This window comes from Mustela lutreola, chromosome 4 (genome assembly GCF_030435805.1).
Source record: "Mustela lutreola isolate mMusLut2 chromosome 4, mMusLut2.pri, whole genome shotgun sequence".
Taxonomy (NCBI): Eukaryota; Metazoa; Chordata; class Mammalia; order Carnivora; family Mustelidae; genus Mustela; species Mustela lutreola.
The window spans coordinates 60,491,475-60,563,563 of NC_081293.1; positions in this window are offsets into that span (position 1 = coordinate 60,491,475).

The following is a 72,089-nucleotide window of genomic DNA, read 5'->3' on the forward strand; positions in this document are numbered from 1 at the left end:
GGGATAGGGGAAACCAAACTTACTTTCTTGACTTTCTGATCTTAAATCTATTTTAGTTCTAACAAGTCATTCAAGAGAGGAATCCAGTTCATTATAGATATATGGAAATACAGCCTTTTTAAATAAATTTTTTATTTTTTATAAATATATAATATATTCTTATCCCCAGGGATACAGGTCTGTGAATCACCAGCTCTACACATTTCACAGCACTCATCATAGCACATACCCTCCCCAATGTCCATATCCCCACCAAAATACAGCCTTATTTTTAGAAATAGTCTAGGTAATGAAAGAAAAAATAAGTGATAAATTAGGACATTACCATTTTTAAATGTCTACTTAATTAAATGTATCTAAACTAATCATCAATTGCTGCTAACAGCACAAAAGGTATAGCTAGACCTTACACATCTGTTAATGGAAATACATAAAACCACCAATGAAGGATTCCTGCCATAAAATCAAACCTGTATCTAATTAAGCCTCTAGCTAAATACTAATTTATAAGATATATAGGAGAGATAAAAATATGTTAAATGTCATCAGGAATGCAATCAGCAGTATGCATTCCATGGTAAACCTGAGAACAAATGAGCTAATTTATTTAAGAAATAAATTGCTGTGTGAGAAAGTGATAACCTACATGTTTAAAGAGAACTAAGATACTATCAATGAATTTCAACGTATGGACCTTATTTGGATCGTGATTCAAAGTAAAAGTGCAAAACATATGAAACAATAAGGAAAAGATGAACACTATATATTAAGGATATTATTGTTAAATATTTTTAGATGTGATAATGGTTTTATGCTTATATACATATATAGTTTTAAAGAAAACTATTTTTAGAGTATATATTGAAATAGATGTGTATAAAATTTATTATGTCTTTGATTGCTTCAGATTAATCTGGAGGTTTGACTAGAAATATAAGAAAAATAAGAGTGCCCATGTCTTGCTCATTACTGAAGTTAGGTAAAAGGTACAAGAGAGTTCATTATACCATTCATTGTTCATTAGTTTGTTTAAAACAACATATTTTAAGAATCTAACAATTAAAAAATACTTTTTTAAAAGATTTTATTTATTTACTTGACAGACAGAGATCACAAGTAGTCAGGGAGGTAGGCTGAGAGAGAGGTGGAAGCAGGCTCCCCGCTGAGCAGAGAGCCCGATGCGGGGCTCAATCCCAGGGTCCTGGGATTATGACCTTAACTGAAGGCAAAGGCTTTAACCCACTGAGCCACAGTGAGTTAAAAGATGCCCCAAAGACTTTCTTGATAAGATAAGAAATCCTTATGGATGGAACAGTGCATTCAGTATTATTAACTAACCAAGGAAGAGTGGAATAGTAACATATTAATATAAATTTTACTGGTCCAGTGCATATGACAACCTCTGAGTACTTGAATCTGTTAGCCATACTTTATTTTTGTTAAATTAAAAGTTTTAGGAAGCACCAATCTGCTGAATCTTCAGAGAAAAGAACATTACTTTTAATAACATTTTCACTATCAGTCCAATATCCTGGACTCCAAATTCCATGACCTTGGTTTCACAAAAATCATCTTGAAACTCAACTACTACAATCCTTTACCTCCTCACCAACAGTGAATGTTAGTGAAACAAAATCATTTGATAAATTGTTGAGCTAACAACAACAACAACAACAACTATATATATATATGAGCATATATATACGCACATATATAGAAAGTCCCTACTGATCTCACCAATATGTTTTTCTAAAGAATCCAGCTACACATTTCTTCCTATTTTTGTTTACTTAATTTTGTTTTGAAAAGCAGTTTCATATTCACAACAAAATAAAAAAGAAGATATATAGATTTCTCATATACCCTCTGCCACCACACAAACACAGTCTTTCTCATTATCAATATCTCTCACCAAAGTACGTTTGTTACAATTGTTGTACCTATATTAACACGTAATAATCACTCAAAGTCCATAGTCTATATGAGGGTAACGCTTCATGCTGTACATTCTACTGATTTGGACACATAGGTAATGGTATGTATCCACTATTATAGTATCATACAGAATTGCTCCACTGCCCTAAAAATCCTCTGTCTTCCACCAGTTCATCTCTACCTGCTCCTCCCATCAACCTGTGAAAACCACAGATATTTTTACTGTCTCCATCATTTTGTCTTCTCCAGAATGTCATATAGTTGAAATTATACAGTGTGTAGTCTTTGCATATTAACTTCTTTCACTTAGTAATATCCTTTTAAGATTTCTCCAGATCTTTCCATGGCTTGTAGCTCATTTATTTTTAGTGTTGAAAACTATTTGATTATTTGGTTGTACCATAGTATAATTTTCCATCCATCTACTACAGGACATTTTGGTTGCTCCCAATTTTTGTCAGTTACAAATAAAGCAGCTAACAACATCCATGTACAAGTTTTTGTGTGAGCATAAGTTTCCAACTCCTTTAGGTGAATACCAAAGATGGAAATTGCTGGATCCTCCTTTTATTTAAATTTTAAAATATTTGAACTTATTTGTATAACTCTCTTTAAGAGAGAGTAGTAGGTATAAAAAATTGAAGAGAATGCATGGTATGAAATAATCTTCCTGATATAATTCAATAGTTCAATTTTTATCTGCCCTGAACTGAGAAATTCATTGTTATAAAGAAACTCTGATGTCTGAATTCAAAACTTTCCAACACATAGTTTGAAACACATGGCAGAGACATCACCAGGCATTTGCATTCTCAAAGGAAAAAAAAAATCTAACCCAAATAAATCATCAGTTTGAAAAACTATACAGGAGGATTTTTGGCATTTATGATTTTTCTGTTGTTCCCTTATTTCTGATGTATTACTGATCTATTTCCACATTACCATGCTAGAAGGCAGAGCACTTGTAATTAGTTTTGTTTAGTGATACACAACCAAATGTCATTCACTTGACCTTCAAACTAAAATTTAATGAAATTAAATCATTGTTGCTAGATATGAAGATGTAAATTTGGAATGCTATAAGATACTTAAATTTTTCATAATAAATAGCCAGCATATTGCTTTAACAAATATATATGACAGTCCTGTATAGAACATTTAATTGCTTGAATATAGAATTATACACATAGAAATCCCAGCTTTACCTTATTCATGTGGCAAAATCTTAATGATTAAAAGTGGCAGCTTGGTCAATCTCTATATATTTTTAAAATATCTTGGGAAAATTAATCACTTTTCCTCTGTGCCTATTTTGAAATTTAATTACATCCTTCCTGAAATATGTATTGCATTATTCTATGGTCATCTCACTGGAATATTAATTATTAAGAATCATGGATATTTTATCATCAGAGATTGAGGGTGTTAAAGGTAGTTTGACACCTAATAAGTGGTCAGTAGGATTTATTGAAATAATGAGTAAATATAAATGCTATCAACATATTCACAATTTTTACAATTCAGTGGATGCAAGTAAATTATAATTTACCACTCTTTTTTTTTAATTGTTAACTTAAAACATTGCAATAATAGTTAGCATTTTAAATAAAACATGGTCAACTAAGTTTTACATTTTTGTATTATCATTTTTATATGATTATGTGGAGTAAATTTAAGGAATAAACACTCATTTTCTAAAAGATCAGGATCAGATAATGGGATATATATAATTAAGAAATTGATAGTATTTAAATATGTAGAAAGTGGGGCACCTGGGTGAATCAGTGGGTTAAGGCCTTTGCCTTCGGCTCAGGTCATGATCCCAGGGTCCTGGGATCGAGCCCTGCATCGGGTTCTCTGCTGAGCAGGGAGCCTGCTTCCCTTCCTCTCTCTCTCTCTCTCTCTCTGCCTATTTGTGATCTCTGTCAAATAAACAAAAATTAAATCTTAAAAAAAACTATTACTATAAAAATAAATAAAATTAATATGTAGAAAGTCCTTCGAATTTTTGATGTTATGTAACGTTCTTTTAAATAAGGTACAGATCATGGAAGGAATTAAAAGGAGAATTTATAGAACTAAGTTTTAAAAATGTATCAAATGTATTAGGTGTACCTAAAGGAGGTCTTAGTCTAAAATTTCTAAATTCTAAAATGGTGTTAGAGTTCTGGCCATGATTAGAAGAATTAAAGCAGACAGAGGAATGGAGAAATTGTTCCAATAAGACTTCTTATTTATTTATTTATATGACATTTACTGTGGAAAAACAGAAAATGACAAAATTTAGAGAAGGACTTTTGCTTCTAGTCATAAATTTTGTCTGAAACTTGACATGTTTTCTCAAAAAACAACTGAAAAGCTGAAGAAAATATATGGAAAATTCTGTTTGCAGAAATTAGCCAATAACCAGTGCAAGACTGTATGTGATTCCTGAAAGAAGTAAAACAAAGGAAGTGAACCCTGCAATTGCTCTTGTTTCCTGCCTGAGACACCTTCTAGACTGCAGCTTAGAGTGAGATGCAAACCCCAACATGATGGTCTTCATTGAAGATGTAGTTTGACAATGGAGAGGCTCAGGTTTTTGTATTTTATGGGACTGAGTAAAAAAGGCAGATGTCTTCAGAAATCTGTATGGGCTACCCAGGAGTCTTCCATGAAATGGTAATCTACACATGTGGGTGGTGACATTCAATGAAGCTGTTTAAGAACTACCAGGAAGCTGTAAACTGACCATTTTTTAAATGCTTACACAAAACTTACTCTTGCCAGTAAGACTGGCAAGATCTTGTTAAACAGCAGAAAGCAAACAGATACAGAAAGGATTACATTGTGTAAATAAGGCAAAACTAACTCTAGAAAAAGACTACGGTCAATCTGTTCTCAGAAAGCTGGAAATCAAGTTTGAAAACAGCAAACTGATCACAGATTATGCAGCTACCTGGAAAAACAAATTTTTTCTCTCAAAAGAAAGATATAAAGATAAGTATCAATTAGGTAATAATCATGCTATCCAGCAGTAAATAAGAATAATAATAGAACTGCAAATAAAGAGGAAAATGTGACCAGCAAAAAAGAGAATAATCAGCTAATTTAAGTATACTGAAAAAAATAACAGAGATGATGGAATTAAAAGACAAGGACTACAGAATATGCAAAAATAGTTCAAAGAGAATACAGAAAACAAAGGAAGTATTAAAGATTAAAAATACAATATCTGAAATGTAAAATTTATTGGAGTTTTTTTTTATTATTAACATATAATGTATTATTAGCTCTAGGGATACAGGTCTGTGAATCATCAGGTTTACACACTTCACAGCACTCATCATAACACATACCGTCCCCAATGCCCACTGTCCATAACCCAACCACTCTCTTCCTACCCACCTCCCCCAGGCAACCTGTGAGATTAAGAGTGTCTTATGATTTGTCTCCCGCCTGATCCCATTTTATTTCGTTTATTCTTTTTCTACTCCAAACCTCCCATGTAGCTTCTTGACTTCCTCATATCAGGGAGATCACATGATAATTGTCTTTCTCTGATTGACTTATTTCACTGAACAAATTGCCCTCTAGTTCCATTCATATCATCGCAAATGGCAAGATTTCATTTCTTTCTTTTGCTGGTTGCATATTATTCCACTATATATATAAACCACTTCTTCTTTATCCATTCATCTGTTGATGAACATCTAGGTTCTTTCCATAGTTTGGCTATTGTGGACAATGCTGCTAAAAACATTTGGGTGCATGTGTCCCTTCAGATCACTACATTTGTATCTTTAAGCTAAATAGCCCGTAGTGAATTGCTGGGTCATAGGGTAGCTCTATTTTCAACTTTTTGAGGGACTTCCATGCTGTTTTCCAGAGTGGTTGCACCAGCTTGCATTCTCACCAACAATGTAGGAGGATTCCCCTTTGTCTGCATCCTCGCCAGCATCTGTCATATCCTGACTTGCTAATTTTAGCCATGCTGACTGGTGTGAGATGATATCTCATTGTGGTTTTGATTTGTATTTCCCTAATGCCGAGTGATGTGGAGCATTTTATCATGTGTCTGTTGGCCATCTGGATGTCTTCTTTGCAGAAATGTCTGTTCATGTCCTCTGTCCATTTCTTGATTGGATTATTTGTTCTTTGGGTGTTGAGTTTGCTAAGCTCTTTATAGATTTTGGATACTAGCCCTTTATCTGATATGTCATTTGCAGATATCTTCTCTCAGTTGTCTTTTGGTTTTGTTAACTGTTTCCTTTGCTGTGCAAAAGCTTTTGATCTAGGTGAAGTCTCAATAGCTCATTTTTGCCCTTGCTTCCCTTGCTTTTGGCAATATTCCTAGGAAGAAGTTGCTGTAGCTGAGGTCGAAGAGGTTGCTGTCTGTGTTCTCCTCAAGGATTTTGGTGAATTCCTTTCTCACATTGAGGTCCTTCATCCATTTTGAGTCTGTTTTCATGTGTGGTGTAAGGAAATGATCCAGTTCTCTGCATGTAGCTGTTCAATTTTCCCAACACCATTTGTTGAAGAGACTGTCTTTATTCCATTGGATATTCTTTCTTGTTTTGTCGAAGATGAGTTGATGATAGAGTTGAGGGTCTATTTCTGGGCACTCTATTCTGTTCGATTGATCTATGTGTCTCTTTTTGTGCTAGTACCATACTGTCTTGATGATGACAGCTTTGTAATAGAGCTTGAAGTCTGGAACTGTGATGCCACAACTTTAGCTTTCTTTTTCAATATTCCTCTGGCTATTCCAGGTCTTTTCTGGTTCCATACAAATTTTAGGATTATTTGTTCCATTTCTTTGAAAAAAAAAAAAAGGATAGGATTTTGATAGGGATTGCATTAAAATTGTAGATTGTAGATTGTTTCTGTTCTTCCAATCCAGGAGCATGAAACATTTTTCCATTTCTTTGTGTCTTCCTCAATTTCTTTCATGAGTACTTTGTAGTTTTCCGAGTACAGATTATTTGCGTCTTTGGTTAGGTTTATTCCTAGGTATCTTATGGTTGGGGGTGCAATTATAAATCTGATTGACTCCTTAATTTCTCTTTCTTCTGTCTTGTTGTTGGTGTATAGAAATGCAACCGATTTCTGTGCATTGATTTTATATTCTGACACTTTACTGAACTCCTTTACAATTTCTAGCAGATTTGGAGTGGAGTCTTTAAGGTTTTCCACATATAGTATTATATCATTTACAAAGAGTGATCGTTTGACTTCTTTGCCAATTTGGATGCCTTTAGTCTGTTTGCTGAGGCTAGGACTTCTAGTACGATGTTGAAGAGCAGTGGTGATAATGGACATCCCTGCTGTGTTCCTGACCTTAGCAGAAAAGCTCTCAGTTTTCTCCATTGAGAATGATATTTGCAGTGGGTTTTTCGTAGATGGCTTTGATGATATTGAGGTATTTGCCCTCTATCTTTTCACTTTGGAGAGCTTTGATCAGGAAGGGGTGCTGTACTTTGTCAACTGCTTTCTCAGCATCTATTGAGAGTGTCATATGGTTCTTGTTCTTTCTTTTATTAATGTATTGCATCACATTGATTGATTTGTGGATGTTGAACCAAACTTGCAGCCCTGGAATAAATCCTACTTGGTCGTGGTGAATAATCCTTGTAATGTGCTATTGGATCCTATTGGCTAGTATTTTGGTGAGAATTTTTGCATCTGTGTTCATCAAAGATATTGGTATTTAATTCTCTTTTTTGATGGGATCCTTGTCTGGTTTTCGATGCTGGCCTCATAAAATGAGTTTGGAAGTTTTTCTTCCATTTCTATTTTTTAGAAAAGTTTCAGGAGAATAGGAATTATTTCTTCTTTAAATGTTTGGTAGAATTGCCCTGGGAAGCCATCTGGCCCAGGGCTCTTGTTTGTTTAGAGATTTTTGATGACTGTTTCAATCTCCTTACTGGTTATGGGTCTGTTCAGGTTTTCTATTTCTTCTTGGTTAAGTTATGGTAGTTTATAAGTCTTTAGGAATGCATCCATCTCTTTCAGATTGTCAAATTTGCTGGCGTAGAGTTGCTCATAATATGTTCTTATAATTACATTTTTTGGTGTTGGTTGTGATCTCTCCTCTTTCATTCATTATTTTATTTATTTGGGTCCTTTCTATTTTCTTTCTGATAAGTCTGGCCAGGAGTTTATCAATCTTATTAATTCTTTCAAAGAACCAGATCCTAGGCTCATTGATTTGTTCTATTTTGTTTGTTGGTTGGTTGGTTTCTATTTCATTGATTTCTGCTCTGATCTTTATTATTTCTCTTCTTCTGCTGGGTTGAGGCTTTCTTTCTTGTTCTTTCTCCAGCTCCTTTAAATATAAGGTTAGGTTGTGTATTTGAGACTTTTCTTGTTTCTCAAAAAGTCTTGTACCACTATATATTTTCCTCTCAGGACTGCCTTTGCTGTGTCCCACAGATTTTGAATCATGATGTTTTCATTACCATTTGTTTCCATAATTTTAAAAAAAATTTTTTTTTTAATTTCCTGGTTGACCCATTCATTCTTCAGTAGGATGCTCTTTAGTCTCCATGCATTTGGATTCTTTCCAAATTTCCTCTTATGATTGAGTTCTAGCTTCAGAGCATTGTGGTCTGAATATATGCAGGGAATGATCCCAATCTTTTAATACCAGTTGAGACCTGATTTATGACCCAGGATGTGATCTATTCTGGAGAATGTCCCATGTGCACTAGAGAGGAATGTGTATTCTGTTGCTTTGGGATGGAATGTTCTGAATATATCTGCGATGTCCATCTGGTCCAGTGTGTCATTTAAGTCCTTTATTTCCTTGTTGATCTTCTACTTGGGTGATCTGCCCATTTCAGTGAAGGTATTGTTAAAGTCCTCTACTATTATTTTATTATTGTTGATGTGTTTCTTTGATTTTGTTATTAATTGGTTTATGTAGTTGGCTGCTCCCATGTTAGGGGCATAGAAATTTAAAATTGTTAGGTCTTCTTATTGGACAGACCCTTTGAGTATGATATAGTGTCCTTCCTCATCTCTCATTATAGTTTTTGGCTTAAAATCTAATTGATCTGACCTAAGAATTGCCACCCCAGCTTTTTTATTTTGATGTCAATTAGCATGGTAAATTGTTCTCCACCCCCTCACTTTAAATCTGGAGATGTCTTTGGTTCTAGAATGAGTTTCTTGTAGACAGCATATTGATGGGTTATGATTTTTTACCCATTCTGACAACCTGTGTATTTGATTGGGGCATTTAGCCCATTTACATTCAGGATAACCACTGAGATATTTGCATTTAGTGCCATTTTATTGCCTGTAAGGTGGCTATTACTGTATATCATCTCTGCTCCTTTCTGGTCTACTACTTTTAGGGTCTCTCTTTGCTTAGAGGACCCCTTTCAATATTTCCTGTAGAGCTGGTTTAGTGTTTACAAATTCTTTTAGTTTTTCTTTGTCCTGGAAGCTTTTTATCTCTCCTTCTACTTTCAATGATATCCTAGCTAGATATAGTATTCTTGGCTGCATGTGTTTCTTGTTTAGTGCTCTGAATATATCATGTCAGTTCTTTCTGGCCTGCCAGGTCTCTGTGGATAAGTCTGTTGCCAATCTAATATTTTTACCATTGTATGTTATAGACTTACTGTCCTGGGCTGCTTTCAGGATTTTCTCTTTTTCATTAAGACTTGTAAATTTTACTATTAGATGACAGGGTATGGACCTATTCTTATTGATTTTGAGGGGGGGTCTCTGTGCCTCCTGGATTTTGATGCTTGTTCCCTTTGCCTTGTTAGGGAAATTCTCTCCAATAATTCTCTCCAATATACCTTCCTCTCCCCTCTCTCTTTCTTCTTCTTCTGGAATCCCAATTATTCTAATGTTGTTTTATCTTATGGTATCACTTATCTCTTGAATTCTCTCCTCATGGTCCAGTAGTTTTTTTGTCTCTCTTTTGCTCAACTGCTTTATTCTCTGTCATTTGGTCCTCTAGCACTAATTCTCTCTTCTGCCTCATTTATCCTAGCAGTAAGAGCCTCCTTTTTTTTTTTTTAAGATTTTATTTATTTTTTTGACAGACAGAGATCACAGGTAGACAGAAAGGCAGGCAGAGAGAGGGGGAAAGCAGGCTTCCTGATGAGCAGAGAACCCAATGCAGGGTTCAATCCCAGGATCCTGGGATCTCAACCTGAGCTGAAGGCAGAGGCTTTAACCCACTGAGCCATCCAGGTGCCCCAGGAGCCTCCATTTTTTATTGTACCTCATTAATAGCTTTTTTAAAAATTTCAACTTGGTTAGATTTTATTTCTTTTATTTCTCCAGAAAGGGCTTTTATTTCTCCAGACAGTGTTTCTCTAATATCTCATGCCTTTTCGAGTCTGGCTAGCACCTTGAGAATCGACATTCTGAACTCTAGATCTGACATATTACCAATGTCCATATTGATTAGGTCCCTGGCCTTCAGAACTGCCTCTTGTTTTATTTATTTATTTATTTATTTATTTATTTATTTTTGTGGTGAGATTTTCTGCCTTGTCATTTTATCCAGATAAGAATATATGAAGGGTGAATAAAATTCTAAAAGGGTGGCAAAGACCCCAGTAAATGTGCTTTAACCAATTCAGAGGAGAGCCCAAATCATGGGAGGAAGAAAGGGGATAAAAAGAAGTTCAGAAAAAAAAATTAAAAAGAGAAAAAAAATAAAGAAAAAATATAAAAAGGAAAAAAATATATATATATCTGTGTATATATTAGACTGGTGATAAGAACAGGTTCACCCACTTAATTTTGGGAGTATTTTGGTCTCTTAGAAGAAACTATCTCCCAAAATTTTAAAGAATGAAAAACATATGTAAGGGTAAATATGTTGAAGGGATGGAATATGACTATAAAGATGATTTTTTTTAAAATTTCTAAAAAAGGAGTTGTTACGTTTGTTGGGAGAATAAAGAAAAAGAAAGTGGAGAGAATTTTATCAGGCTAGAGACTAGAACAAAGCCCTGTGCTAGATTTAGGGTATATTTTGATCTATTAGAAGTTGTATCCCAAATTTTTTTAGAAGAAAAAACCCTATGTGTATACAAAAAATAAAGTTCGATACAATGAAGAATAAAATGTGACTATAGTAATGAAGGTTCAAAAAAGATTTTTTTTGAAAAGCATTGTTAAGATAAACTAGTTAAAAACATTAAAAGAGGAAAGGGTAAGAGTTAAAAAAATTAACAGAAGAAAAAATAAAATTAAAAATATTAATTAACTTTGCAAGACTAATGAATAATGGGGAGAAAGCCATGAACTCCATGCTTTGTTTTCTCTTCCTCCTGAATTCTGCTGTTCTCCTTGGTAAGTGAACTTGGTTGTGGCTGGATTTCTTGCTGATCTTTTGGGGAGGGGCCTGTTGTAATGATTCTCAAGTGTCTTTGCTTGAGGCAGAATTGCACTGCCCTTACCAGGGGCCAGGCTAAGTAATCTGCTCAGGTTTGCTTTTGAGAACTTTTGTTCCCTTAACATTTTCTGTAGAGATCCAGAGGATGGGAGTGAAAATGACAACCTCCCAATCCCTGGCCTGGAGGAGCCGAGAGCTCGGGGACCCACTCCTCAGTGCGCCCTCGGAGAAAAGCACTCAATCATTCCCATCTCCCTGGCCTCCGGGTGTGCTCTGAGCTCACCCAGCCTGTTACCAAGCATCTCTGTCTCTGGCACACAGCTCCACCTGGAGTTTCCAATCCCCACAGATTTCTGAGCTCTTCTAGGGGAGTCTCCCTGGGTCTTGTGGGGTCCCCACACACAGAGCTGTGACCTGTGCCACAGATCATGATAAGGTAACTCTGAGTTGAAAGCTCACTCCTTGGCTCCATCTCTGTAGCCAGCTTCCCTGCTCTAATACCTGTGAGCTCTGTGACACTCAATCATCCCTGATCCTTCTGTGACTCTGCAGGACCTGAGACCATGCTGTCCCTATGGAGGCTTCACCCCTGTTTAGCCTCTGGAGTGATGTCCCTCAGTGGAACAGACTTTCAAAAGTTCTGACTTTGTGCTCCCTTGCTTCACTGCTTGCCAGTAGCTGGCACCTCCCGCCAGGGTCTATCTTCCCATGGCTTTGGATTCACTTCTCTGCCAGTCCTACCTTTCAGAAAGTGGTCGATTTTCTATTTCTAGAATTGCTGCTCTTCTCTTCAATCTCCTGTTGGATTTGTAAGTGTTCAGAATGGTTTGATAAGCTATCTAGCTAATCTTCTGCTACCTGATGTCGTCTCAGCCTGCTACTTCTCCACCATCTTGACTCCTCCCCCTTACTGGATGCATTTTAATAACATATTTAACATTTAGAAAGAGTATCCATAAAATTAAAAACAAACAAACAAACATAGCAATAGAAACTATCTAATCCAAGAATAGAGAGGACAAGCAACACAACACTATAATCTCAAATAAATACAGAGATAAGGTTGAACAAAAGTTTAGATTGATTTATATTAAAGTATCACTGAAGGTACCTGGGTGGCTTGGTTGGTGGGATATCTGACATCAACTCAGGTCACAATCTCATAATTTGGGGGATTGAGCCCCACATTTGGCTCCACACTCGGGGTGGAGTTTGGTTGAAGAGTCTCTCTCTCTGCTCCTGCCTCCACTCATGCTCACTCTTTCTTTCAAAGTCTCTAAAATAAATAATCTTTAAAAAAAATAGTATTACAGAAAACTAGGAATAAAATGGAATTTCCTCATCTGATAAAAGGCAACTACAGATAAACTGACAGATGACTGACATTCTAATACATGAATTTAGAAATTCATAGGCTATTTGGACAAAATACAAAAAATGAATTTTAGTATATACATTAGCAATAAATAACTAAAAAAATCTTAAAAAGCAATTTCATTTTTATTATGATAAAAATGTACCATATGAAGATCAATTTTTAAAATATTTAAGATCTTTACCCTGTAACCACCTAGCATTGCTGAGAGAAATTAAAGGGGATATAATTAAATGAAGATTTATAACATGCAAAGGAATTGGAAAACTCAATATTTTTAAGATGCAATCATCCCTGATTGTTATATAGAGTTAATTAAACTTTGACACAATCACAACAAATTTTTATAGAAAATAATTGATAAGCTTATTCTAAAATTTATATAAAAATGCAGAGGACCTAGAATCCCAAAATCAATTTTGAAAAGGAACAAAATTACAGAATTTAAACTACCCAATTTTGAAGCTTAAATTAAAGTATTAGTAATCAATGTAGCATATATTGGTGTTAGAAGAGACACATATAAATTAAACACAGTAAGATGCAGAATAGACCCACATATTCATGGTCAATTAAATTTTAAAGAAGGTACCATTATTTAATGTTGAAAAGATACTATTTTCAGTAATTGGTGCTTTAAAAACTGAATATACCTTTTGAAAATGATAAACCTCAAACCCTAATTCATGACAACTCATTAATTTAAGCAACTGAATCATAAACAGTTGGGTCAAGTACCTTGGAAATTTCTAGACAAATATCAATGATAAAGGAATAAAACTTCTAGAAAAAATGTTGGAGAAAGCTTCCAAAAGACTGGTGAAGAAGCAAAACTGAAAGATAACAGAGCATAAAGAACTCTGCCCCCAACAAAAATCATTTTCTCTCTCTCTCACACACACACACACACATACATACACTTTATTTGTCCTTTTTAATAAGGACTTAAACTGAGTGAAACAGGATAAAGCTGAAAACAGGATGAAAATTGAAATTAGAATGGTAAGAAAATGAAAACTTTAATTATTTTCTTCATTATTATTTTTTTAAAGATTTTTTATTTATTTATTTGACAGAGATCAGAAGTAGGCAGAGAGGGCGGGGGGAAGCAGGCTCCCCGCGGAGCAAAGAGCCTCATGTGGGGCTCAATCCCAGGACCCTGGAATCATGACCTGAGCCAAAGGCAGAGGCTTTAACTCACTGAGCCATCCAGGCGCCCCTCTTCATTACTATTAAGTACATCTAGAAATACTTATGAACAAAAAAGTTATGATTAAACAATGTATGGACACAGAAAAAGTTTTAATATAATGAGAATATAAGAAAGTAAGTACTAAGGCAATTACAGGGAAGATATTAAATATGAAATTCAGACAAGAACAGAATAACATAAAGAAAATTGGTATTCCTTCTGCTGGGGACCCAACATTTTGATAAGAAAGAATATCTCTAAATTCTTCCTCATCATCATCTTCACTAATAGAAGAGTTTTATTTGCCATCAAAGAGAAATATCATATTTCATGAAATATAACTTTTAAAAATCATCATTGAGGTATATCTTATTAAACTTATTGAATATGATGGCTAAAAAACTTATTTATTATTCAAAAAGAAAAGAAAAATATCAAATGTGGGAGAAAAATCAGAATTACCTGAAGTATTTCCACAATATCAGTCAGTGCTGGTGGACAATGGAGTAATGGCTAAAAGATTCTGAGAAAAAGGACATATGGCCCCAAATTTTATATTTAATAATTAGAATGTCAAAAATGAATGAAAACATGTGAGAGATTTTAAGATTTTTAATGTTTCACTGCACAGATTTAATTCATACTGTCTAAAATTGAAGCAAAAGCAGTAAGACACCCTTATTTGTACATTTCAGTATTGTTTTGTTTCTTAAGCTTCAGAATGTTTTGGGGACTGATATCACTGCTAGAAACACATTTTTAAATTCAAATGAGAAATCCTTTCCATCTACTTTTCTTTCTTGCTTTGATGAATTATGAATAGTTTTTAAAAATCCATGTAAAATATGATTAAATTTATAAAATTTATCTATTGTTGATCCCTCTGTTGGTATAATTGAATCAGGCATATTTGTACTATCCATCTATACAGTTGACTTATTTGTCCATATGCATAGATAGATGCCTAGACTATTGGTCAGTTAATGTTTAAAAAATTGAACATTCAATAATTTTTCTCATCTTTTTTATAAGTTTTTAAAATATTTAGCTTTTTCAATTGAGCATGTGAAACTCTCATATTTTTTTTGCCATTTACTTCTAAAAATCTCAAGAAAACAAAGAGAAGTTCAAAGGCAAAATGTAACTATGGACCACCTACACTAGACTAATACTCTTTGTCAGTCATGTGCTTTAAATTTTTGCCTTTATTTAGGAAGTCAAACATTATAGGTTAGGATAATATTGCTTTTTATTTCTACTAAATTAAATTTTCCTTAATCTTTTCCTTTAAATAGATACATTATGAATTTGTGTATATTCTGCATATGATTTTATATTTTATTATACATACTTCTCCATAAAAATATATAATCTAAAGTCCTCTGTCTTCTAAAATGTTGTCTTACTTTGAAAGATACAGAGGAACTTAACATTTCTTAAAGTTAAAGAAAAGTTCCTTTTTTTTCTGTACTTCTGACATTTTTAGGATATAGCCACCATTTTGAGGGTTACTGTGAAACCAATATATATTTCCTTAAAATTCTGCAAACCATAATTGCTATTTTGGGCATCAGGTCGTCATGGGATATTCCACAGGTCTGTTGTTCTAACAGATGTACTTGTTCCCAATATTAAGAGCAAGGGCCTATTATTGGCTAACTAACTCTTGACCATTTCTACATATTGGAAGAAGAATATTTCAGTTTTTTTACTTATCTAAATCCCAAATAAGAATTGTTCAAATTAAGTCCCATTCTCAGATCGAATCTGAATAAAGAGATGTAATGATAATTCATTGCTATATTCTGGAAATGAGAAATAAATACTAACTTCTATAATCATGTATTTATTTTAAAAATTAAATATCATAATTTTATTATCTATTATCTATTTTTTTATTTTTTAAAGATTTTATTTATTTATTTGACAGAGATCACAAGTAGGCAGAGAGGCAGAGAGAGAGAGGAGGAAGCAGGCTCCCTGCTGAGCAGAGAGCCCAATGTGGAGCTCGATCCCAGGACCCTGAGATGATGACCTGAGCCAAAGCCAGAGGCTTAACCCACTGAGCCACCCAGGCACCCCAATTTTTTTTAAGAGGGATAGCTCAAGCAGGGAGAAGGGCAGAGGGAAAGGAAGAGAATCTCAGTCAGACTCAGCAGAGTGCAGCAGTGTGGGAGGGACTTGATCTCAGAACCCTGAACCAAAATCAGGAGCCAGATGATTAGCTGACTGAGCCACTCAGATGCCCTTATAGTCTTGTTTTAAATTGCTTTAGGAAAAATCTAGAATTATCTTAAGTCTCAAATAAAATGAGGTGAAAATAATTTTAATTTTAGAGGATTCTTAAAAAAGACTCCAAGGTGCATAAGGAATAACATGGAGGACATGGGGAGATGGAGAGGAGTAGGGAATTGGGGGAAATTGGAGGAGGAGACAAACCATGAGAGACTGTGGACTCTAAAAAACAATCTGAGGTTTTGGAGGGGTGGGGGGTGGGAGGTTGGGTAAGCCTGGTGGTGGGTATTATGGAAGGCACGTATTGCATGGAGCACTGTGTGGGGTGCATAAACAATGAATTCTGGAACACTGAAAAGAAATTTTAAAAATAAAAAAAAATTAAAAATAAAAATTAAAAGACTCCAAGGGGGGTAGGGAGTAAATGCAAAATCTCTTTCTCGATTATGCTGCAAAACTAAAAATGTTCTAAAACAATAGTCTTTTTTTTTTTTTTAAGATTTTATTTATTTGACAGACAGAGATCACAAGTAGGCAGAGAGGCAAGCAGAGAGATAGAGAGAGAGAGAGAGGGAAGCAGGCTTCCGGCGGAGCAGGGAGCCCGATGCGGGGCTCGATCCCAGGACCCTGAGATCATGACCCTAGCCGAAGGCAGCAGCCCAAACCACTGAGCCACCCAGGCGCCCCAACAATAGTCTTTTAAAAAATACTCTATTTTAAAAAAAAGTGTTAAAACTTCTTCTCTCTTTTGTTCATGCTTGTAATTGTTTGCAGCTTTAATTATACAACCAGTTAATTTTCGTGGTCCACCACCTTACCCAGTTTAACAGTTTATACCCACAGCCAATTAATTTTAAAACACCAAAAATAAATATAATTTAAAAACCTAGAACATTAAAAACATGAGTTTGACTGCTTATTTCTCCTCTAAGATACATTCTTTCCAAATATGAGAACCATATCAGAAAATTTCACACAATTAATATAAAAATTTGTATTACCAAAAACAATAATAAATCAAGTCAATAATTATCTGTAGTTTTCTGTTTCTGTGTTTTTTTTTTTTTATTGAGGAGGTATTTCAGAGACTCCAATGATGACACATAAGTAGATTATTAATTATTATACATTATCAATATCATTGCTAACACACATACACATATAAATGCTCATTTTTATTTCTAAAACAATATTATTCTATCATAGGATTATTTAAAATGTTTCACCCCTTAGTTAGATGGAATTTTCTTTCATGAATGACAAAAAACATTTTCACATTTGAACCAGATTCGTAGAGAGAAACATGATCTTAACACAAGTAACTCGCTTCTCAGTTTGTGAAAGGTGACAATAGGTGAACTTCATAGTCACTGCAGCTTAAAGATTAGGTCTTGGAAAATTAAACATTAGATTGAAGCGTATGCCAAGGGAAATCATAAGTGTGCCTCGGTGGCTGACTCAATTATGCCTCCAACTCTTGACTTTGGCTGTCATGATCTCAGGGTTAGATAGAGCCCTGCATCAGCTCTGCATTCCATTCAGTCTACTTGAGACTCTCTCTCTCCTTCTGCCCCTTCCCAGGGTCACATGGGCACCTGCTGCATGCACACATGCACTTTCTCTCTCTCTTTAATTAATTAATTAATTTAAAATTTTAAAAAGTAAAAACTATAAAAATAAAAATACATAGTCTAAAAATATTGACTTTTATTCAATTTTTTCCTCTGAGAGTTTTCATGGCATTAATTAGGAGTCATGAGTCTTGGTTCTTGAGGGAAAAAAAGGTAATAGTGGGAGTATAGTTTTTAATTTCCCTAAATCCTACAATTAAAACAAATAGAACAACTAAATAGCAAAACTAAAATCCAGTAAGAACATCTAAAACAATACACTGGGATAAAGAATTATCTTGAATTTCAAAATATGGGTATGTTTTGTAAACATAATTGAGTTAACTTAATAAATACAGACAATAAAACAACAATAAATTAAGGTTAAAAATAGAACAACAAAGATAACAGAAAAAACAGTAAAATAAATATAATATAAAAAAAGACTAAACAAAATTCATGAAGTTCTGACAATTTACCTAAAGAAGATTAGAGAGATATACAACCTGATATGCAGTAATCACCAGTACCAATCTATAATGAGATAATCATCAAATAATTTATATCTCATGTGAACATCACAAGGAGATATTTGAAATAACATTAAGTTTAATTATTGATGATTTGAGGAAAAAATTCCTTAAAACATGTAACTAACAACACAAAAAACAGGTGAAAATCTAATAACCCTATATCCATTTAAAATCCTGAAGAATTGTAAAGACTTTATCAAAGAAAACTCTTGCCTAAGTGTCTTGAATTATCCCAAATATTTAAGGAAGAAATAGCACCTACCTTATGTAAATTATTTAAGAAATAATAAAAGGAGACACCATTTATTAATTGGTTAACGTTATAAGGCCAGATAAATTAACGTTGTAAGGCCAGATAAACGTCAGTAGCAAAAATCAACAAGGGCACAGCAAAAAAAAGGAAAACACATACTAATCATTCTCATTACTACTGATCCAAAAATATAAAAATGAAGAAATTAAATTCTAACTTTGTGATATTTTTAAGGATTAACAGATGATGTCCAAGTAGGCATAACTCCAGAAATAAAGTTTCAGTGTAATAATTGAAACTTGGCAATGCAATTCCCTTCATTAACACAATAAAAATATCTCAAAGGATTTAGAAAGTACTTGATAAAATTTAGCACTGATGAATTTAAAAAAAAAAAAAAACTGTTAGCAATCAGGAACAGAAATACTTTTCCTAAATCATAGAGTACCTAAAAGCAGTCTAGAAAAACATCATTCTTTTTAATTATTTTTAAAGATTTTATTTATTTATTTGAAAGAAAGAGAGAGTGAGTGAGAACATAAGCCAGGGCAGGGGTAGAGAAGCAGGCTCCCTGTTGAGCAGGGAGCCCAATGTGGGACATGATCCCAGGACTCTGAGACCATGACCTGACCTGAAGGTAGATACTTAACCAACCAATCCACGCAGGCACGTGAAAAACATCATTCTTAATAATGGGGAATTGAGGGACGCCTGGGTGGCTCAGTTGGTTAAGTGGCTACCTTCAGCTCAGGTTATGATCCCAGCATCCTGGGATCAAGCCCCACATTGGGCTCCTTGCTCAGAGGGGAGCCTGCTTCTCCCTCTGCCTCTGCTGCCACTCGGCCTTCCTGTGCTCTCTCTCTCTCTATTGCAAATAAATAAATAAAATCTTAAAAAAAAAAAATGGGGAATTGAAAGTGTTTCCTTAGAGATCCAGCAGGAGCCAAGAATGCTTACCATCAACATGTCTATTTATCATTGTATTAGTAGACTTAGCCTATGAAGTCAGGAAAGAAAATAAAATTTAGTAGTATTGCAACAGAAAAAATTAAACTACCATTGTTCACAAACATCATTATTTTGTACATAAAAAATAAAATAATCTATAAAAACTGTTGAAATTAATAAGAATATGAAAAGAGTACTTAAAACCAAGTCATTATACACTAATTTTATCTTTCTTTAATGAAATATTTGAATAAACCTAACTAGGCCTCTGCAAGATCTCTATTTAGAAAATCATATAGAATTATTTTTAAAATATTAAATGAGGCACACAACATCTTCATAGATTGATACCCTAAAGACAGCCATTGCTCTTCATTGGAACTACAAATTCTATGCAATGACAATAAAAATCCACCATTTTTTAAAAAAGATGTATTTATTTGAGAGAGAGAGTGAGAGAGAGAGAGCATGAGTGAGCAAAGTAGAAGGAGAGGGAGAGAGAATCTCAAGCAGGTTCCTCATTTAGCACAGAGCCTGACATGGGGTTTGATCCCAGGACACTGAAATCAGGACCTGAACCTAAACCAGGAATCAGACACCCAACTGACTGTGCCACCCAGGTACACCAGAAACCATCACTTTTTAAAATGAAAACTGACAAACTGACTCTAAAATAATACATAAAAATCAGAGGGTCAAAAACAGGATAAGCAATCTGAAGAACAATTCTGAATGATCTATATGACCTAATATTAATGTATTATAAAAGTATAATAAATAAACCAGAGTGATACTATTGAAAGGTGAGACAAATAAACCAATATAACAGAATCTAGTCCAAAAAGAGGTCCACATACATGACTTAATTTTATGATAGGTCTACTATAGCAGTGAAATTAGGGAGAAAAGTAGTATTTTAAAAAATATATACTGAATCATCAAATATTCATATAGGGGAAAAAAGTATCTTGACTTCACCTACATTACTTTATGTCCAACCATCAATTCTTGATGAATTTTATATAAAGCTTTTAAAGGAAAAACTAGATAATCATCTTTGTGATCTGTGTGCTCCTGGAATCTACAACAATTTATTAAACAGGATGTAAAATGCACCAACTGTAGAAGGGAAGATAAATATATTGAACTATCTCAAAATTAGGAGCTGTTCTTCAAAAAACACCCTTAAAAGAATGAAAAGACAAGCCTCAAGATAGAAGATATCTTTAATGCAAGTATCTGACAAAGGACCCATTCCAGAATACATAAAGAACACCTAATAGCCACTAAGAGAGAGTCTGCCCAAGAAAAATGGTCAAGTCTCTTCTTAAACAGATGCTTTATGATAGAGGATATCTCAAGTAGCTTATAAGCATGTTAAAAAATGTTCAATCTCATTAACTATCAGGGAAATGTAAATTAAAACCATGTAGCTAACACTGTACTTACTAGAGTTGCAAATTTTAAGAACTGACAGTACCAGTTTGGCGATGATGTGGAACATGTGGAAACTTCAGACTTTACTAACTATAGCAAAAATCATACAACTTTTTTTTGCCATTATCTAACATAGAACATAGGTATGACTAGACCCAGCAATTCCACTTCTAGACATATATGTCAAAGAAATTCACGTATATATGCATCATAACATATGTACAAAAACTTCACAACAACATACCCATAATTGGAAATAACCCAGATATCAATCTACATTCAAATGGATAAATGCATCAGCACAGGTTCATACAACCATTTCTATAAAAAATGAAAATGAATGGTTCCTATACATGACCAGACAGATATATTTACAGGCATAATGTTGAGAGAAAGAAGTAATATGCAAAAGTGTGCAAACAGAATGATACCTTTTATATATAAATTCTGAAACAAAACTGATTTTGGTGTTAGAAGTCAGAAGAGTTCTTACTCTGGTTGAAGGAGTTTAATGACCTGAAAGAATCAATGAAGTAAGCTTCCAGGGATTTTTTAGTGTTCTATTTATGTTTTACACATATATTTTTAATGTATTATTTTTATTCAACTTTTAAAAATATTTTACTTAGGATTATTTGCCTAAATAACTTATCCGATAATAAAAGAAATCGGAAGTTTATGGACCATTATTAAATTTGATGTGAAAGAAGAGATTAGAATCATCTTCTCCCAGTTACATGCCCATTGACTTTCACTATTACTCTGAATTAATGAGATAGGCTTTGAAATGAAGCATCGCAACCTTGCCCAGCACCATACCCATTCTCATCATCCTTCACCTTACCCTATGCGAGCATGCCCATCAAAAAACATGTTTCATGGGGTGCCTGGGTGGCTCAGTTGGTTAAGAAGCTGACTCTTGGTTTCAGCTCAGGTCATAATCTTGGGGTCCTGGGATCGAGCTCCATGTAGGACTTCCCACTCAGTGGGGGTCTTCACTCTGTCTCCCTCTCCTGCTTCTTCTCCTGCATTCTCTCTCTTTCTCTCTCTCTCCCGCCTCTCTCTTTATAAAATAAAGTAAATATTAAGAGAGAAGGAAGGAGGGAAGGAAGGAAGGAAGGAAAACAGGAAGAAAAGAAAGAAAGGAAGAATGGATTACACACACACACAAATGCACAGAAATGTGGTAGATATTTTGGTTAGACTTTGGTGATAAAACTTTGGATTTTCTTAAACAAAAACCAGGGGGCACCTGGGTGACTCAGTGGGTTAATCAGCTCAGGTCATGATCCCAGGGTCCTGAGATCAAGCCCCATATCAGGCTCTCCACTCAGCAGGGAGCCTGTTTCCCCCTGTCTCTCTGCCTGCCTCTCTGCCAACTTGTGATCTCTGTCTGTAGAATAAATAAATAAAAGTCTTAAAAACAAACAAAAAAATGGGGCGCCTGGGTGGCTCAGTGGGTTAAGCCGCTGCCTTCAGCTCAGGTCATGATCTCAGGGTCCTGGGATCGGGTCCCGCATCGGGCTCTCTGCTCAGCAGGGAGCCTGTTTCCTTCTCTCTCTCTCTCTGCCTGCCTCTCAGTGTACTTGTAATTTCTCTCTGTCAAATAAATAAATAAAATCTTAAAAAAAAATGATCAAACAAACAAGCAAAAACACCAAAATTTGAAAGAAAATGGAGGGTCAAGAAAAGCCCAAGAAAAATTTGTTTTCAAGTCAGTGTTACATTAGTGTTTTAAGACTCCTAAATGAGACTGTTAGTCAAGAATTTGTACTTCTTATGAAGTACAAATATCAAAAAAGTTTCAAAATCAATTATTGTACATAATACATGATGTTAGAATTTGGTTTTTCTATTATAAATATATCATTTATGAAATGTAATGAATCTTTATGGTATACATAATCTTTAATATTTTTGGTGTTCTCTTATATATGACTGCAATAGCTTTCTCTTTTTCCAATTGATCAATGCAGTGTGAATCTATTAAGTATTCAAATATTATGTATGTTAACTTGAGGATAAGAAAAGAGATCAATCTGCTTTTATATGAAATGGCCATCTATCTCAATAAAGCTTGATAATATGGTGCTAAGTAAATCCTTTGGCCAAGATAAAAATCAGATTGTCCCTCCCTAATTTAGATAAGGATCATAGTGGAATGATATTGAGGACAGGTATATTTTAATCTTGGGGCAAGGAACCTTGATTACACTGAAAGTAAATTTTAAGTTATCCAAATAGATTTATTAAGGTATAATTTACATACAATAAATTTCCGTATTTAAAGTGTACAGCTTCCGGGACACCTAGGTGGCTCAGTGGGTTAAAGCCTCTGCCTTCAGCTTGGGTCATGATCTCAGGGTCCTGGGATCGAGCCCCACATCAGGCTCTCTGCTTAGTAGGGAGCCTGCTTCTTCCTCTCTCTCTGCCTGCCTCTCTGCCTACTTGTGATCTCTGTCAAATAAATAAACAAAATCTTAAAAAAAAAAAAGTGTACAGCTTTATAAATTTGACATATGTATCCACCCAAGATAATGAATAGAAAAAATACTTGAAAAAGTTTTCTTATGCCTCATAACTCTTTCTTTACTTTCTTTCACTGATTTCCCTGTTTCCCTGTCATCAGGCAACCACTGATTTTCTTCTTGCCATTATAGATTAATTTGTCTTTTCTAAAATTGTATATGTATTTAACTTACAGGAATTGAACTAAGCAGTTGTTCATCTCTTTGTCTGGCTTCTTTCACTCACCATATTTCTTACATGTATTAATAGTTGTATTTATAAAGACAGTATATTCAGCATAATCATTCAACATAATTCTTTTAAGTGTACCAAGAACTTACTGCCATCTATTGTTAAATTTGGGCCTTCAAGCCCAAACAAGGCCAATCTTTGATTCGAAGATTTGACTTCAGTTAAAGATGATTTGCATAACAACTTTTGATGCTTTCTTCCTTCCATCATATAGTGACAAGAAAGATATAATAAAATACAAGAAGCAAAAAGCTATAGACTAGGTACATTTTTTATTTTACCTTTATTTTTTTATTATTTTCAAATATTAGGGGTTTTTTTATCTGTATTTTTTTAAATTTCTTTTCAGTGTTCCAGAATTCATTCTTCATGCACCACACCCAAAACTCCATGCAAAATGTACCCTCCATAATACCCACCACCAGGCTCATCCAACCCCTACTCCAACCACTCCAAAACCCTCAGTTTGTTTCTCAGAGTCTACAGTCTCTCATGGTTTGTCTCCCCCTCTGATGTGCCCCCACTCACTTCTTCCCCCCCAATCCCAATGTCTTCCGTGTTTTCCTTATTCTCCACAAGTAAGTGAAACCTTATGCTAATTGACTATCTCTGCTTGATTTGTTTCAGCCAATGTAATCTCTTCCAGTCCCATCCATGTTGATACAAAAGTTGGGTATTCATCCTTTCTGATGGAGGCATAATATTCTGTTGTATACATGGACCATATCTTCTTTATCCATTTGTCTATTGAAGGGCATCTTGGTTCTTTTCCAGTTTGGTGACTATGGCCATTGCTACTATGAACATTGGGGTGAAGATGGCCCTTCTTTTCACTACATCTGTATCTTTGGGAAAAATATGCAGTAGTGCAACTGTAGGCCCATAGGAAGCTCTATATTTTAATTTCTTAAGGAACCTCCACACTGTTTTCCAGAGTGGCTGCACCAACTTGCATTCCCACCAATAGGGTAAGAGGATTCCCTTTTCTCCACATCCTCTCCAACACTTGTTTATTGCTTTGTTAATTTGGGGCATTCTAAGTTGTGTAAGGTGGCATCTCAATGTGCTTTTGATTTGAATCTCCCTGATTGCTGCTGCTGATGAAGAACATTTTTTCATGTGTCTGTTATCTATTTGTATGTTTTCTTTTGAGAATTGTCTGTTCATGTCTTCTGCTGATTTTTTGATGTGGTTATCTGTTTTGTGCATGTTGAGTTTGAGGAGGTTTTTTTTTTTTTTTTTTTTTTTTTGAGGAGTTCTTTATAGATCTTGGATATCAGCCATTTTTCTGTAGTGTCATTTGCAAATATCTTCTCCCATTCCTAGGGTTGCCTCTTTGTTTTGTTGACTATTTCCTTTTGATATTGAAGCTTTGTATCTTGGTGAAGTCCCAAAAGTTCATTTTCACTCCTGTTTCCTTTGCCTTTGGAGACATGTCTTGAAAGAAGTTTCTGTGGCCGATGATGAAAAGGTTACTGCCTATGTTCTCCTCCAGGATTCTGGTGGATTCTGTCTTTTATCCATTTTGAGTTTATCTTTGAGGTCTTTTATCCATTTCTAGTTTATCTTTGTGTATGGTGTAAGAGAATGCTTGAGTGTCATTCTTCTACACATAGCTGTCCAATTTTCCCAGCACCATTTATTGAAGAGACTGTTTTTTTATCCACTGTATATTTTTCCCTGCTTTGTCAAAGAGTATTTGACCATAGAGTTGAGGGTCCATATTTGGGCTCTCTACTCTGTTCCACTGGTATATGTGTCTGTTTCTGCACCAGTACCATGCTGCCTTGGTGATCACAGCTTTGTAGTAAAGCTTGAAATCAGGCAATGTGATGCCCCCAGTTTTGTTTTTCTTTTTAAACATTTCCTTAGCAAGTCAGGGTCTTTTCTGGTTCCATACAAATTTTAGGACTGTTTGCTCCAGTTCTTTGAAAAATGCTGGTGGAATTTTGACTTGAATGGCATTGAAAGTATAGATGGCTCTAGGCAGTATAGACATTTTAACTATGTTTATTCTTGTGATCCATGAGCATAGAATGGTCTTCCAACTTTTAGTGTCTTCTTCAATTTCTTTCATGAGAGTTCTGTGGTTCCTTGAATACAGATCATTTACCTCTTTGGTGAGGTCTATTCCGAGGTATCTCATGGTTCTTGGTGCTATAGTAAATGGAATCAGTTCTCTAATTTCCCTTTCTATATTTTCATTGTTAGTGTATAAGAAATCAACTAATTTTGTAGATTGATTTTGTATCCTGCTACATTACTGAATTGCTGTATAAATTCTAGTAGTTTGGGGATGAAATCTTTTGGTTTTCCATATAAAGTATCATGCCGTCCAGAAAGAGAGAGAGTATTTGACTTCTTCTTTGCCAATTTGATTACCTTTTATTACTTTTTGTTGTCTGATTGCTGTTGCTAGGTGTCCTAAAGGTAGAAAGAATAGTCCCCCCCACCAATATCAATGAATCTAGAAATACCTCGAGGCACTTGATTGTAAGACTGAAGAATCATAATTTTAGACAAGAGCCTTTGAGAGCAGCTAGGGGGAAGAGATTCCTTATATACAGAAGAAGATCCATCAGAATAACATCAGACCTGTCCACAGAAACCTGGCAAGCCAGAAAGGGCTGGCAAGACATAATCAGGGCACTAAATGAGAAGAATAGGCAACCAAGAATACTTTATCCAACATGGTTGACATTTAAAATGGATAGAGAGATAAAGAGCTTCCATGACTGGCAAGATTTAAAAGAGTATGTGACCACCAAGGTGGCACTACAAGAAATATTAAGGGGGTTTCTATAAAAGAAGAAAGAACCCAAGAGTGTCATAGAACAGAAATGTATAGAGACAATCTATAGAAACAAAGACTACACAGCCAACATGATGTCAATAAAAATGTATCTTTCAATAATCACTCTCAATGTGAATGGCCTAAATGTTCCCACAAAATGGCACAGGGTTGCAGATTGAATAAAATGACAGGACCCCTCCATATGTTGTCTACAACAGACCTGTTGTCTACAACAGACCTTAAAAGAAAGCTGGGGTAGTGAGTCTCATATCAGAAAAATTAGATTTTAAACTAAAGACAATAGTCAGAGATGTAGAAGGACACTACATCATTCTTAAAGGATCTATCCACCAAGAAGTTCTAACAATGTTAAATATTTATGCCCCCAATGTGAGAGCAGCCAAGTACATTAGACAACTGTTAATCAAGATAAAGAGTCATATTGATATGAAAACATTAATAGTAGGCATGCCACTCCCAGTAATAAGCAGATCATCCAAACTGAAAATCAATAAAGAAATGAGAGCATTGAATGATACATTGGACCAGGTGGACCTCATAGATATATACAGAACATTCCACCCTAAAACAACAGAATACTCATTGTTCTCAAGTGCCATGGATTTCTCTCCAGAATAGACCATGTACTGCATCAGAAATCTGGGCTCAGTGGATACCAAAAGATTGAGATTATTCCCTGCATATTCTCAGACCACAGTGCTTTGAAACTGAAACTCAACCACAAGAAAAATATTGGAAGGAATTAAAACACCTGGAAGCTAAAGTTCACCTTGCTTAGACTAGATTTTTCTATTATTTGATTCTTAGCAGTCAATGTATGCTTTGAATCTATCTCATAGTTAAGAACAAAGATTATAAAATTCCAGTGGACTACAATTTAAGGGTATTGTACCCCAAGGTAGTAGAAACATTGCTAGATGAACATATCTACTGATTACACTGTCTGTGCCTAAAACCTCTCTCCACCATATAGTAATCATGTGACCTTAAAAAAAAAAGTGCACTATATAATGTTTCTGTTTCCTCATCTGTACTATAGGCTTAATCATAGTACCTAACACATTTTTAAGAAGACAAAATGAGTTAATATATGTAGGGCAGTTAGAACAGTGCCTGATAGATTGCACTATGCATGTGTTAGCTGTTTTTCCTAGAGGTGGTAGTGGTGAAGCTGTTGTTGGCATTTTGCACAGGTGATCCCTATTCATGCCCCACATCAACATTGATGAAGCAGAAATAGGCTTTCAGCTTTGCAGTGGAAGGATACTTGTTATGCACTGAATGTTTGTATGTCCCTCAAATTCATGTGTTGAAATTCTAACCCATAATGAGGTGGAATTTGGAGGTGGGGTTTTGGGAGGTGATTGAGTCATGAAAGCGGAAGCCCTCATGAATGGGATTAGTGACCTTATATAAAGAGAGCTCTGTTACCCCTTCTGCCATGTGAGGACACAGTGAGAAGTCAGCTGTCTGTGAATGAGGAAGCAGGTTCTCACCAGACACTGAAACTGCTGATGGTTTGATCTTGGACTTCTGAGCTGCCAGACTGTGAGAAATAAATGTTTGTTAATTAAACCACCCTGTCTGTGATATTTTTGCTATAGCAGCCCAAATGGACTAAGACAAGATGTTCAAGAGGTTTGAAATTATAAAGAAGAGAGTGTTTTTGGAAAAACATGTGTACTGGGGTGAGACAAGGCATCCACACAAGGCTACATTGAAATTTGTGAATGATTCTGAATATAGAAGAAAAGCCTTTCTTTCTTATTCATGCATACATTCAAATTTGTTTTCTGTGTCCTATATATAACAGGTACTATTCTGGATAGTGAGGATAGAGCAGTTAACAAAATAAAATCCTTGTCCCCACCAAGTTTATATTCTAGAGAAGAAATCCACATTAAACAAATAAAAAAACATTAGAAAGTCTGTGAGAATATGATAAATGTTAAGTACCATGGAAAAAAAATAAAGCAGGGTATAGTGGACATGGTGAGCTAATGATAGAGTGGGCTGCTATTTTATAGAGTGTTGGGGCAAATTTAATTTATTTTATTTCTTAGCAGGGCTTTGTATACAATTAATGAAAGAGCCATAATCACTATCTGGGGAAGGGCATTTAGGTAGAGAGAAAATAAGGGCAGCAGTCCTAATGTTGGATCAAGTTCATGACTACAGATGAGACTGGGCCAAAGCAGAGTGAGGGAGATGGGAAGAGACAGAAGAGTTGGTGCAGGGGTGAGGAGGGGTGGGGGGGAACTTGAGAAGTTCAGGTTTAGTACAGTTTAGTACATATAAGTTTAGTACAGGAGATGGTAGGTTTCTGTCTTTTCCTTTGAGTAGGAAGCTGTTGGAGCCTTTTAAGAAGAGGAATGTCATGGTCAGATTTATATGTATAAACAGAGGTAGGGAATCAAAGGTAGAAGAAGGAAAGGCATTTAGAAATGCCTTGCAGTAATGCAGCTAACCTTAGCAGGAGGTTCCTAAAAAACAAAAATTGCAGAGTCCTCTGGTATTGTGAAATCATGGAAGAAGGACAATGGAGAGATTATGCAGTGGCAAGTGAGGATTTGTAAAAGGAATTAGTTGCAGCATAATATTAAAGAGAACTGTGTTTTCGCCCTATCTGATCTATTATATTCACTCCCTACAGTGAATCTTGACAGTCTACCTGACTTCCTGTAATCTATCCATCTGTTTGAGAGACTATCACTAGGAGAGTATAGAAGATATAAGCCAAAACTTAGATCCTTCCCTCAAGGAGTTCACAGTACAATGAGGGGAAAGTGAAACATCCACAGGTTATCACAATACAGAACAGTAGCCACCACAAGAGTGTTATGGATGAAGTGCTTCCTTGAGTTATTTATAGACTTCTTAGTATAACCTTGGCACAGTCTCCTAGTAGAATTTTTGTAATTCCTCTCAACTATCACATGTTTGTCATCTCCATGAGTTCCTACATATCCAACTATAAAAAGATACAACTATAAAAAAGCCACAAGCAAAATTCTACTTAATGTATATTATTAAATATATTTAATAGAATTTGCTAGAAATCTTCTTAGAGTCTTTAGTTTATTTAAGTGGTCAATTAACTATTTCTTAGTTGTACACATCATTTGTTCTGAGGTAGGTTGTTTTTCCCAGATACGTGTCTAAGAAAATCTGTTTGCGCATATATGTGTTATGTAAGTGTATATATATAATTTATTTTGTATTAGTTTTTTAAATTATGTGTTTCTTTAATAAAAATAGCTTTTGTAGTGATTTTTCTTTTAATATTTCATCTAGAAAAGTTTACTTTTAATGCATCATTATACTTGTTTATAGTTACAGTTTCTTCTCCAAAATTATACCTATAAATTCCTGTCTCCAAAATATTTCCTTTTGCTTCTGCAAAGATTGTTGCATGCAAACTAACAACTGCACAAAATAATTTGTCTATGGTTGTGTTTTCCCCCAGAACTTAAGCTTTTCCTTTTGTCTCTTTTTTCAAATATAGTTGAAACACAATATTACATTAGTTCAAGGTGTAAAACAAAGCAATTCCACAAGTTGTAGGTATGCTATGTTCACCATAAGTGTAGTCAGTAGTACAGTACTACTACAATAACACTGACTATATTCCATATGCTATACCTTTTATCCTCATGACTTATTCATTCCATATCTGGAAGCCTGTATGTCCCACTCCATTTTACCTATTTGTTCATCCTCCTACTTCCTTTCTTTCTGGAACTGTAACTTTGCTCTCCGTATTTGTGGGTCTATTTCTGTTTTTTGTTTGTTTATTTTTTTGTTTGCTTTGTTTTTTATAGTCCACATATAAGTGAAACTGTATGGTATTTGTCTTTCTCTGATTTATTTCAATTAACATAATATTCTCTCTGTCCATGTTGTCACAAATGGCCAGATTTCCTTCTTTCATGACTATTACTCTGGGATTCTTGAAGGAAGGAAAAATAACTCTAGGACTTTTGGATGCCTGATTTAATCATGAATTTATAATTTTGCTGAATTAAATGATCAAATTATCAAATACTATAAAATTTTAATGAATTAATATTACTGACCACTTCACCTTTTTCTATTATGTGATATATTTATAACTTTTCATTTTATTTATAGCATTTAGTCTTTAATTAATAGAATGGTGCCATATATGAATAGATCCACAAAATTTTAATGTTTACTATATCCAGAGGAATTACAATACAGACATAACCTTAATTGGCATATGTTACCCTATTAAAAAATTATCATTTGCTCTGATGTTGAATTACTCTGTTCCATGAAAATATAAATTTTGTATTTATAAAAGAGATTCTAGCCTTTCTAAGTCACTTGACTTTTTGGAGCACATTTTTAGTATAGAGGGGCGTTTTTTTTTTTAACATTTTTCCAATAATATGTATCTTTTATTATTTTTTAATATTTATTAAATTTTTTATTTATTATAAACATATATTTTTATTCCCAGGGGTATAGGTCTGTGAATCACCAGGTTTACACTCTTCAGAGCACTCATCAAAGCACATGCCCTCCCCAATGTCAATAATCCCACCCCCTTCTCCCAAAACCCCTCCACCCAGCAACCCTCAGTTTGTTTTGTGAGATTAAGAGTCACTTATGGTTTGTCTCCCTCCCAATTCCATCTTGTTTCATTGATTCTTCTTCTACCCACTAAAGCCCCCATGTTGCATCACCACTTCCTCATATCAGGGAGATCATATGATAATTGTCTTTCTCTGCTTGACTTATTTCGCTAAGCATGATATGCTCTAGTTCCATCCATGTTGTCACAAATGGCAAGATTTCATTTCTTTTGATGGCTGCATAGTATTCCATTGTGTATATATACCACTTCTTCTTTATCCATTCATCTGTTGATGGACATCTAGGTTCTTTACATAGTTTGGCTATTGTGGACATTGCTGCTATAAACATTCAGGTGCACGTGCCCCTTTGGATCACTACGTTTGTATCTTTAGGGTAAATACCCAATAGTGCAATTGCTGGGTCATAGGGCAGTTCTATTTTCAACATTTTGAGGAACCTCCATGCTGTTTTCCAAGGGGCTGCACCAGCTTGCATTCCCACCAACAGTGTAGGAGGGTTCCCCTTTCTCCGCATCCTCGCCAGCATCTGACATTGCCTGACTTGTTGATTTTAGCCATTCTGACTGGTGTGAGGTGATATCTCATTGTGGTTTTGATTTGTAATTCCCTGATGCTGAGAGATATGGAGCACTTTTTCATGTGTCTGTTGGCCATCTGGATGTCGTCTTTGCAGAAATGTCTGTTCATGTCCTCTGCCCATTTCTTGATTGGATTATTTGTTCTTTGGGTGTTGAGTTTGCTAAGTTCTTTATAGATTCTGGACACTAGTCCTTTATCTGATATGTCGTTTGCAAATATCTTCTCCCATTCTGTCAGTTGTCTTTTGGTTTTGTTCACTGTTTCCTTTGCTGTGCAAAAGCTTTTGATCTTGATGAAATCCCAATAGTTCATTTTTTCCCTTGCTTCCCTTGCCTTTGGCATTGTTCCTAGGAAGATGTTGCTGTGGCTGAGGTCGAAGAGGTTGCTGCCTGTGTTCTCCTCAAGGATTTTGATGGATTCCTTTCGCACATTGAGGTCCTTCATCCATTTTGAGTCTATTTTTGTGTGTGGTGTAAGGAAATGGTCCAATTTCATTTTTCTGCATGTGACTGTCCAATTTTCCCAGCACCATTTATTGAAGAGGCTGTCTTTTTTCCATTGGACATTCTTTCCTGCTTTGTCAAAGATTAGTTGACCATAGAGTTGAGGGTCTATTTCTGGGCTCTCTATTGTGTTCCATTGATCTATGTGTCTATTTTTGTGCCAGTACCATGCTGTCTTGATGATGACAACTTTGTAAAAGAGCTTGAAGTCCGGAATAGTGATGCCACCAACTTTGGCTTTTTTTTCAATATCCCTTTGGCTATTTGAGGTCTTTTCTGGTTCCATATAAATGTTAGAATTATTTGTTCCATTTCTTTGAAAAAGATGGATGGTACTTTGATAGGAATTGCATTAAATGTGTTGATTGCTGGGCGCCTGGGTGGCTCAGTGGGTTAAGCCACTGCCTTCAGCTCAGGTCATGATCTCAGGGTCCTGGGATCGAGTCCTGCATCGGGCCCTCTGCTCAGCAGGGAGGCTGCTTCCCTCTCTCTCTCTCTCTGGCTGCCTCTCCATCTACTTGTGATTTCTCTCTGTCAAATTAATAAATAAAAAATCTTTAAAAAAATTAAAAAAAAAATAAATGTGTTGATTGCTTTAGGTAGCATAGACATTTTCACAATATTTATTCTTCCAATCCAGGAGCATGGAACATTTTTCCATTTTTCTGTGTCTTCCTCAATTTCTTTCATGAGTACTTTATAGTTTTCTGAGTATAGATACTGTGCCTCTTTGGTTAGGTTTATTCCTAGGTATCTTATGGTTTTGGGTGCAATTGTAAATGGGATTGACTCCTTAATTTCTCTTTATTCTGTCTTGCTGTTGGTGTAGAGAAATGCAACTGATTTCTGTGCATTGATTTTATATCCTGACACTTTACTGAATTCCTGTACAAGTTCTAGCAGTTTAGGAGTGGAGTCTTTTGGGTTTTCCACATATAGTATCATATCATCTGCGAAGAGTGATAATTTGACTTCTTCTTTGCCGATTTGGATGCCTTTAATTTCCTTTTGTTGTCTGATTGCTGAGGCTAGGACCTCTAGTACTATGTTGAATAGCAGTGGCGATAATGGACATCCCTGCCGTGTTCCTGACCTTATTGGAAAAGCTTTCAGTTTTTCTCCATTGAGAATGATATTTGCGGTGTTTTTTTTATAGATGGCTTTGATGATATTGAGGTATGTGCCCTCTATCCCTAAACTTTGAAGAGTTTTGATCAGGAAGGAATGCTATACTTTGTCAAATGCTTTTTCAGCATCTATTGAGAGTATCATATGGTTCTTGTGCTGTCTTTTATTGATGTGTTGTATCACAATGACTGATTTGCGGATGTTGAACCAACCTTGCAAACCTGGAATAAATCCTACTTGGTCGTGGTAAATAATCCTTTGAATGTACTGTTGAATCCTATTGGCTAGTATTTTGTTGAGAATTTTCGCAACTGTGTTCATCAAGGATATTGGTCTATAGCTCTCTTTTTTTATGGGATCCTGTCTGGTTTTGGGATCAAGGTGATGCTGGCCTCATAAATTGAGTTTGGAAGTTTTCCTTCCATTTCTATTTTTTGGAACAGTTTCAGGAGAATAGGAATTAGTTCTTCTTTAAATGTTTGGTAGAATTCCCCTGGGAAGCCGTCTAGCCCTGGGCTTTTGTTTGTTTGGAGATTTTTAATGACTGTTTCAATCTCCTTACTGGTTATGGGTCTGATCAGGCTTTCTATTTCTTCCTGGTTCAGCTGTGGTAGTTTATATGTTTCTAGGAATGCATCCATTTATTCCAGATTGTCAAATTTGTTGGCGTAGAGTTGCTCATAGTATGTTCTTATAATAGTTTGTATTTCTTTGGTGTTAGCTGTGATCTCTCCTCTTTCATTTATGATTTTATTTATTTGGATACTTTCTCTTTTCTTTTTGATAAGTCGGGCCAGGGGTTTATCAATTTTATTAATTCTTTCAAAGAACCAGCTCCTAGTTTCGTTGATTTGTTCTATTGTTTTTTGGTTTCTATTTCATTGATTTCTGCTCTGATCTTTATGATTTCTCTTCTCCTGCTGGGCTTAGGGTTTCTTTCTTGTTCTTTCTCCAGCTCCTTTAGGTGTCGGGTTAGGTTGTGTACCTGAGACCTTTCCTGTTTCTTGAGGAAGGCTTGTACCACTATATATTTTCCTCTCAGGACTGCCTTTGTTGTGTCCCACAGATTTTGAACCGTTGTATTTTCATTATCATTTGTTTCCATGATTTTTTTCAATTCTTCTTTAATTTCCCGGTTGACCCATTCATTCTTTAGAAGGATGCTGTTTAGTCTCCATGTATTTGGGTTCCTTCCAAACTTCCTTTTGTGGTTGAGTTCTAGCTTTAGAGCATTGTGGTCTGAAAATATGCAGGGAATGATCCCAATCTTTTGATACTGGTTGAGGCCTGATTTAGGACCGAGGATGTGATCCTTTCTGGAGAATGTCCCATGTGCACTAGAGAAGAATGTGTATTCTGTTGCTTTGGGATGAAATGTTCTGAATATACATGTGATGTCCATCTGGTCCAGTGTGTCCTTTAAGGCCTATATTTCCTTGCTGATCCTTTGCTGGGATGATCTGTCTATTTCAGTGAGGGGAGTGTTAAAGTTCCCTACTATTATTGTATTATTGTTGATGTGTTTCTTTGATTTTGTTATTAATTGGTTTATATAGTTGTCTGCTCCCACGTTGGGGGCATAGATATTTAAAATTGTTAGATCTTCTTGTTGGACAGACCCTTTGAGTATGATATAGTGTCCCTCCACATCCTTATTATAGTCTTTGGCTTAAAATCTAATTAATTTGATATAAGGATTGCCACTCCTGATTTCTTCTGATGTCCATTAGCATGGTAAATTCTTTTCCACCCCCTCACTTTAAATCTGGAGGTGTCTTCGGGCTTAAAATGAGTTTCTTGGAGGCAACATATAGATGGGTTTTGTTTTTTTATCCATTCTAATACCCTGTGTCTTTTGATAGGAGCATTTAGCCCATTAACATTCAGGGTAACTATTGAGAGATATGAATTTAGTGCCATTGTATTGCCTGTAAGGTGACTGTTACTGTATATGGTCTCTGTTCCTTTCTGATCTACCACTTGTAGGCTCTCTCTTTGCTTAGAGGACCCCTTTCAATATTTTCTGTAGAGCTGGTTTGGTGTTTGCAAATTCTTTCAGTTTTTGTTTGTCCTGGAAGTTTTTAATCTCTCCTTCTATTTTCAATGATAGCCTAGCTGGATATAGTATTCTTGGCTGCATGTTTTTCTCGTTTAGTGCTCTGAAAATATCATGCCAGCTCTTTCTGGCCTGCCAGGTCTCTGTGGATAAGTCAGCTGCCAATCTAATATTTTTACCATTGTATGTTACAGACTTCTTTTCCCGGGCTGCTTTCAGGATTTTCTCTTTGTCATTGAGACTTGTAAATTTTACTATTAGGTGACGGGGTGTGGGCCTATTCTTATTGATTTTGAGGGGCATTCTCTGAACCTCCTGAATTTTGATGCTCGTTCCCTTTGCCATATTGGGGAAATTCTCCCCAATAATTCTCTCCAGTATACCTTCTGCTCCCCTCTCATTTTCTTCTTCTTCTGGAATCCCAATTATTCTAATGTTGTTTCGTCTTATGGTGTCACTTATCTCTCGAATTCTCCCCTCGTGTTCCAGTAGCTGTTTGTCCCTCTTTTGCTCAGCTTCTTTATTCTCTGTCATTTGGTCTTCTATATCACTAATTCTTTCTTCTGCCTCATTTATCCTAGCAGTTAGAGCCTCCATTTTTTATTGCACCTCATTAATAGCTTTTTTGATTTCACCTTGGTTAGATTTTAGTTCTTTTATTTCTCCAGAAAGGGCTTTTATATCTCTCGAGAGGGTTTCTCTAATATCTTCCATGCCTTTTTCGAGCCCGGCTAGAACCTTGAGAATTGTCATTCTGAACTCTAGATTTGACATATTACCGATGTCTGTATTGATTAGGTCCCTAGCCTTCGGTACTGCCTCTTGTTCTTTTTTTTGTGTTGAATTTTTCCATCTTGTCATTTTGTCCAGATAAGAGTATATGAAGGAGCAAGTAAAATACTAAAAGGGTGGCAACAACCTCGGAAAAATATGCTTTAATGAAATCAGAAGAGATGCCAAATTGTGAGCCGGGAGAAAGGGGATAAAAAGAGGTTCAAAAAGGAAGAAAGATAGAGAAAGAAAAGAAAAAAATTAAAAAAAAAGAAAACCAATGAAGAAAAATATAAAAAAGAAAAAATATATATATTAGATAAACTAGTTAAAAAAAAGTTAAAAAAGAAAAGGGTAAAAGTTAAAAAAAAATTTACCAGAAGGCGAGAAAAAAAACAAAAAATGAAGAAGAAAAAAATTAAATTAACTGCAAGACTAAAAAAAATCACAGGGAGAAAGCCATGAGTTTGTGCTTTGCTTTCTCCTCCTCTGGAATTCTGCTGCTCTCCTTGGTATTGAAACCGCACTCCTTGGTAGGTGAACTTGGTCTCGGCTGGATTTCTTGTTGATCTTCTGGGGGAGGGGCCTGGTGTAGTGATTTTCAAGTGTCTTTCCCCCAGGCGGAATTGTACCCACCCCTTACCAGGGGCGGGGATGAGTAATCCGCTCAGGTTTGCTTTCAGGAGCCTTTGCTCCCTGAGCGCTTTCCGTAGAATTCTGGAGGACGGGAATACAAATGGCGGCTTCCTGGTCTCCCACCCAGAGGAGCCAAGTGCCTGGGGCCCCACTCCTCAGTGCGCCCTCAGAGAACAGCGCCCAGTTACTCCCGTCTGCCTGGCCTCTGGCCGCGCTCTGAGCTCACCAAGCCTGTGACCGGTTCAAGGTAACACCGAGCTGTGAGTTTACTGTCGGCTCTGTCTCTGTAGCCAGCTTTCCTGTTCCAATACCCGCAAGCTCTGTGACACTCAGAGACCCCCGATCCTTCTGTGACCCTGCAGGACCTGAGGCCACGCTGACCCCGCGTGGCTTCGCCCCGGTTTAGCCTCTGGAGCGATGTCCCTCAGCGGAACAGAATTTTAAAGTCCTGATTTTGTGCTCTGTTCCTCTGCCGCTTGCCGGGAGCCGGCCCCTCCCCCCGGGGTCTATCTTCCCGTCGCTTTGGATTCACGTTTCCGCCAGTCCTACCTTTCAGAAAGTGGTTGTTTTTCTGTTTCCAGAATTGCTGTTCTTCTTCTCTTCGATCTGCCAATGGATTTTCAGGTGTTTGCAATCTTTAGATAAGCTATCTAGCTGATCTCCTGCTAGCTGAAGTAGTCTCAGCCTGCTACTTCTCTGCCATCTTGTCTCCTCCCCCCAATAATATGTATCTTTCAATATGGAGATAATCTAGTCTTCTTTAAAGGAATCATGGTAAAATACTAAACCCCCCAAAATACAGGAAGATAAAAAAAAAAAAGTTGTGAGCAGATAATCCACAAATCAAGAAATACAAAATTTTATAAATATGGAAAAGTCATAATTGCTAGTGAATGAAATTAAAACATAATTTACTTCACAATGATTGTTTTAAAATGTTAATACTGGCAAGAACATATTGAAAGAAAGACCTGTGAATTGTTGCTACAATATAAATTGATACAACCCTTTGTGGGAAACACTTTGATATTATAACTCAAAAATCTCAAAATATTCTTATACTTGCTGGCCCTAGTAAACCTATGAGCTAGGTATTTTAAGCAATATCTTGATTATAGAAAATAATTTTCTTTATCAGTTTAGGTAGTATGATTATTTCATCTAAAAGGAATAAATAGATTAAATTATTAGAAATTAGAGAAGATCAAAAAAAGCACAAGTCCTCTCAAAAATGCTTACACAGTGCTTTTTAATAAAAGCTGCTTCTCTCTTTAGTGTTCTTTATTAAGTTCTTGGTAACTGCAACCATGTAAGTGTATGATTACTAAATAGAGTTATACCAAATCCACAGGATTAAGTAATTTTTAGGTATTAAAATGATATTTATAAAAAAATTACAAAAGAGTATTTTGAATTATTTAAAGCTATGTACATTCACCATTAAAATAAAATACAAATGTTCCAAAAATACTCTAAATAATGATAGAACTCTACATATGGAAGTAATAATGCACCATATGTTGTCTAATTGATTTTAATTAAAAAAGTAAACTGTTGGGGCACCTGGGTGGCTCAGTGGGTTAAAGCCTCTGCCTTCAGCTCAGGTCATGATCAGCAGGGAGCCTGTTTCTCTTCCTCTCTCTCTCTGCCTGCCTCTCTGCCTACTTGTGATCTCTGTATGTCAAATAAATAAATAAAAGTCTTTAAAATATAAAAAAATTAAACTGTTCAATGCCAATAAATAAATAAAATACACAAATAATTATATGTCAATATCTTAATAAGGTTGTATATTCAGAATGTGTGGAATTCATATGTGGAATTACACATGATCTTTTCTTATTTTGCATTTTTTATTTCCAAATGAATGAAAAGGAAATAATGCCAGTAGGACAGGGAAACATGTCTAAGATGCTAAGTATAAAAAAAAAAAAAAAGATTAATAGCTAGTGTTGGTTCCATCTGACTCTGCAGTATAGCTTCCCAGTGAGAGAGGGGACCCTTCCTAGTTTTTATTTTGATAGAAAGTACTAAGCAATTAATGTAAGCATGCACCTGAAATATCTTTTACCAGTTTTGAAATTGCTGATATTTTATTGTATTTTTGAGTGTTCAATATTCATTATGGTTTTAATAAATTTTTTTTATTTTTTTTACATATCAATTATAATATTACTTATTCACTTATTCATGGAAGAGGAAGGGGAGCTTTTTGTTGTACTCCTTGATAAAGTGGTGTATATTTTGCAGTACACTTCAAATTCCTTCAGAATCAACACCCTGAGATAAACTGCCAAAACAGGGGCACCTGGGTGACTCAGTTGTTTGAGTGTCTGCCTACAGCTCATGTTCTGATCTTGGGGTCCTGGGATCTAGATCCTTCTTGGGCTCCTTGCTCAGCAGCGAGTCTGTTTCTTCCTCTATTCCTCCCCACCCATGCTCAGGCTCTCGCTCTCTCTCAAATAAATACATAAAATATTTTTAAAAAGCTTACCTTAACAGTTGTTATTTTTTTTCTTCTGATTCATTGGTGATGCCTTCCATAGTCATTTCTCCTTTTTCCTTTGTTACTCACTTGTATTAGCATTTCAACCTAAATCCTGTGCAGAACTACAATTCCCTTTTGTAATAAATATTTTATTCAATACTTTACATTATATTCAATATTCCTATTGTATTCATTTCCTTTAACACTTGGAAAGATCATGTTAATGTTAATCCATCAATGACCCATGACTGACCTCATGAAGTAGGGCTTTGGTCAAACAATCCTATGCAATGATGTGAAAGAAGCCATGGGAGATTATGTTTGTACTAAAACTTGACTCCTCTTGGACAAGCTTCCAGAATCTCCACAGGTGTTTTCTACCCAACATTATTCACTCCATGAACAATGTTAGCAGAATTTTTGCATAAAAAATTTTAGTATACCTATATCTGTAGTGGATGTGTGAAACTAAAGCTCTTAATAACAATTCAGAAGTAGAATGTTGATGAGGTACAAACATCAGGGTTCTGAAGTTTTGTTTCTGACTTGGTTCTCTCCCTTCCTTAGAAAGTCATGAGTTATAAAAATCATTTCCCAGAAGCACTGAGCAGAAGAGGAAAAAAAAAAGAGAGAGAGAGAGAGATCTTAATAGTAAGAAGTAAAATGAGAAGTCAAATGCCAGTTTGTGCCTTCCTGGGTCTACAGTCATCTCTTCAACTCTGACTGCCTGTCTCCCATAAAAATCTAAAGCTGAATTAAGGGCTTTCTCATAGAATCCCAGTGGCCCCCACATTCTTACCCCCACATTTTCTAATGTTAATTTCTAACCTGGACACAAGAATTGACTGTTCTAGCCACAGCTGTCACAGGAATAAGCCTTGTGTCCAATGACCATTCTAACTTCTTCCTGCAGCACTGTGAACGTCAGGAGCAGACAGTTTGTGAGAGCTACTGCTGCATTCTTGATCCCAACATGATTCAGTGTTAACACATTTTGTGGTGGCTATGTACAGGCCAAGAATCTGGGAAGGACCTGAGACAAATATGTAAAACGATCAAGCAAAACAAAACAACAAAAACAGGATATTGGTATGATAGTATCCCAGCACACACAAAATGTTGTGTGAACCAGGGGAAAGAGAGAGCTTTACAAGGAGTCGCTGACAGTTTATTTCTACCGAGTTAGTCTTGAGGCATAAGACACAGTAAAAGGTGAACCTGAGGGACACTTGTATTGCTCAGTTAGCCATCTGTGTTTGGCTCAGGTCATGATCCCAGGGTCCTGGGATGGAGGCCCATGTCAGGTTCTCTGCTCAGCGAGGAGTCTGCTTCTCCCTCTCCCACTGCCACTCCCCCTGCTTCTGCTCTCTCTCTAAAATAAAGGAATAAAGTCTTTAAAAAAAAAAAAGTGAGCCTGATCTCTCCTCTTACCAAAGGCTTAGGGAAGATCCAAAAGAGGTTGGGGGGAAAAAGAAAGTAGGCTTTTGCAAACGTGCACAGTCTCAATAGGTATTCACAAAAGATTGTACCAGTTGGGAATGGAATTTAGTCGTGCTTGATAGTTAACACATCAGTGAATGAAGTGAAGAGTCATCTGGATATCAATAGAGCAGAAAGAAAGAAAAAAAGATTATAGATTTCATGTTGAAGCAGAGTTATCATTTCATCTGGTTTGAATAAGTAATTACTCTATTCCTATTCCCAGCCAAGTCTCTTATTAATTTGTATTAGAATGAGTTAGTTACTTGTTAGAAGTTCTTTGATATATTTAGAATGCTAACATTTGTGGCAATTGGAGAATAATTTAATTCCTCTGTTTCATCAGTACATTTTTAGTGATTCCTTAGACTTAGGATCCCTGAGCTATCATAGCAGAGATTTTCACTCTTTTTTATTTTACAGCTGAAGAAACTAGAACACTGGGAATGTAGCATACCTTTGGGTAATAAATCAAAGAACAAGAATAGTACCCAGTTTTCTTTTGAGGTCAGGATTCTTCTCATAGTACTGTGACTTTTGCAATTATAAAGCCATTATAAACTTCATAGGGGAGTTATTTCTTAGCCAGTTTGGGGAATAAACTTAGAAGATATAAAAGCTATAAATCTGTTTTAAAAAATAAACCTACTAGGGACGCCTGGGTGGCTCAGTTGGTTAAGCGGCTGCCTTCAGCTCAGGTCATGATCCCAGCGTCCTGGGATTGAGTCCCACATTGGGCTACTTGCTTGGCGGGGAGCCTGTTTCTCCCTCTGCCTCTGCTGCCACTCTGCCTGCCTGTGCTCTCTCTCTCTCTCTCTCTCTGACAAATAAATAAATAAAATCTTTTAAAAAATAAAAAAATAAACCTACTATATTTCTCTGCATTATATGATGTGCAGACAGATAATGTATGTCTATACATGGCTTTCCATCATCTTTCAAAAGCAGCCTGGAATTAGAACAGCAGGATCTGGCCTTAGACTCCATCATCTGGTTTCACCATTAATCTTACTCTCTTCACCCATCACAGGCCCCAGTTCTTCCATTTCTTCCCACTTTTTCAGTCAATTCTATACCTCCATTCTTCCCCCACCTCTAAATTCTATTTATTCATGAAGCATTGCGGGATATCTTAGCCAGAAGGGCTCTTCCTGTCCTTTGAATTTCCATAGGAATTTAGTCTTTTATGATATATCTTTTCTATTTTGTTTGGCATGAAAATATATATGTGTAAAGTATTAAGTGTTAATAATAATCTTATGCCTTACCCCTGAGAATGGTAGAAAATTCATGAAAAATTGGGTCCACAAATCCTGGATATCTAAAATGTATCCATTTATTTAAAAGATGTTTTTAATTCTCCTTGCTCACTCTTAATAATTAACTTAGCTGAGTATATCATTCTGTATTAATATTTATTTGTACTTAACACTTTGTGTTGGGCTGGCGGAAAGAGCTACTTAAGATGGTGAAAGTTCCCACCACAAGACCTGAGCTCGGAGAGGAGAACAAAGACCCAAGCAGGAATCTGAAAACCCTCCTGCCCCGGGCTCCCATGGACCAATGGGACCCTGACAAGGAGGAATCTGAGACTCCCTGCCCCAGGCTCCTGTAGACCAATGGGATTCTGACGAGCAGGTGAGATATCCAAATAAGGGAAACTTCCAAAAGACCCCTCAGCTTCCTCCAAGACCCCTTAAAACCCCCTCCTCCCTGCCTTGGGCGCGACTTCCGCCACTCTGCTTTCCAGAGTCGTGGAACCTCGCCCGAGGGTGCCCACCTCCTCCTGGTGCAACTTTCCTGGCTCCCCTTCTCATGAGCCCTGAAACTTCGCCAGAGAGTGTTTTTAATAAATCTTGCCTTGCACTCACTTTGCCTGGTGTTGTGTTTATCTCGCCGGAAAAAACTTTACATTTGGTGCCGAAACCCGGGAAGGAAATTGAGCCCCCACTCCAGTGGGGAGGCTCTCTCCTTTCCCTAGTGGGACTGGACCTGCCTTTCTGATCACCACTTCTGAAGCTGTGGTGAGTTTCCCCCAATTCTGCGCCTCCTTCTGGAAAGCCCTGCCCTAATCACGGCCGCGTCAGGGCGGACCCTGCCAATCACCAGGTGACCTCCGTGACTCCAAGAGGCCAGGAGACGTCCTATAACCTCTACGGCAGTCAACACAGTTTTTCTGCAACCCAGTGGTGGATGAGGGGACGCCTTCCTCCAGCCCTCGGGTTGCCTGGCAACAAATCGTGGGGACCTCCCAATCCAAATTCTACCCTAAAACATCCTGGGGGTGTTTTAGGCCTGTTGGCCAATCTTAAAACCCTGGAACTGGACCAGGGCCTGCAAAAATGACGTTACTGTACTGTGGCTTGGCCACAATACCGATTAGACAATCAGTCCCAATGGCCTGGGAAAGGCACATTTAATTATCAGATTTTCATGAACCTAAATAACCACGGCAGACACCAAGGCAGATGGGCCAAGGTCCCTTATGTCCAGGCTTTCTGGACTCTGCGCTCTCACCCCTTCCTCTGTTCTCACTGCTCCATCTCTCAGGTCCTCTTGGCCTGCTCCCCTCCCCCTACCCTGCCACCCACTGCTCCCAAAGACTCGGACCTCTCCTCCCTGTCTCCTCTCTCTGAACCCCTGGAGAGCTTCACCCACGCACTGACAAGAGGGCCCCTGGTTCCTCCTCCTCCTCCTCCTTACCGCCATCCCTTACCCCAAGGTCCCTTAAGTTCAGGATTTCTGAACCAGCACCCTCGTCTACCCCTCCTCCTCCCCCTCCCCACTACTATCCGAACTCCTGACAAATTTATCCACAATAAACAGGAAACTCCAATCAAAGTTTACTGAAGGTCAAATAGGCTCTTGTTATTTGTTAAAATCTGCTAGCAAAGAGATGACTAGAACTGATGGTTACTTTTGTGTCTCAGAGTCTTAATGGGTAATTCTTAAGGTAGCTTTCAAAGTCTTTGGTAACCGTTAACCAAATGGGATAAAATACTAGAGCGCTGGTCGCTGGAACTAGGTTTACGCTTTTGAAATCTGTTGGTAAACTCTTTTGTGCTTAATTGAATTCTGTTGTAACAGCTGCAGGGCTACTGTTTGAGCTAGGTCCTTTCGTAAAGAATGGAAGGGGAGACTGATCACCTCCCATTAGTCAGGTTACCCAAAGGGGAGGGTGTCCAATCTGTTTGAATCTGAAGAGTGCCTGACTGCGTGAATGTGTCTGTATGGCTCCACCCGCACTAGGGCTCGAAAGCACCCCCCCCAAGTTAGTCTGTCTCCTAAGGGAGGTTGCTGGAGTTGAGGGAGTTGTTTGAGTTCATGCGCCCTTCTTTCTAAAGACCTTTCCCAAATTGAGAAAAGTTTGGGCTCCTTTTTGGCCAATCCTCATAACTATATCTATGACCTCACCTGGCATGATTTACATGTGGTCCAGACCACCACCCTCACCACAGAGGAGAGGGAACGCATCCAGGCTTCTGCCCGGGAGCATGCAAATCAGGTCCATCTCACTGATGCTGTCATGCCAGTTGGAGCCCAGGCAGTCCCAGCTGTAGAACCAGGTTGGGATTATCAGGATGGCCAAGATGGCCACCGGCACTGCGACCGCATGGTCCAATGTCTCATAGCCAGCATGTGGGCAGCCTCTAATAAGGCTGTTAATTACGACAGGATTAGGGAGATTGTCCAGGCCCCTGACGAAAATCCCGCCAAGTTTCTTAACCATTGACCGAAGCTTTAACCCAGTATACTTGCTTGGACCCCGCCTCTCCTGCGGGAGCCACGGTACTGGCTACTCATTTTATCTCTCAATCGGTGCCGGATATATGGAGAAAGTTAAAAAAGGCTGAGGAGGGCCCTCAGAACCCCATTTCTAACTTGGTGAAAATGGCATTTAAGGTCTTTAATTCCCGTGAGGAGGCGGCTGAGCTTAAACGACAAGCCATATTCCAGCAAAAGGTTCAGTTGCAGACCCAAGCCTTGGTACCAGCCCTGCGGCCGGCCAGCTCTGGGAGCCAGCAGAGAGGGGCAACCAATCACACCCCCCGGGGGCCTGTTTCGAATGCGGGGCCGAGGGACATTGGGCTCGCCAGTGCCCCAATCCAAAGCTGCCAACTCGGCCTTGCCCTCAATGCCATTTGATGGGCCACTGGAAATCCTACTGCCCTAATCTTGGGGTATCTTCAGCGCCTCAATGTGGGGGACCCCCCCGAGACAGTAAGTCCGGCCTTTCAACTGCTTGGATTGGAGGACAACTGACGAAGCCCAGACTCGGCCACCCCTCTCACCCAGGCCAAGCCCAGGGTCACGCTCGAGGTAGTGGGTAAGTCCATCTCTTTTTTGCTGGACATGGGGGCTACCTACTCTGTTCTTCCTTCCTACTCGGGACTTACTCGAACCTCACCAATTACTGTTACGGGGATCGATGGGACCTCCTCCAATCTAGGGTGACCCTTCCCCTTACCTGTAGCCTGGATGGGTTCCCCTTCTCCCACTCGTTCCTAGTGATTCCTTCCTGCCTGGCTCCTCTACTGGGGAGGGACATTCTACAGAAACTGAGGGCAACTATCTGTCTCTCTCCTTCCTCCCCTCCCTCCACCTCAACCCGTCTCATCCTACACCTCTCCACTCCCTCGACCCTCACTCCAGATGACCTACCTACTGTATATCCTCAGGTGTGGGACATCTCAGAGCCCATCATTGCTTCCCACCTTACCCCAGTTAAAGTATAGCTTAAGGATAACTCTAAGTTTCCCTCTCAAGCTCAGTTCCCTATTTCCATAGCCCACCGCCAGGCCTGAAACCTATCATAGAACGGCTTTAACATCAGGGACTCCTGATCCCCATCATTTCCCCCTGTAACACCCCATCCTCCCAGTATGTAAGCCCTCAGGGGCTTATCGACTGGTAAAAGAACTTAGGCTTATAAACGAGGCCGTGGTCCCCCTCCACCCAGTCATTCCTAACCCTACTGTCTCGCGTTCCCCCAAACACCTCTCACTTTACTGTACTGGACCTAAAGGACGCCTTTTTCACCGTCCCCTTGCACCCTGATTCCTATTTTTTGCCTTCACCTGGGAGGATCCCGACACGCATGCTTCTGGACAACTAACTTGGACTGTCCTACCCCAGGGGTTCAGGGACAGCCCTCACATTTTCAGCCAGGCCTTGACTACAGACTTACAGCAGTGCATCCTTAAGGCCAGCACTCTAATACAATATTTGGATAACCTCCTCCTCTGTAGCGCCCCCCGTCGGTCTCCCAGGATGACATCTCTGCCCTACTTAACTTCCTGGGGGCCAAGGGATATCCAGTCACCCCTCACCAGCCTTCCTACTTCCTCCAGGCATGGGGAGGAAAGATTGGAGATAAGGGGTGGATCTACATTCAGGACAGGATTTCCCTGGCAGGCCTTAATTACAGACATCCACCAATTCCTCCATATTGGCCCAGAGGCTCTCCACCAATTTCTTCAGCCATTGTTCTATCATCCTTCCTTATCTAAGGTAATTGAAGTTGTCCACAGGACTTGCAAAACCTGTTCCGCCATGAATTCACAAGGAGGAATCCGCAGACCAGGGCCTAACCATCAGCTCCGAGGTCATCAGTCGGGGGAAGACTGGCAACTGGACTTCGCTCACATGCTGTGCCATAAAACCTTTCACTACCTATTAACCTTGGTTGATACATTCACAGGCTGGATTGAGGCATACCCCATGGCTCAGGAAAGAGTGGACATGGTGCTACAATACTCATCGAGCACATAATCCCGAGGTTCGGATTGCCCCGGACCCTCCAGTCAGACAACGGACCTGCCTTCATCTCCAGTGTAACCCAACAGGTAGCTGAGAGCCTCAACATAATCTGGAAACTTCACATCCCATACCACCCACAGTCATCCGGTAAGGTAGAAAAGGCCAAAGGGCTGCTCAAAGCCCAACACTTTGAAAATAGTCTTATATCATTTAGTCTCTAATTTTGACTCCAAGATTTTGGTTTTTAGGCTAGAGATTCTAGTTTTTCACCTCTGAGATTGGCTAAGTGCTTTTGATACCCTAAGCACACTGATATTTCTATTTGAGGTTTTATTTTTATTTTATTACTCAGAATTTGCCATCCTTCTTGATTTCAAGAATATTATTTTTGCTTAATTACTCTTATTTTTTCATTTATTTATTTCCCTGAATTTCCTTATAAAATAGTTTCCAATATCCATCTTGCAGTATATAGACACTTTTTTCAAGGTATAATTAATCTTTTTATGTTTTTATTGCTAAATGTTTTTAAATGTTTTAAAATGTTTTGTTATAAGCTTATCTTTGGAATTATTTTTATTTATTTTTCTAATTGAGAAGCCCTTGTGTTAGGATTGTAAAAGTATACTTTAGAATGTTTTCATATTTGATTCATTGGAAAACCAAGACCAAATAAAATAATAATAACTTTATGGCTTGAGACTCAAGAATATGAGGAGGATCTAAACTTCAAGTGAAAAACTATATTTTTAAAAACTAGCTTAGAATTTATCAATAATGCATATTGTGCAACTGTGGGATATGAATGGCAGCATCAATGGTAGAATGAAATAAGGATGGTGCTAAACACTTCATACACTGCAGATTTAAATTAGACACTGAGTCTTTATTAATGAGATGGGTGTACATGCATGCATATGGTTTCATTCTGTGTCTAAGTGCAGGTACATAATGGGATTTGCAAAATTTAAAAGGCTAGAGGGAGTTGATACGTCTATAATAGTGTGTATACAACAAGTTAGAGACTTGGACTTTTTTCCTTTATAAAAATGGAAACTCAGGAATAACTCTAATGCATAGAGAAGCACATAGAAAAGTGGCAAGCATTTACAATGAAGTGGATGGAACTAGAGGATATGATGCCAAAAGAAATAAGTCAATCAGAGAAAGACAATTATCATATGATCTCTCTGATATGAGGAATTTGAGAGGCAGAACTAGGGGTCGTCGGGGGAAGGGAGGGAAAAAAATAAAACAAGATGGGACCAGAGAAGGAGACAAACCTTACATTGTAGAAATTCTGCACTATTAATTCACTATTAATCCTGAGACTCTTAATCTCAGGAAACAAAACTGAGGGTTACTGGGAAGGTGGGGGGGGGATAGGGTGCCTGGGTTATGGACAGTAGTGAGGGTATGTGCTATGGTGAGTGCTGTGAATTGTGTTAAGACTAATGATTAACAGACCTGACCCCTGAAGCAATTAATATATTATATGTTAAAAGAAAAGTGGCATGTACATATTAGTTATTTGATACCTGACTGCATTTTTAGCATGGGGAAAGCAAGAGAAATTTTTTTTAAATATTTAAACTATTTTTAAGTGTTAAAGATTAAGTAAAAAATGTGCAAAAGGAAAAGTTAAACTATGAGTATAATTTTCCAGGCAAAAGATTCACTAAGCTGCTAGTAGTGGGGATAAATATTCAGTTATATCATCAGGAAATTTTACAGAGGTAGAACTAAGAGGATGACATAAACCTTGGATATGAGATTATAGAAAGAAAAAGAGCTTAAAGTACTGATTTTGTTTGCCAACTGTGACAAGATGGGATATAAAAGATATTTTAGGGGAGAAAATTAGAGTTCAGCTGGGAGTTTAGAAATTCAAAGTTTGTCCAAGAATTTAATCGCATGGGGGACCATAACTTGATGGAAATGTATATGAGGGAATCTTCATCATCCAGCAAATGTTAATTCTTTATAAATGGGTCATACTTCCAGGATAGTATATGAGTGGAAGATGGAAATATGAAGACTTAGGAATCAAGTGCAATTTTGCATGATTTAAAGAAGAGTAGTCAACTAAAGAGAAACTGTCAAAAATAGAAGAGTTTGGAAAGTGTTATATAACAAAAAAATAAGATAGGAGAGTTTTAAGATACAGGGATCTTGCTGAAAATGATGCAACATTTAGGTAGATTGAGTAGGAAAAGAAAAGAGTTAACACAAATCTTTGCTTTACGTAAAAAGATGTTTTTTCATATTAACAGGAAGAGTTTCTTTGTGGGTAGAGGGGATGGTGCTCACTCAACTAATCTGAAGCAGAGAAGCTCCAGGATTTCTAGGAATAATAGCTCTCTTGCTTCAATGCCTCTGGAGCAATTGACAGCTTGGGATTTCATTTCCACAGCACCTTAAATAAGATTGGAAATAAAACATCAATGTCCTTATCTAATGAATGTGTGAGAGGTGTGTATAGGATATACTACTGGCAGGGTGGTAAAGTCAACCTTCTTATTTACAAGCTGTAGACATGGAGGCAGTATGTAACGTCAGAAGTCATGGTTAAGATAAAAGAAAGGGTTAATGAGGACATACGTTAGAAATAACAAAGTGAAACTTACTTGCAGTCTTCAGGAAAAGAGGCAGAACATCAGGTTCTAAGACCTGCAAGGTACCACATTACATTAACTCCACAAAATGCACAAACCAACTACAGGAAGCCATTTTGGAGAACTGACTCAACTTTAAAAAGAGGATTAAAAATAGAACTACCAGATATATCTAAAATCTTTCACTTAATATGCACTACAGGCATGCACAGACACATATGCTTCTTTGGGGTAGAGGTAGGTCATGGTACTGAAACTTCTAGGTGAACATCAGTGACGGTCCATTGGTCATCTGAAATGCTTGCCTTGATCTTTTTGGCACCTGACTCAGCTGTCAGTGTGCAGCTGTCACCGTTCATAAGGTCTCCTCAAAGTGAGATGCAGACCTTCTGGACAGATACCTAACCTTGCAGTGTTAAGAGAGTGGAGGCACAGCATGATCCTGCTAGTCTAGAGCTCTGCCCTGATCTGTGAAGAGTCCTGGGCTTTTATATTTCATGAACTCAAATATAGTGGTGCTAGATATGATGAGTGTATATACTGCCTCAGCTACTTCCACCAATTTCTGTAGGTTTTATACATATGTAAATTAGATTAAAAATGTGTTGGTCAGTGTAAGATGATTCTTCATTGGGTGCAAGCTGCTTACTGAGGTATAATTCATACACACTGTACCAACCACAGAATCCATACACACAGGGACGCCTGGGTGGCTCAGTTGGTTGGGCAGCTGCCTTCGGCTCAGGTCATGATCCCAGCGTCCTGGGATCGAGTCCCACATCGGGCTCCTTGCTCCGCAGGGAGCCTGCTTCTCCCTCTGACTCTGCCTTCCACTCTGTCTGCCTGTGCTTGCTCTCACTCTCTCTCTCTCTTACAAATAAATAAATAAAATCTTTAAAAAAAAAAAAGAATCCATACACACAATCATATACATACCACCAAACAGAGAAAAATTAATATTAGAACTAAAGGAAAGAGAGGGGATAACTGGAGAAACAAATTTTCAGAAGAACAGGACAGAAAATGAGATCTAATGTATAGATTGAGAACTAAATTTTAGAGTCTTTTTTCTAAGACTTGAAAAGTGTGGATGTTTTATTAAGTGTCAACTCCAGATGAGACTATGTGAACCCAAGAAGTGTCATGTGTGCAAGTTTCAACTTCTTGAAGAAGCAGATATAATGTCACCACAAAGAGGGAGAATAAGATCAATGGAGAGAAGAGTAGAAAAGATGGCAGAACAAAGAACATGAGAAAAAAACTGAAGAGCAGAAAGTAAATGATGTCCTTATGAAGTAGGAAGCCCTGAAGTTGTACTGTTATCTGTAGACATGGTAATAATATTTTTCTATCACAACTTAGTAGTAGAAGGTTAAGAATTAAACTGAAAAGTTATCAGAAGCTAAAGTTCAATCTTTATAAGCAGATGGAACTCCTTTAAGTGGATCAAATACCAGTTTCACCTGATAAACTGCCCAGGTTAATGCAATTTTCACTTCTTTAATGAAATATCAATTATTTATCTAATGTGCAAAGGAATTGTGTGTGTGTGTGTGTTTGTGCGGGCGCGCGTGTAGGGCTCTGAACTATTGTCTTCTCTACTCAAAGCAGAAAGAATATCAGAGACTGGTCTTATGTCTAATTGTACTAGTTCAAAAATTGTAAACATATCAATTCATCCAGTTAATAGACACTTATTTAAAAGCTTCATTTAATTCTAAATCTGCATTCTAAAATTTGTACATGATTTCTGTTGCTAGGACTTCTAGTACTATGATGAATAACACTGGTGAGAGTGGACATTCTTGTTGCATTCCTGATCTCAAAGGGAAGGCTGTCAGCTTTTCTCTATTGAGGATGATATTCACTGTGGGTTTTTCATAGATAGATTTTATAAAGTTGAGGAATGTTTCCTCTATCCTTATAATTTGAATAGTTTTAAACAGGAACGGATGCTGTATCTTGTCAAATGCTTTTTCTGCATCAATTGAAAGGACCATATGGTTCTTCTCTCTTCTCTTATTGATTTGTTCTATCACATGATTTGCAAATTTTTTTAAAGGTTTTACTTATTTATTTGACAGAGATCACAAGTAGGCAGAGAGGCAGGCAGAGAGGGAGGAGGAAGCAGGCTCCTTGCTGAGCAGAGAGCCCGATGCAATGTGGGGCTCCATCCCAGAACCCTTGAATCATGACCTGACCCGAAGGCAGAGGCCTTAACCCACTGAGCCACCCAGGCACCCCTTGATTTGCAAATGTTAAACCACCCTTGAATCCCATGGATAAATCCCACTTGGTCATGGTGGATAAACTTTTTAATGTGCTGTTGGATTCTATTAGCTAGGATCTTGTTTAGAATCTTGGCATCTGTATTCATCAGGGATATTGGTCTGAAATTCTTTTTGGTGCAGTCTTTGCCTGGTTTGGAGATCATTGTAATGCTGGCTTTATAAAAGAGTCTGGAAGTTTTCCTTCTGTTTCTATTTCAGAAACAGCTTCAGAAGAATAAGTATTATTTCTTCTTTGAATGTTTGATAGAATTCTCCAGGGAATCCATCAGGTCCTAGGCTCTTGTTTTTTTGGGAGGTTTTTGACCACTTCTTTAATCTCATTACTAGATATTTGTCTATTCAGGTTGTCAGTTTCTTCCTGATTCAGTTTTGTATGTTTATAGGTTTCCAGGAATGCATCCATTCTGTCTACATTGCTTAACATATTGGCATATAATTGTTGATAATAATTTCTGATAATTGTTTCTATTTCCTTGGCATTAGTCGTGATCTACCCGTTTTCATTAATAATTTTATTAATTTGGGTCCTCTCTGTTTTCTTTTGGGTTAGTTTGGCCAGTGGTTTATTGATTTTATTGATTCTTTCAAAAAACCAACTTCTAGTTTTGTTGATGTATTTGCCTGTATCTCTAGTTTCTACCTCATTGATCTCTGCTCTAATCTTGATTATTTTCCTTCTTGTGTGTGGGGTTAGCTTAATTTATTATTGATTCTCCAGTTCTTCAAGGTGTAAAGAGAGCTGGTATTCTGGATTTTTCAGGGTTTTTGTTGTTGTTGTTTGAGGAAGGCTTCGATGGCTATGTATTTCCCCTATAGGACCGTCTTTGCCATATTCCACAGGTTTTGGACAAAGTGTCTTCCTTCTCATTGGTTTTCAAGAATTATCCAGTTCTTCTTTTATTTCCTGGTTGATCCAAACATTCTTAAGCAAGGTGGTCTTTGGCTTCCAAGTGTTTGAATTCCTTCCAAACTTTTTCTTGTGATTGAGTTCCAGTTTCAAAGCACTGTGATCTGAGAATATACAGGGATAATCTCAATCTTTTGGTATCCACTGAGCCCAGATTTCTGATGCAGTACATAGTTTATTCTGGGAAAAATCCATGTGCACTTGAGAACAATCAGTATTCTGTTGTTTTAAGGTGAAATGTTCTGTATATATCTATGAGGTCCATCTGGTACAATGTGGCATTCAATGCTCTACTTTCTTTATTGATTTTCAGTTTGGATGATCTGCCTATTACTGAGAGTGGCGTGCCTACTATTAATGTATTCATATCAATATGACTCTTTATCTTGATTAGCAGTTGTCTAATGTAGTTGGCTGCTCTCACATTGGGGGCATAAATATTTACAATTGTTAGATCTTCTTGGTGGATAGACCCTTTAAGAATGATGTAGTGTCCTTCTACATCTCTGACTATAGTCTTTAGTTTTAAAATCTAATTTATCTGATATGAGAATTGCTACCCTAGCTTTCTTTTGAGGCTCATTGACATAAAAGATGCTTCTCCATCCCCTCACTTTCAGTCTGGATGTATCCTTGGGTTCCAAATGGATCTGTAGTAGACAATATATGGAGGGGTCCTGTCATTTTATCCAATCTGCAATCCTGTGCCATTTTATGGGAGCATTTAGGCCGTTCATGTTGAGAGTGATTATTGAAAGATACATTTTTATTGACATCATGTTGGCTGTGTATTCCTTGTTTCTATAGATTGTCTCTGTACATTTCTGTTCTATGACACTCTTGGGTTCTTTATTCTTTTATAGAACCCCCCCCTAATATTTCTTGTAGTGCCACCTTGGTGGTCACATATTCTTTTAAACCCTGCCAGTCTTGGAACTCTTTATCTCTCCATCCATTTTGAATGTCAGCCTTGCTGGATAAAGTATTCTTGGATGCATGTTCTTCTCATTTAGTGCCATGATTATGTCTTGCCAGCCCTTTCTGGTTTTCCAGGTTTCTGTGGACAGGTCTGATATTATTCTGATGGATCTTCCTCTGTATATAAGAAATCCCTTCCTCCTAGCTGTTCTCAAAGGCTCTTGTCCAAAATTATGATTCTTCCAACCTCCAGACAAGTGCCATGAGTCACATGTCTTTCTAGATTCATTGATGGGGGGGGTGTTATTTCTACCTCTAGGACACCTAGCAACAGCCATCAGACAAGAAAAGGAAATAAAAGGTAATCAAATTGGCAAAGAATAAGCTAAACTCTCTCTTTCCAGATGACATGATAACTTATATGGAAAACCCAAAAGACTCCACCCTCAAACTACTAGACCTCACACAGCAATTCAGTAATGGGGCAGGATACAAAATAAATGTACATAAATCAGTTGTTTTCTTATACACTAACAATGAAAATATGGAAAAGGAAATTAGAGCACTGATTCCATTTACTAGCACCAAGAACCATAAGATACCTTGGAATAGACCTCACCAAAGAGGTAAAGGATCTATACTCAAGGAACCACAGAGCACTCATGAAAGAAATTGAAGACACAAAAAGATGGAAGACCATTCCATGCTCATGGATTAGAAGAATGAGCATTGTTTAAATGTCTATACTGCCTTCTATACTTTTAATGCCGTTCCAATCAAAATTCCACCAGCATTTTTCAAAGAGCTAGAGCAAACAGTCCTAAAATTTGTATGGAAACATAAGAGACCCCAACTTGCTAAGGAAATGTTGAAAAAGAAAAACAAAACTGGGGGCATCACATTGCCTGATTTCAAGCTTTACTACAAAGCTGTGATCACCAAGGCAGCATGGCACTGACACAGAAACAGACACATAGATCAGTGGAACAGAGTAGAGAGCCCAGATAGTAGAGAGCCTCCATTCTATGGTTAAATAATCTTTGACAAAGCAGGGAAAAATGTAGAAGGGAAAAAAGACAGTCTCTTCAATAAACGGTGCTGGGAAAATTGGACGGCTATGTGTAGAAGAATGAAACTCAACTATTCTCTTACACCATAGGCAAAGATAAACTCAAAATAGATAAAAGACCTCAATGTGATACAGGAATCGATCAGAATCCTAGAGGGGAATATAGGCAATAACCTCTTCAACATCGGCCACAACAACTTCTTTCAAGACATGTCTCCAAAGGCAAAGGAAACAGGAATGAAAATGAACTTTTGGGACTCCACCAAGATCAAAAGCTTCAAGATCAAAAGGAAATAGTCAACAAAACAAAGAGGCAACCCACGGAATGGGAGAAGATATTCACAAATGACACTACAGACAGAGGGCTGATATCCAAGAACTATAAAGAACTCCTCAAACTCAACATGCACAAAACAGATAACCACATCAAAAAATCAGCAGATGACATGTACAGACACTTCTCCAAAGAAGACATACAAATAGGTAACAGACACATGAAAAAATGTTCTTCAGCAGCAGCAGCAATCAAGGAGATTCAAATCGAAAGCACATTGAGATGCCACCTTACACAAGTTAGAATGCCCCATTTAACAAGACAGTAAACAACAAGGGTTAGAGAGGAGGTGGAGAAAGGGGAATCCTCTTACACTATTGGTGGGAATGCAAGTTGGTGCACTCTGGAAAACAGTGTGGAGATTTCTTAAGAAATTAAAAATAGAGCTTCCCTATGGGCCTACAGTTGCACTACTGCATATTTACCCCAAAGATATAGACGTAGTGAAAAAAGGGCCAACTGTACCCCAATGTTCATAGCAGCAATGGCCATAGTCGCTAAACTGTAGAAAGAACCAAGATGCCCTTCAACAGATGAATGAATAAAAAAGATATGGTCCATGTATACAACAGAGTATTATGCCTCCATCAGGAAGGATGAATACCCAACTTTTGTATCAACATGGATGGGACTGGAAGAAATTACACTGGCTGAAATAAATCAAGCAGAGATAGTCAATTAACATATGGTTTCACTTACTTGTGGAGAATAAGGAAAACACGGAAGACATTGGGAGTGGGGGGGGAAGAAGTGAGTGGGGACACATCAGAGGGGGAGACAAACCATGAGAGACTGTAGACTCTGAGAAACAAACTGAGGGTTTTGGAGTGGTTGGAGTAGGGGTTGGGTGAGCCTGGTGGTGGGTATTATGGAGGGTACGTTTTGCATGGAGCAATGGGTGTGGTGCATAAACAATGAATTTTGGAATACTGAAAAAATAAAATAAAATAAAATAAAAATATAATTTGTACATGATTGGGGGGAGGAGTCAAGATGGCGGAGAAGTAGCAAGCTGAGACTGCTTCAGCTAGCCGGAGATCAGCTAGATAGCTTATCTAAAGATTGCAAACACCTGAAAATCCATCGGCAGATCGAAGAGAAGAAGAACAGCAATTCTGGAAACAGAAAAACAACCACTTTCTGAAAGGTGTTTTCTTTTTTTAAAAATTCTTTTCTTTTCTTTTTTTTTTCTTTTTTCTTTTTTTTTTCTTTCTTCCTTTTTGAACCTCTTTTTATCCCCTTTCTCCCCACTCACAATTTTGGATCTCTTCTAATTTGGTTAAAGCATATTTTCCTGGGGTTCTTGCCACCCTTGTAGTATTTTACTTGCCCCTTCATTTACTCTTATCTGGACAAAATGACAAGATGTAAAAATTCAACACAAAAAAAAGAACAAGAGGCAGTACCAAAGGCTAGGGACCTAATCAATACAGACATCGGTAATATGTCAGATCTAGAGTTCAGAATGACAATTCTCAAGGTTCTAGCCGGGCTCAAAAAAGGCATGGAAGATATTAGAGAAACCCTCTCGAGAGATATAAAAGCCCTTTCTGGAGAAATAAAAGAACTAAAATCTAACCAAGTTGAAATCAAAAAAGCTATTAATGAGGTGCAATCAAAAATGGAGGCTCTAACTGCTAGGATAAATGAGGCAGAAGAAAGAATTAGTGATATAGAAGACCAAATGACAGAGAATAAAGAAGCTGAGCAAAAGAGGGACAAACAGCTACTGGACCACGAGGGGAGAATTCGAGAGATAAGTGACACCATAAGACTAAACAACATTAGAATAATTGGGATTCCAGAAGAAGAAGAAAGAGAGAGGGGAGCAGAAGGTATACTGGAGAGAATTATTGGGGAGAATTTCCCCAATATGGCAAAGAGAATGAGCATCAAAATTCAGGAGGTTCAGAGAACGCCCTTCAAAATCAATAAGAATAGGCCCACACCCCATCACCTAATAGTAAAATTTACAAGTCTCAGTGACAAAGAAAAAATCCTGAAAGCAGCCCGGGAAAAGAAGTCTGTAACAAAGAATGGTAAAAATATTAGATTGGCAGCTGACTTATCCACAGAGACCTGGCAGGCCAGAAAGAGCTGGCATGATATTTTCAGAGCACTAAACGAGAAAAACATGCAGCCAAGAATACTATATCCAGCTAGGCTATCATTGAAAATAGAAGGAGAGATTAAAAGCTTCCAGGACAAACAAAAACTGAAAGAATTCGCAAATACCAAACCAGCTCTACAGGAAATATTGAAAGGGGTCCTCTAAGCAAAGAGAGAGCCTACAAGTGGTAGATCAGAAAGGAACAGAGACCATATACAGTAACAGTCACCTTACAGGCAATACAATGGCACTAAATTCATATCTCTCAATAGTTACCCTGAATGTGAATGGGCTAAATGCCCCTGTCAAAAGACACAGGGTATCAGAATGGATAAAAAAACAAAACCCATCTATATCTTGTCTCTAAGAAACTCATTTTAAGCCCCTCAGATTTAAAATGAGGGGGTGGAAAAGAATTTACCATGCTAATGGACATCAGAAGAAAGCAGGAGTGGCAATCCTTATATTAGATCAATTAGATTTTAAGCCAAAGACTATAATAAGAGATGAGGAAGGACACTATATCATACTCAAAGGGTCTGTCCAACAAGAAGATCTAACAATTTTAAATATCTATGCCCCCAACGTGGGAGCAGCCAACTATATAAACCAATTAATAACAAAATCAAAGAAACACTTCAACAACAATTCAATAATAGTAGGGGACTTTAACACTCCCCTCACTGAAATGGACAGGTCATCCAAGCAAAAGATCAGCAAGGAAATAAAGGCCTTAAACGACACACTGGACCAGATGGACATCACAGATATATTCAGAATATTTCATCCCAAAGCAACAGAATACACATTCTTCTCTAGTGCACATGGAACATTCTCCAGAATAGATCACATCCTCGGTCCTAAGTCAGGACTCAACCGGTATCAAAAGATTGGGATCATTCCCTGCATATTTTCAGACCACAATGCTCTAAAGCTAGAACTCAACCACAAAAGGAAGTTTGAAAAGAACCCAAATACATGGAGACTAAACAGTATCCTTCTAAAGAATGAATGGGTCAACCGGGAAATTAAAGAAGAATTGAAAAAAATCATGGAAACAAATGATAATGAAAATACAACGGTTCAAAATCTGTGGGACACAACAAAGGCAGTCCTGAGAGGAAAATATATAGCGGTACAAGCCTTTCTCAAGAAACAAGAAAGGTCTCAGGTACACAATCTAACCCTACACCTAAAGGAGCTGGAGAAAGAACAAGAAATAATTTGTACATGATTTAGAACAACTCAAGATTAACTCCTGAAGCTTCATATGACTTAATATAGTATTAAATGGAAAAATAAACTTCATTGAGAGTAGAAAGGCATCTACTCTCAAGTGATGTGTGACATATTTCTGGATAGAAATTTGGAAGGCCTATGGACATTTTAAGTGGGTTTATACTTATATCTAGCAGTTTCATGTCTAAATTTTATATATTTATTTGTTTGTTTGTTTGTTTATTTATATTTGAGAGAGTGCACATGGAGGGAGAGGCAGAGGGAAAGGGGAAGGGAGAGAAGGAGATTTCCCATTGAGTGCAGAGCTTATCCACAGAGGCTGATCCCAGAACCCTGAGATCATGTCCTGAGCAGAAAATATTTAAGTTGGGCACTTAAATAACTGAGCTACCCAGACAACCCAAGATTTTTTTTTTTTACCACAAAAATACAAAATTCACACAATTTTTTTTATTTGTTCTTCTGTTGATTGACATCATTGGTATCTAAATTTTAGCCATCATGAATAAATTTACAAAAACATTTCTCTACTAGTTTTTTGAATAGGCATAGCTTTTCATTTCTGAGTAATTACCATGTAACATTGTTGGATCAAAGGTATGTAGTTTAACCTTGTAAGAAACTGCCAAAGGTTTTTCAAACTGGTTTTACTATCTTACATTCTCATCAAGAGTGAATGCAGGTGTTCTGCATTCTTTCCAAGACTTAGATCTGTAATCTTTTTTAATTTTATTCATTGTACTGGATGTGCAGTGGAATCTAATTTTTTATTTTAATTTACATTTTTCTATTAACTAGTGGTTTTGAACATATTTTCGTGCTTTTTCTTTTTCATAAAGTGTCTGTCCAAGACTTCTGCCCATTTGTGTTGGATTGTTTGCAATTTTTTTATTGTTGTGTAGGAGTAATTTATGTATTCCATATACAAGTTGTCATTTGGATATATGTATTGTGAGTATTTCTCAGTTTCGGATATTTTTTTCATTTTCACAATACTGTCTTGGTGAGAATTTCTAATTTTGATGTAAGACATGGGTTTTTTTTTGGACTGAATATTTGAAAAACTCTATCCTTCAACATAGCAATATGCACAAAGCTGTATTACATCCATAATATAGAAAATATGCATCAATTTAAAATGATTGGATAGCTTTGAAGTATGGACATAGAAATGTGTTCAAGACATAGGATAAGCATAAAATAATCAAGTTGATGGACCATAGGTAGCATTTTTATGTGAAAATCTATACATCTGTAGGTATACACTCAGATATACATAAATATAAATGCATGAGGAAATGGCCTTTCAAGACACATATTAATTAATTAATGGTTATCTCTGCCAAAAGGAATAATATGTGGGTGGTAATGTAGAACCTCATTTACTTGTTCTTTTTTTTAACTGAAAACTGTTAGAGAATATTGTATATATTTTTTTTTCTTTGTTTTTTAAAGTTTTTATTTATTTGACAGACAGAGATCACAAGTAGGCAGAGAGGCAGGCAGAGAGAGAGGAGGAAGCAGGCTCGCTACTGAGCAGAGAGTCCGATGCAGGGCTCAATCCCAGGACCCTGGGATCATGACCTGAGCTGAAGGCAGAGGCCTTAACCCACTGAGCCACCCAGGCGCCCCTATTTTATATATTTTCAATAAGGATCTACGAAATTATCATAAAATAGCTTAAGTAAAATTCAGTGACAGAAATCTATAAGCATATGATGACGGTTTAAATACTTGTCATTTACATAGATTTAGTCACTATTTTTAGATAAATTTCAAGAAGAATAGTTAAGTATATGCAAGTAGAAGTATACAACACAGTTTGAGAAACTTTAATTGTTTCCAATGAATAAACAGGCAGCGAAAGTTGGAAGGTCATTTGAAATCACATGTTTTTAATATCAGAAGTGATTTGACATTTAATATAGTTTAAGAATCAGGTAACCCCCTGTCAGAGGAAACCACACAACAACCTGAGCTGTGTACCATAAAGATGATTGTGACATTAGAATGCCTAATAGAATATCAACATTTATAGTCTAGAGAGGAGTTCAAATTATGGTGGGAACACGGAAAACAAAAAGCAAATTAATTCAATTGAGTGGGTAGTAATCCCATGTACAGTAATAGACAAGAGAAATAGATTCAAAGATCTATCAGCAACTTATAAAATACTTTATGTTCATATGCAGAGTTTCTAATAATAGACATGTTTTCCCAAAAGGTGCCAAATTCTGTTAATCTTAGTGTATAGTGGGTGGTCACCCTCTTGATCAAAGCAGAAATCATTGAAGTCATACTAGATGCTTCTTCATTAATCTCACATCTAATCAGTGATAAATTATGTAAATGTTATAGTCTACCCATGTCTTAAATCTGTCTACTACTCTCTATGATCACTGCACCTGCTTAAAAGTATGTTTTCACCACTTTATGCTTCCCTAACTGAATACCATCCCCACTGCTTCCCCATCTCCATTCCTATCCTCTGTAATCTGCCACCTACTGACAGCTAAACATTCTCTCCAAAATGCCAATCTCATCCCGTCACTCTGCAGATTACATAATCACAATGTTCCCATCAGCCTTCTGAATAACGTTCAACCTGCTTTCAACCCTTTTCAACCCTTTTTGTTAGAATCTCCAGCTCAAATTTCAAATCTCTCAGCTTATTTTCTCTTCAAAATATCATAACATATTGACAGTTGCTCAGCAGAATCCTCTGTACCACTTCTCTTTATGTTTGCATGGGATCCTCCTTCTGGTTGGAATGTGTATTCTCTGTCTCCACCAGTTTCTTTATCAGGATGCACTTTAGACATCACATCACCTCTTCCAAGAAAGTTTCCTTATACTACTCACACAACTGTCTGAGCCTTCTACAGAGGATCATGTATGTTCTCCAAATCCATGTTATATTTGAACAATAAGTTTTCTGAGGATATAGCTAGGTATTTTTCCTGTCTAGTTCTCCATGCCTTTGAATATAACAGTTGTATTTTAAATAACTGATAAATAATTTAAATTACATGACAACTTTGAAAGGATTTCTCCATTAAGCATTAGAGGGAATATTAAGCATATCTTCCAGAGATATTTCTAGAAATAAGTATTTAAATACGTGGATTATTTTAGATTGCAATCATCCACCTCCAGGCACACTGATATCTTTGCTGTTATGAGAATGCATTGAATGTACACCCCCAGTTGATGTTTCTATCAGGAATGATTCCCCCAGATTGCCTCTTAGCTTCTTTTCCCACTTTCCTTAAGTTTTGCTTAAATTTCCTCTTTTCATTGAGACCCACCATGACTCCTTTTCAAACATTCAACCACCACTATTCCCCATCCTAAAACCCTATACTCCTTAAAGTTGCTCATCATATTAGTTTTTTTTTTATAACTTATTACCATATGATAAAATCTAATTTCTTACTTTTTGTTATTTTTGTGGCTGTTAAATCCTGTTTCCTTATTAGTAAGTAAATAATACCTCCCCCCCCCCTTTTTTTTAACTTTACTGACTGATCTGAATTTCTAGCATGGGGTTTGACATACAATGCATGCTCAATAAATATTTATTGATTAGAACTGTGGAAGAACAACAACCATTTTAACCACACTGGACTTCATTTAGACCAAATAATTATTTATTTTCTTCTTTACATTTTAGACACAGAAAGCTAATGAGGAAAGTGACGTGCATTACGTTCAAGATAGAACCTCACTCAGTTGGCTAATTCAGGAAGAACAACTTTGGTTTTCGTGCTTCTTTACATCTTCATTTAACTGTTTCTTTCAGACACATCTGAATAGACAATATTTGCTTGAATTCTTTCCTTTCTACACTGCATTCTACTTAAGATTCTGCAACCAGAGCTTCAAAAGTAAAGGTTGATTACTACCATCCCCCCCAAAATGATTAATCAAGTGTGATTAATACACTTGATTATTAGGGAGCCTAATACAAAACACATATTTAAGAACGGGGGCTTTATTCTCAAACATATTGGGAATTTTGTGAGATTCTGAATAATGTTATGAACTGTGCTGAAAATAACCATTTTAGATTTTGTAAGTGAGACTGGAGTCTGTGAAAGCCCATAGAGATTTTAGGAAATGTTAACCGCCTTATTTACCATTCAAGTCTTTCAAAAAAGCTAGCTTGAAATCAGCTCAAAGAGGAAGAGGCATTAACTCAGAGAAAATATTTCACTGATAGTTAGCACAGGCATAATTTTTAGTGCATATTTGTGGAATTTAACATTCTCTTATTTGTGATTGTGGAAATCACATGTAATGACTTTCATTAAAATTTAGCATAAAGGCCTAGTTTCAAACTACTATTTTCTATTCATCCCTGTCACTTTACTTTTCATTTTGAAAGCCAGGTAGACATAAATTGAATTTGGCAGCTGGTAAAGAAATGTTTGTAAATCATAAGAAGAAGCCTAATCAAAATTTAACTCAATATACCTATATCTCCAAAGTAATAAAACTAGTGCATGATATATATTTCATATCACAAAAGAGCTACATTAAAGCAACTGTGGTTAAAATGTGAGCCACTTTTCATATTACTCCTTTTTCCTATGATTGGAGAAAAAAAAAGATTTGTTTCCTCTAAAAAAATGAGAAATTTTTAGAATATTTCATAATTATTTTATAATATATTTGCATATGTCAACAATGAATCCAAATTTGCATTAAAGTTGCACAGAGTATTCTTCAAACTAACAAAACAAAACAAAACAAAACAGTGTTAAAAAAATTCTGAGAAAGAATGCAATACAAAGCAAAACTTGGTCTTGATGGTAGGAGTTGGGGGTATTATCTTGTTAAAGACAAGTATCTTAGTTATCCTACATTATATAGACAATGGATTGAGCTAATGTAATTAATCAGTCTTGCACAATAAAAACCAGAGGTTGCAAGGTAAACTTTACCACAGGCTTGTAGCCTCAAAGATAGTTTTTGATTAAGAATCATCGCATGTAGGATCTTGGTTATCGCAACAATATTTCAAAAGTTCTACTTGGAATCCTATTCCAGAAAGTACAAAGAAGAAGCTTATGGGAGGGAGGGAAGTCAACTGTTTTCAATTCTCTCACTCTAGGTTATCTATCAGAAATCCAAAAGTGACTGTTTCTTGATAACTAGTTGTCATCTAGAATCAGACCAAAATGGGTTCACATTCTTATTCCTGCAATTTAGTATCTCTTCTTGAGCAAGCTACTTTGGGTCTAAGTTTATTCATCTGAGATGTGGAAAAGGCAACAATACCTAACTTTTAGGGGTGCTTGGCAACTTAATGAGGTAACATTTACAAAGCACTTGGTGCAGTCCAGCTTTTGGTAAGCAAATCAGTATGGTAACCATTTCTTTGATTATGGTGATGATGACCACAGCAAGCCTCCTCTACCCCTCCACCTCCTGTTATCAAAGAGAGAGCTCCAGGACTCAGAATGTCATTTTTTTTTTTTTAAATGAACTATGTCAAATTCAAACCTTTTTAAAAGCTTTATTAAAGAAAAAAATCTAATTTGTCTGATATGAGGATTGCTACCCCAGCTTTCTTTTGAGGTTTATTAGCGTGGTAAATGGTTCTCTATCCCCTCACTTTCAATCTGTTGTTACTTACCCAATGATACAGATGTAGTGAAAAGAAGGGGTACATGCATCCCAATGTTCATAACAGCAGTGTCCGCAGTAGCCAAACTGTGGATGAAGCTGGGATGTCTTTCAACAGATGAATGAATAAAGAAGATATGGTGCATATATACAATGGAATATTGCTCAGCCATCAGAAAGGATTAACATCTACCATTTTCATCAACATGGATGTAACCAGAGGGGATTATTCTAAGTGAAATAAGTGGAGCAGAGACAAACAATTATCATCTGCTTTCACTCATATGTGGAATATAAGGAATAGTGCGGAAGCCCATAGAGGAAGGGAGGGAAAACTGAATGGGAAGAAATCAGAGGAGATGAACCATGAGAGACTCTGGACTCCAGGAACAAACTTAGGTTTACGAAGGTAGGGTGGGGGGGGGATAGCCTAGTGTTATGTATTAATGAGGGCACATGTTGTGGCAAGCACTAGATGTTATACATAACTAAAGAATCATTGAACAGTTCAACAAAACTAATGATACACTATATGTTGGCTAATTGAACTTAATAAAAAAAATACATAAATAAAGGTTCCCCATTGCAAGAAGAAAAAAGGGGGAGGTAGAAATCAGACAATTCAAAGTTGACTCATCTTTCATTCTAGGGAATGTCTTTAGCGTAGCTCATTTAAACTTCTTTGGCTATGTTCTTAATAGTATTTGGCCAAGCTACTGTCATGGTCTTTCCACAGTGTATTTATTGGTTTTAACACAGAGTTATAATAATAACTGTTTTAGAGATGGTGTTGTCATACCATGTGCCTCTGAAGAGTTTGTACTAGTACACATTCTTTAGATTTTCTATGGTTGTTGAGACTTTTTTTTTTTTTTCCCACTGCAGATACCACCATATTCTGCCCCCCAAGAAAATTATCTACTATGGTTGAGCATAATTTAATTTTTCTTTCAAACACCATACACCCCACTAACATACCATCTCATCTTCTTTGACATTCTAATATAGCATATAAACACCTGTTTTTTACTTCATCACATCGGGAGCAAATAGTGAAGAAAGAATTTTTGAGAAATCTTCAGTGCAAGAAAAGTGGTTTTATTAAAGCACAGGTCCAGGACCTGTAGCAGGAAAGATGCACTGGGATTGTGAGGAGTATCTAATTATATATTTTCCAGTCAGGAGGAGGTTAGGGATAGTGTAAGTCTTTAAGGAATATGGAAACAAAGTTTCCAGGACCTAAACAGATCATTTACTACTGTCTAGTAAACATAAGACCCTTCAGATGTGTATCAGTTGGCGATATGTTTGGTGGATGATTGTTAACATGTTTTGAGGGGGTAAAGATAAAGGGAATTTCCAAAGGGATTTTTATACATTAAAGAAAACTTACAAGATCCTGGAGGTCAGTATAATGTCAAGTTAAGGTTGCCTTTTGCCCTTAACAAAATATTAACATGGAGACAATTGAGTCCCTTGAAGAAGGTCACTCTGTTTGTTTCAAGTACTTGTCAACTGGCTATAATTTGTAAGGAAGTTATTTTAAAATTTTTTTCTCTATACTTTTTTTTCACCATTGTTCCCTTCATCCTCCTCTTTCACCTCCTTCCTTTCCTTCTCCTACTTCTTCTCCTTCTTTTTCAAATATACCTCTCTTTAACTGTCGTCTACAATGAGTAAAGGCAATTCTCCCCAACACTTTCCAGTTCCTATAAACAGGGCCTGAATTAATCATCTTTGATTCCCCAGCAAACATTTGGAGGTTGTCTTAGATATTAACTCTGGGTGAAATTATATTTGCATACTAGTAATGATTGTTCATGTTGCATGATTGATTTATGGACACAAGGGACTAATGTCAAGGACTTATGCATGTATAGATTAATGAAAATAATTTAGTTTTAAAGTATGTGTTGTATCCATTAAATGCATCCCTACTAAAGCATTTGGCAAGACAGTGCCACTGGTCACAAAGGGGATTGGATGGGTGGGATCTGTACTTGGATGTCCTACTGTATAGTTGATATGACGGAAGGAATGACTTCATCATTGTGGGAAACTCTGGAGATTTGGGGCAACAAAATAGGCATCATGAATAGATTTTATTTTCTTTCTTAAAACCCACTCATTCTCTTCTATTAACTCCAGTCAAATTTGTTGATACCTAGCTCCTCACCCAATATCAACACATGTGTTTGTTTGGATAAAACTTTAACTTTGGCTAATTGAGTGTGTCATCTATGCCAATGTCAGTTAAATTGTCATGCTTCCCTAAATATAGCAAATAGTTTTGGGATGGACAAATGGCCTAAGAAGATGCAGTGAAAAGCCACAGGTCATTTGAAAGCTATAACAACATCAGGGATATTCCCAACTGAAGCTAAATCTAAGGATATGAAATCAAAGGTTGCCATGGATATCTTGCTTTCTCAAGGCAAATTTTATTTAGACTAGAACCAACTCAAAGAAAGTAAACACAAGAGATACAGAAAGGAGATAAAAGGTAACAAGCCTGTGACATTTTTGAAGCCCTTGAATCAAGCCTTGAGTAAAGGTGGACTTATTGCTAAACTATTCAGATATTGCAATGGAATGAATATCCATGTCCTTCTCCCAAATTCATCTGTTGAAACTCTAATTCCAATGGGATGGTATTTGAAGATGGGGCATTTGGGAGATAATTAAGTCATGACAGTGAAGTCCTCATGAAGGGGATCAGTGCCCTTATAAGCAGCCATATAGCTAACTACCTCTCTTTTCCCCATGTGAGGACACAATAAGAAGACAGCCTCTGTAAACCAGGAAGAGGGCACTCACCAAGAACCTCATTATGCTGGTACCCTGATCTCTGACCTCCAGCCTGGGTTGTAAAACTGGCAAAAAGCTTTGTAAAATATTCATACCTCAAAGAGCAGGGAACAGAGTTTACAATTACAAATTTTCCAAAGTAATGATCTTAAGGAAAAAGGGACCAGGAACTTAGAGTCAGCAAGTACTCTGTTGAAAGTTTAGTCCCACTGAGGGGAATATTAAGGCCATCTTGGTCAATATTAAATATAATTCAGAGCCTTTATAATTAAAACAATTTGTGATTGCTATATGCATAGACAGATAATTCTCAGCCCAGGTTCCCAAATAAATAGAGCCTGATATAAAAGCTTATAGCTAAGGGTTTGAGAATGAAAACTGAACAAACAGAAGAGAAGGGGGGAAAAAGTGAGGCAGAAGAGTTGGAAGACCCTATTTGAGAGTGTTCTCCACTGAATTATCAGGGCTTCAAACTGATTGCTCAGACTAATGGTATTTGCTTAACAAAACCAAATGAAATACTCCATTTGGAAATAGTTCTTCTGAGACAAAAGAAAGGAAATGATTAATTGTCAGTTCCTTTTATCCCCAATTTTTCATTAATTCCCCTGCCCTTCTTTGTTGCAACACCTGGCCTCCTCTGGCAGATAGAGGAGCATCACAGAAAGACGGAGTCTCTGAAAGTCCACTAATGCAAGAGCATGCAGGTAGCAATCTGTCTCAGCCAGTTAGTGCTGTGTATTGCCTCAATTTGTAGTGGTGTGAACAGCAGCCAAAACAAATTCTATCTCCTTCACTGCAAATACATCATACATCATTGCTAGGACAGCCCCAGGTGGCATCTGAAATAGAAGGACAAAAGATGAAGTTGTAATAAGTGGGGTAGGAACAATTGGATAGTTATATGGAGAAATATAAAAATGGATTTGATGTGGGAAACAAAGGCAAAAGAAAAAAAAATAAATTTCCTTACTGCCTACAGCCTATTGACAAGTCCTTGAAATAGTCAGAGTGACTTCCTCTAGAAACTCAGCTGCTTTGCAAACACCAAAAGACAAACTTAGCTTGACATTAACTCAACCAGGATCCTATAAGTTTTGGAAACTTTTATCTCTTACCCCCTGGCCCCAAGATATATTTCAGCAGTCATTCCTCAAGCACCTGACCCACAGATATACATCTGTAGTGTCTCATGACTAAGATTTTACTAGACAGTAGTAAATGACCTTTTCCTAGCAATAAGTAGCCCCTCAAGGTCCTGGACACCTTGCTTCCAAAATCCTTTAGAGACTTATGCTATCCATAACTCCCACCCAACTTGAAAGTATATAATCAGCCACTCCTCATGACCCCATTGCAGCTCTTTCTGCCCAAGGGTCATTTCTTGTGCTTTAATAAAAGCACCTTTTGCATCAAAGATATCTCAAGAATTCTTTTTTGGCTGTTGGCTCCAAAGCCCAACATTTTCTACATCAGACTCGTTTTTACGCCATGAAATAGAATTAATTCTAAATAGAGTAAAAAATCTAAATGAAAAAACTGGTAACATGTAATTAATGGAATAAGACATGAATAGATTCTTTATAGTCAGAAAAGGGAGAAAGTTATTTACTATGACTTTAATCCAGAAAAAAATGAGAAAAGATTAATAAATCTGACTGTATTAAAAATATTTTCACATGACAAAAAAAAAATAAAAATAAGCAAAATCAAAAGTAACAAACTAATCTTTGTCCCAAAGATACATTGGCAAAACTAAAGTGATTTTGACACAAAGTAATTCACTGATGCATATTAATAATGGGCAAAGACAGAAGGCACCTGGAAGGTTCTGTAATAGAGTGCTTATAGAAACATTGTGAAGCATCCAAATAATGAGACAGCCTGCTGTCATATAAAGACATCATCTCTACATACTATTTTGTATATATTCTTCAGTAAGCTGCTGAAGAGAAAATATGGAATTTGATAATTTGTAGTGACAAAGTTAATTTCTAATTGGGAGCCATGAAATGGAGGCCAGCTCAGTTACCCAGTCCAAGCCACAAATCTAAAGTTATTTTGCCCTACACTGATGGAAAACATTGTCAAGGGGTCCAAACATACACCAATCAAAATTCTCCAACTCACCTTTAACTGACTTACCTTACTAAACAACAGGACCTGCTTGCCTTATAAGGAAATTCCTAATCTCCTTGGTAATCATATGTTGCTTCTTCATTACTTCATCTAACATTCTAGAAAACTTACTGTTACCTCAGAACCCTCAAGAACAGTGCTCCCCTGCTTGTGAGACCCTGTATTCCCTCAATCTATGCGTTGTTTTACTTTGAATGAATGTCAAACTTACCACAAATTTTGTTTTACCATAGGGAATATGTAGGAAACTGCATGGTATACATATTTTTGTATTTATATTTTTTTAAAATATGAGAAAACAACAAGAAAAATTGAATAATAATGGCTACCCTGTGTCAAAGGGAGAGAACAGAACATACGAAATAGATATAAAGGCTAGATCACACTAAAGATAATGTAAATATTTTCACATAACTAAAACCCAAATTTAACAATTTTTAAAATGCAATCAGCAAAATTGTTTAAAGAATTAAAATTTGAGTTTAACTGCTATATCATTTTGGTGGTTAAGTCAAATAGAGAAGAGCTGTCAAGTAGCTGAAGCAGTATTTTGCTTGTTCACATATAGTGGTATATATACTTGCAAATAATAACAATAATAAATGATACATTTATACAACAATAAATGGTAATAACAATGTTATTTAGCAATAATGATAATGGCATTTATTGCATTCATGAATCGTATTGTTACTAATACTGGTATGCAATATCTACCTATGTATTTATCACATGCTCATGTATGTGTGTTTTGTGTGTGTCTATGTAAAGATTTTCAGCATAAAGTAAAGAGATAAAGATATAGAACCAAAAAATATTTAAAAATTATATAATCTTAGTTAGTGTACTGAAAATACCAGCACAAACATGCGATTATTTTATTTTCTTTCTAGAAACTGCATAGTTCCTAAGTAGAACAACAACAACAAAAAGACATCAATAAATCCTAGTAGTAGTGAACAACACCAGCATCAGATCGTAGTCTGTAAATACCAGTTCTCACTAAAAGGAACTAATACTCCTTACAGAATGAGCTGATTTTTGTTTGTTTGTTTGTTTTGAGCAGGATGTGCACAATATGTGGCAGGAACATTTTGTCTGGCTTCAAAGCCGGTGGCACTAATGAGGTCATGTCTACAGGGATAAGGATGCAATTTGAAAAGCCTTCCACTGGGAAAAGATGAGGCAACAAGAGTATCAAAAATGAAAATGATCTCTAGAACATATTCAACCATCATAACAAAACTGTATTGAGATAGCATTGTGCACTTCCAAATTTATTAAAAGAGTAAATCTATGTTAACTGTCCATATCACACAAACAGAAACAAAACAAACAAAATGATAACAACAAAACCCTGAAGGATACAAGAGAATTCTAGGGAGTATTGGGTGTATCCATTATCTTAATTGTGGTGATGACATCACAGGTATTTGCTTATTGCTGATTTAACTCATCAAATTAAACACACTAAGTATATGTAAATACTTGGTATAAAAATGTGACTAAATATAACTATTAAAATTATAATGACTATAATGGATATAACATGTCAAATAAATAAAAATCTGAATTTATAATATTGGTTCAAAGGCACATTTTAAAAAATGTATTGGTGATTTTTGAAATTAATTTGATTACCAACTCAGTATTCTAAATACATAAAAGTGAAGTGAAAGGGTAAAGCATATATATGTCTGTCACATACTGATTACATTTCCAAAATAAACAAATATTTAATAAGGGGAAAAACTATTTTTTTTCTAAAACAGCCATAGCTAGTAAACGTAAGACATATCAGAGTTAGAAAAGCAAGCACTTTGCAATCTATCAAGGGTTTCTAAACCAGTAGGTAAATGTTGACTGCAAACTTTGTAATGGATGGATCAGGCTGACGATATTTCAATCAATCCTAACATCGACTTAAATTGGAATGGCCAGAGTCCATGTGTCTTATGATGTGATGTGATAGAATAGATAGCAAAACCTATACAGTATGCTTACCCCCCCCCCAAAAGAAAAAGAAAAGAAAAAGAAAAATGATAGTAATAAAAGAGGGAAGCAGAAAATGTTAATCTAATAATAAACCCTCTAGAGCTAAGTACTGGTTTGTAGAAATATATGGGATAACGTAATGTGTTAAAAGTCTTATGACCCACTAAATGGAGGATGTAGAAATGGTATCTGGAGGAGAAAAACAGGTATATATTAAAAGATTTTTCCAACAATTGTTAGAACTAAGAAGCCATTATAACAAGGTTGCAGGACACAAGGTTATTATACAAAAGTCAAACACTTTTCTATATACCATTAAGGAAAAAGTAGAGTTTGAAATGAAAAACACAATACCATTTACATGAGTAACCCTTAAAGTGAAATGCTTAGATATAAATCTAAATGAATATGTATAAGATCTATATGAGAAAACCTCCCAAATCTGTTCAACAAAGTGAAAGAACTAAATAAATGGAAATATACATGTTTATGTATATTGTTAAGACATCCATTCTTCCTGGGATGCCTGGGTGGCACAGTCGGTCAAGCATCTGCCTTTGGCTCAGGTCATGATCCCAGGTCCTGGGATCAAGTTCTGCATTGAGCTCCCTGCTCAGTGGGAAGCCTGCTTCTCCTCCTACCTGCCTCTCTCCCTGGCTCCCCCTGCTTGTGTTCTTACTCCCTCTCTTTCTCTCTGAAAAATAAATACATAACCTTAAAAAAAAAAAGACATCCATTCTTCTGATGTAGAATCTGCAGATCTACAGATTCAATGCAATATCCACCAAAAATCATCAAGTTATTTTGTGAATATTGACAAACTGATTCGAAAGTTAATATGGAGAGGTAAAATACCAAGAATAGCTAATACAATATTGAAAGAGAACAAAGTTGTAGGACTGATACTACTTGATTTGAAAACTTACTATAAAACTGCAGTAAGACTGTGTAGCATTGATGAAAAAATAGACAAATAGATCAGGGGAAAAGAATAAAGAGCCCAGAAATAGACCATCATAAACATAGTCAATTGATCTTTGACAAAAGAGCAAAGTAATCAATGGAACTGAAATAGTCTTTTCAACAAATGGTGCTGGAAAAACTGGACACCCACGTGCAAGACAATGCACTGAGACATAGAACTTAATTTACAAAAATCAACTCAAAATGGGTCACAGATCTAAACGCAAAATATGAAGCTGTAAAACTTCTTTTTTTAAAAAATATTTTATTTATTTTTTTGACAGACAGAGATCACAAGTAGGCAGAGAGGCAGGCAGAGGGAGAGGGAGAAGCAGGCTCCCCACTGAGCAGAGAGCTCAATGCGGGGCTCGATCTCAGGACGCTGAGATCATGACCTGAGCTGAAGGCAGAGGCTTTAACCCTCTGAGCCACCCAGGCACCCCAAAACTGTAAAATTTCTAAAAGATAGCATAGGAGAAAATCTAGATGACCTTGAGGATGGTGATGACATTTTAGATACCATACCAAAGACAAAGGCATGGATCCATGAAAAAAAAAAAAAATGATGCACTGAACATCATTAAAATTAAAAACTTCTGCTCTTCC